Source organism: Glycine soja, chromosome 9 (assembly GCF_004193775.1).
Source record: "Glycine soja cultivar W05 chromosome 9, ASM419377v2, whole genome shotgun sequence".
In the NCBI taxonomy this organism is placed as follows: Eukaryota; Viridiplantae; Streptophyta; class Magnoliopsida; order Fabales; family Fabaceae; genus Glycine; species Glycine soja.
Genome location: NC_041010.1, coordinates 36,015,163 through 36,076,214, shown reverse-complemented (window position 1 = coordinate 36,076,214; position 61,052 = coordinate 36,015,163). Strand labels below are relative to the sequence as shown.

Genomic DNA, 61,052 nt, shown 5'->3' with positions numbered 1-61,052 from the left:
ACTATTCGTGATAGAAAATACAAATGTTATCCATCTAATGAGGAATGGAAAAGAGCTGAAAGATTGTGTGAATTTTTTAAGCCATTATATAAGATGACTAATTTGATTTCAGGTATATTTTTTCAAACTTCATAATTTTAATAAATAGTTTTAGATTTATATTTATAGTTTAATTATCTTATTTGAATTTTTTTTAGGTACATCTTATCCAACTTCCAATGAATACTTCATGCAAGTATGGAAGATTGAATGATTGTTGCGAGAAACACTTAAGTGTGATGATCCAATATTGCAAAATATGGCAGTGTTGATGATGGAAAAGTTTAGCAAGTATTGGAGTGACTATAATGTCATTCTTTCAATTGCTATGATTCTTGACCCACGGATGAAGCTTGAAGCACTTTGGTTTTACTATTCAAAGCTTGATGCTTCTACTTGTGATGAAAAGATTAATAACATAAAAGAGAAGATGTACAAGCTCTTTGATGAATATGTGAGTGTAAAGTCAAGTTCATTTACTGCATCAAGTTCTCAACAACCTACTGTTGAAGAAGATTTCAGTATAGAATAAAATCAAGAGATGGATGATCCATATAATGTTAGTCTTTTGTTTAATTATTTAATCGTTTTATGATTCAATTTATTTTATTTAATTTTTCTCTTATATTGTCATCGGAATATATCAATTATGTGAGCCAAAATGTTAATGTCCACGGCAAGTCTGAATTAGATCTCTATTTGACTGAGACACCGCTTGAGCCAAAGTTTTTTTCCTAAGTTGGATATTTTGAGTTATTGGAAGGACCGTCAAAAACGTTATCCAAATCTTTGTAGATTGGCATGTGAGGTGTTAAGCATTCATATAACAATTGCTGTTAGTGAATCGGCATTTAGCATTGGTGCTCGTGTGCTAAACAAGTATCGCGCTAGTCTTCTTCCTTTCAATGTTCAAGCACTAATTTTAACCCAAAATTGGATAAATGGTTTTGAAGATATTAATAATTTACATTTCTTTTTCCATATTTTTAGTTTGTTATTAGTGTGTTGTTTTATTTACTTGACTTATTATTGATATTGTTTATTTTTTTTATGTCTTTGTAGATGAAATTAATGGTGATGTTGAGAAAGAAGAAGTTAGTTTGGATTTCACAATCCATGACTCTTATGTTTAATTTCAATTTCAATAGTTTAAAAATTTATTTTTGATGACATTTAAATTTCAATTATCTTAATGTTGAATGTTTATTTTGAAGACTTCAATCACTTTAATAATGAATCTTTGAATTTGATTTAGTTTTGTTTCTATATTAGATTTTATTTTAAGTTGTTTGAAATAATTTATTTTTTTACAAAAAAAACTAAAAAGTGGGTCAGCCCACATAACCCACCAACCCGTGATGGACCAGGTCGAACTGACATTTGTTAGTCCACACAAAAGTAGGTCGGGCTGAGCTAGCTCATTTTTAGTTCAACTCGTTGCTGACCAACCCACATGGGCTAGGCTGACCCATTTTAACAGCTCTATTTAAAATCAATCAACCCAAACAGTAACACCAAATTGAAGCCAATATAAAGATGAAAATGAACTGAGTTATTAGTATATACCACCAAATTTATCTTCAATATCACTTTCATATATATCTCCTTTGTTTGAACATTTCATCTTCTACTGCAGTTCTCGCCCCAGGCACCAACATCCTTAATGAGGCTTCTTTAATTAGTTCGTGCAAAATATTAGTAGTCTTCATATTTGTATTAATTGTACCCTTAATCTCTCCACTAGAGAACACACAGTTAATAATGGATTAATATATGATCGTGTATAGGCACCTCCTCTTCGTTAAGAACTTGATATATATATATATATATATATATATATATATATATATATATATATATATATATATATATATATATATATATATATATATACACACACACCTCTCTATCCCGGAATTAAGTAGTACCCGTGCTTTCTTGACCCGTTTTCACGCATGATATCGTTATCATTTTTAATGTCTTGAAATTGGGAGTTAACTGTTTCTGATAACATTCATAATCAAATTTAATCTTCTCATGATGGTGAGGTATGGAGGAGCACTTATTTAATTTGATAGTCATCCTCATCCATAAAATTCATATTGACATATGTATATATGGTGTTATGATTAAGCCTACAAGATGACAAAGTTTTATGACTAGTATAAAGTTTAAAATATAAAATTCAATTAATTAGACTTTATTCTATATTTGATGTGCTTAAAAAAATAATATATGAAGTTAAAAATAATTTGTTTTAATTTTACCAAGAGGTTGATCAAGAAAAACATAATAAAATTTTAATTTTAGTTCTCTTATAATTTTAAATCTGATTTTAGTCTTCTTATTTCTAAATCAAGATATTTATTTCTTTTATTTTAAAAAATAAATAATTTTGATTATTCTATTAATTGAGTATCTAAAGTCAAATATTAACTTTGATGTGACATATTAATATGATGTGGAACTCTTGTAAGCAATTAACCTCAAATTTATGTGAAAAAAGATTAAAAAAATAAAAAAAAATTTAATAAAAATTAAATTCATAATTCTTTATTTATAGATAAAACATCAAATCATTAAGACACTTACCTTAGTTAATTACATTAATATTAATTTTTATATATTGTTAGTCAAAAATTATTTTTTCATCAAATTATCAAAATTTATAAATTAAAAAAATTAATATATAATTTTTTTTATTTTATGTTAACAATTAGAGTTAAAATAATCTACATATTAAAATCAATTTAAAAAAGTTATGAAAATAATTTACATATTAATTTATAAAATTTAATTATAAATTAGTAAAATAAAAATCAAAATATGTATATTATTCAAAATAAAAACATATAAAATAATATAAAATAAAATTAAAAAGATTTATATATAGAATATATTTTAATTATAAATTTTGATAATTTGAAAAACTTAATAACTATTAATTAATAATACATTAAAATAATTATTTAAACAAAATAAGTATATTAAACATTTATTATCTTATCTATAAAAAAATCACGAGTTTAAGATCAATATGTCACATCATAATCCTCAAATATTACATCGATCGAAATTCTACATTTGTTCAAAATTTAACATTGAAAGAGATCAGTGCGTGTTACGCCGCTATGTTCAGTGCGAAAGTACCAATCAAATTCTTCTCAAAAGAATTAAATAGCTTTAACTACCACATTAAGTATTTATATTTGTTCATACCAGTAACCCCATTTTGAGGATATTTGACACCAGAATGATGAGGACGTCAGAAGCTTCTCAAAAAACATAACTAGATCATGATAAGGTTTTCCTGTAAAAGAAAGATCATGATAAGGTTTTATTTATATGGATTATTATAATTATTTTACGTGTCCTATTAATTAAACATATTAGTTGGATAGTTATATGTATTCTATCAAATATTTTAATTATTTAAAAATAAGTCTTAAATATATTGAATATTTTAATAGAATAAGTACTTCTTGCTTAATCTATATTCTAAAAAAATCATTATTTATTTTCTTATTTTATTTTGTCTCAAATTTGTATAAGCTAATTTATGGCCCTATGTAAAACTTGATGTATCTCAAGTTTGAACTATTTTACTGGAAATGCGACCTCCACTCTCGAACTCTTTTCAGAAATTATTTGTAATACCCTTCCCTACATGTCTAAAAAACTATTTAGATTTCTGAAAATATATCAAATCAGTAGAAGGGAAATAAAATGCCGCAAAAAAAAAAAAAAAAAAAGATTCTTGTTCTGCTGTGTCTAAAAGAATATTATAGTTTCCTTTGTTTTGCACCCTTTGTGCCCCCATATTATTATATTATCTATTTGCTGATTAAAAACAAAAAGTTTCTTTTGTTTTGCTGTGTCAAAAATGATAGTAAGTTATTATTCCGTTCTGTGCCAAACTATTTAACCATTCAAGAAATAATCATTAATTTTCACCATTACAAGAGGGAATAATAATTTTAATGAATATTCAATGGAAATTCAATGAAAGATCAAGTGAATGATTAAGCTCTTTTCAGCATACCAACATATAATTGATAATTGAAAACTAGCGTAGAAAAGCCTTTTGCAATTTTATTACATACCCTAACACGTATTTGATCGTTAGAATATGCTAAATAGCCTTTAATACACTATGATAATATATTTGTTTTAAATAATATCGTTAACATGTAATCATAACCATGTAATGCCGATGCATTAAATTTATTAGACAAATTATATATGAACACTTGTAATATATGATATAAATTTATTATTTTCTTTATCTTTCTTTTTATCATATCATATTATTTATCAAATTCACACTTATCTCTTTTTTACTCCCGGCATCCCAAAATGACTGATATTTAAAGAATAATTTTACTAAAATATCATTGTTCTCTAAATTTTAATAAATATATTATTAAGTCAGTTAAAAAAATATTATTTATTACATGCTAAAATTAAAATAAATATTTAAATATCTCATTAAAAAGTTAAAACATCAATCAATTTAATTTTTTTTAAAAGGTTAATCTGTAATCACTTTGAGACGGGAGTATCCATCTCTTTTTCTCTCAAGTGTCTACCGGCATATGTTAGTGTTTGTAGAGCATTTTTCTATTTAATTTATAATGGAAAATGTATTCAAAATAACTAGCAATTTTCTAAATATCTCTTCAAAGCTGTGATTGATTGATTACCAACACTATTATTATTTTTTTTTTTGTCTTTGTCCAATGCTATACCATAAGATACACCATGAACTGCTTGAATCGCATATATGTACGCCCATATTCTCAAAAAGCACTTTCCAATATGCGACACCAAACATTTTTTATCGAATATTTATCACTGTCATTGAAAATCTATATATTAACATCAGATAGTGTAGATTGTTATTATCCAAACCTTCTATATATGATAATAAGGACACTCAAGCCAAAAGATAAAAGGACAGGATAACCCTAAACCGTACTATTGTAATAAATTTAAATAAACAAATAAAATATCTTCAAAGGAACCTTGCAATAGTTAAGCTATCCATTTACCATTGTTCCGCGTGTGGGTTCATGCACGTGGGTCTGATTGAATAATTTGGTCTACCACGTATGTCCAATGATGATCACACACGTGCGCGATATAGTTCATCAGTGGGGACAAAGGACAAACAAAAAGGAAAAGAGATAGATATTGAAGAATATTGGGAAGAGAATCATAAATCTCATTTGCAATGTTTAATTTCTTCATTCAATCTTTTTATTATTGATTTTTATTTTAAATTATGGATCATTTTCTGAAAGGAATGTCTCCCCAAAGTGGAACAGAACTCCTTCAATTCTGATCAAATGAGAGGCCATAATTCATAACAGCTAGGTTTCTCAAATGGCCATGCATATCCTCTCTATATATATCCATTCCTAAACAAAACAGACCAATAATAAAATAAATATAGTCCATTTTCATTGTTTTGTTTTTATCATTTTATAAAAAAAATTCTCACGACATAACATAATGCTTTGGTCATTTTTAACCTAAACTTCTAAAAGCATTTTTACTTAGTGGGATCTCAATAAGGCACACTTAGGTCACCATCACACACGCATATATATGTAGAGAGAGAGGGCAAAATGAGTATTTGGTTTGACATGAAAAGAGAGCCTTTCATTTCTTCAAAACACCTTTGAAATGCTTTTATCATATGGGTCCAGTCTAAAGTCATTGCGGCCAGTGGGTTCCAATTTTACTTCTCATAAATGGTAGGTTTCAATTTGACCCATAAATCGAAGCTAAAAGTATCATCATATGCTTTCTTTAATTTATTTTTCAGAATTTTGATAGTAACCCTACTGAAGCATATATGAACAAGAATACAGTCCCCGTATGCTTTTTTTTATAAGATTCCTTTAATAGTACTCCAAGCATTAGCTAATTGTACAATAAAGCTTCTTAATTTTTCCTGTATAAATAACAATCATGAACCTAGTTGATATAATTGATAGATAATCATACTTTTTAAACATGTGTGATTACGAGTTCAAATTTTAGATTCATGTGTACATAATGATATCATCAGCCTCAAGAATTTCAATACTTTAATGAATTATTTTCTAGTTCTCGGCTAAGGATATAAGACATCCAAAATAGAATAACAAGCTCTTGAAATATATTTGTACAGAATTAAGGAATTAATACAGCTAAATATTTTTAAGTCAGCTTCAATACTATAAATTGTCGATCAATATCTCTTTATTAATATACTAATCACAAATAAAAGATGCAATTGCAGGAATCACATGTACATACAACGTGAACAAATAAGAGCACGTATATTATTAGGGCTAGGAAACCAATTTACACAGGTCAACTTCAACATATGAGTTCAAAGTACTTTTTATAGTTTGGTAGAAAATATAAGATTTTGTATACTCTTTTACTTCATATATCCTTGGTCTTAAAAAAAATGGCATGCTTAATCAATGTATGAATATCACTTAATTGTTCCAAATTAGTATTTAAAATAAGCTGAAAATGATCGAAAAATTTCGAGAGCTTTTTTATAATATAGTTATAGTAATACGGGATAAGTTGTATGAAATCCGCACGAATTATGAAGCATAAAAATTCTTCGTAAATGTAACTGACTCACTTTCTTATCATCGTTCGTATATACTTTGAAGAATTCACTTTATATTATTAAATAACATCCTTGAAGAAATCTATTTTACTACTACTGAGGATTGAACAATTACTGAAGAAGATGCTAAAAAGTAGTTGATCGGTAAATCCATATATGGATAAATAATCATTTTTGTCCCTCAATGTATAATTCATTGACAAATATGTCCCTGAAAGATAAAAATACAAAATTTAGTCTATGAAAATGTAAAAAGTGCGGCAAATATATTCTGCCAATAACTTCTGTCCGTCACTGTTAATAAGATAGTCTACGTGGCACAAATGAACAAATTTGTCACTGAAATGATTGTGAACGTGGATTGCCAGCATAGGGATACATTTGTCATAATTTTTTTTTTTACTTTTCATTTTTTCACTCCGCTGATAAATATGTCCCTGAAAGATGAAAATGCAAAATTTAGTCCCCAAAAGTACAATAATGAATTGTATAGGAGAGAAACTATGAAAAAAAAAGATTAAAAAATAATAAAATACAGCTTAAGATTTAAATTCTTATACTTTGATTATCTATCTATTTATCCATCTATCAAATTGTTAACTAGTTTTTTAATTAATCAATATAACTACTTATTTTCCAAAATAAAATAAATTTTTTTAGTTTTATGATATAAAAAATTTGAGTTACCATTTAAAAAAATGAAAACCTTTTATTACTTGAATTTTTTTGTTTCTTCAATTAATTATTAATCTTTATTACATATTCTATCACAGTATATCAAATGGAATGTAAGGAAGCTGCAGCCCCTAAATCAGCAAGAGATACAACTCTACATCCCTAAGACAAAGAATAAACCTTTGTATTAGTTTTTTTTTAAAGTTAACCTCTGTATTAGTTTGAACATTATTGTATTTTTTATTTAAATTTATTTGGGTTATTTATTTGTTAGTAACTGTTTTTATTTCATTCATATTATATATAATAAATATTGTCTCAAATGGAAGCACATAAAATTTATTTCAGGGATTCTTTCATATATATATATTATTGATTAAAGAAAAAAAACTTATAATTCCACTTTAGCTTTATCTAGTTTAAATTTTGTGAGTTTTTTTTTAAAAAAAGTTGATTAAATTCTTTTTTAAAAATAAATAAATTTAGTCCCACGGCCGATTGTATTTTTTCTACTCAAAACTCTTTGACATATTATTTTCAATCTAAACATGAGAACATTTAAGTTGGAATTGTGATATGGAATAATTTTAAAGATTAAAAGTGAGAAATTTAGTAAAAATTTGATAAAATTATAAGATATAAGATAAAGTTTTTTTTTAACAACAACGATTAAGGTTTGATAAGGAAATTAAAATAATAAAAATATATATTAAAAGAAAATTTAAAAAATATATTGCATAAGTACTAAACGAATAGGAACAGTAAATTATAAACACATAATAATAATAATAATCTTCACAATCTATTATTAAACGTCCAGATATATTTGTTGTACTTTTTATATTTTCAGGAATTAAATTTTGCATTTTTATCTTTCAGAGACGCATTTGTTAGCAGGGTGCAAAGACGAAAAGTCAAAAAAATATTATGACAAATATGTTGTTATGCTGGCAATCCACGTTGACAATTATTTTAGTAACAAATTTGTCCCTTTGTACCACGTAAGCTATTTTATAAAACGGTAACGACATGATATATTTGTCACACTTTTTATATTTTAAGGAACTAAATTTTCTATTTTCATCTTTCAAAAATACATTTATCATCAAATTACACGTTAAAGATAAAAGTGATTATTTACTCTTAATATATTATATAGTTCCCAACCAACTATATAACGATAATGGTTAATTAATAAACCAATTTTCCTCTGTAGCACGAAGAGACACTAATCAGTGAGAATTCATTGTGCCGAAAGCGTGGTTGAAATGCTTAAAAACCTTCCTGTTAGGAATTCTTATTTTTCCACAGTTCTCACACTGATATGAAGCTTTGATTATGTACGAATTTCTCACAGTGGTGTCCCCATCTCACTGACATCATCCGTTACCCTTTTTTTCTTCTGGAAAAATAGAGTGATCAAGAGATGCCATGTTCTTAGGACCTAAAGTGCCCTATATATCATACAACATCATCACCCCTTTAATTACAGAATGCATGAGAGCTTTTCACATTTCTTACGCAATAAGAAAATAAATTTGTTTAGATAAATAATTTAATTAAGTACTACTACTTACCAATAAGTATTTATTACAAGAGAATATATATTATAAATTTTAACAATAAAATTTATTGATGAAATGAATTAATTAAAATAAGATTATTTTAACAATTTTTTTGAACTTATTAAAACAAAATTAAAAATATATTCTTAATAAGTATAAATAAGCTCCAAATAAACCACAATTTTAATCCAATATATATATAAATATATATATATATATATATATATATATATGTGTGTGTGTTTTATTTATTTAAACTTAACTACTTATTATCATTTTGATTTTAAACAAATTTTAATATTATCACTTAAGTTCCACATTTTTTTCAATTTAAAATTGATATGATTGCCTTTCAAATACTTTTTTTTTTTAATTTCAATAACTAATTTAACAATGTTATACCCTTTCAAATCCTAAAATAATGGCAAACTCAGTAAATTTCATATATAATATCCTTTGCATGCCATAAATATTAGAGACTTAATATTGTATAAGCTAGTTTTACCTAAAAACGAAAAGGCACTTTGGTCCCTCATAATTTCTTGCTTTTAAGTAACCAATTGGTGGTCTTCGTGGCTGCGTTGCAAGTAAGGCAGCATGCATGGTTGTTATAGCCCCACGCATGGAATTATATACAGCACGGTGCAACATACTATATGCATCGATCCTTTTTAATTTGTGTGATTGTGAATTTGAACCTCCAGCACAAACAGCCCTTCCCATATTTTCAAACTTTGTGTTGCGGGTGCATTGAAATGCTGGTTTGGATCACTGTTATATGCTAGATTAATTGCAAAGTCTAAAAGCAAAACAGTGTTATACACTTATAACAGAAACCTCCAATACTAAGGTGATTTCAACATCAAAATGGTCGGCAAAATATTTCTATATATGTTACTGATCGAAAGTTTGATTGCTCTTCAAAGAACTTGTATATATATAAGAATGTATATCCACATTTTTTAGGCGTATAAATATGTGTAAGCTTCTCTCTAAATTTATATTATAAATGCATCGTTAAAATTGAAATATAATTTTTAATTAGCTACATATACATGATTATTTAAAAAATCATTTGTATTTATTTTTTAATTATAACTTTAAATATGATTTGGTGATTTATATTTATCATTCTTATTTCTCATAATAACAAAAATTTCACTTAATAGATAGATAAATAAATATAGAGATATAGATAGATATAATCAAAATAATGTGGGAGAAAAATATAAAAATGATACTAGAATTTTGGGATGTAAAATTCCTGAAGTTCATACATATTGTTGATAAAATTCAAAGAAATATATTCCACTAAAGTTGGGTTTGATGCATCTTTACTTATTTTAAATTCAAACATAATTTATAATTTTTTTTTTCAGAATTTGGTGATACTAAATTTTTACTTGTGAGAATAATATTATTGATATTATAATTATATATGTAAATTATCATTCACAACATTTTAAAAATTGCATATACAAAAAACAAATTTTGTATTGTGTATTTGGTCAAACATTTGGTAATCAGAAATCAAACTCACCAGATAAGAAGTTTATTGTTGTATCTGCTGATCAAACATGATTGGAACCTAGTTTTCTACTCTAACAAATAATTAAGGCACACACAATGATTGGCTTGTAATTTCATAAAAAATTCAAACGTAATTTGTACTACACAACAACACTTACATCTTTATATATATATATATATATATATATATATATATATATATATATATATATATATATATATGACTCAAAGAACAAAAAAGTCTCTTAATCAATATGACCTAGAATAACTTGCATATAACAACATTTCAAATATGGCTAAAAGTTTTGGATTTTTGACCATTTTGGCTGTTTTTTGGAAAACATATTACTCATATAGGTGGATCTTGAAACAATTTGTCTGTCATGAATGGTTTTTATCACATTAAATTTAAGTGACATTTCATTTTTTTGTCATTTAGTGGGTGATATCACATATTCTATGTCAACTTTTCAAGTGACATTGTCACAACACGTGATATCACCTTATCTTGTGTCACCAATTTATCTTTTGTTTTATAGTGGTGACGTCGTCATGTTTCATGTCATCTCTGGTGATTTGTTACAATAGGTGACATCATCCTAACAAGTGTTACACAAGAAGCGCTACCCTGAAAGTTGTCTCCTTTCTTTTATATTTAATAATTATAATTATAATTAAATAATTTTAATAATTAATTTAATTTAAGTAAAATTAATAATTAAATAATTTAAGTGAACTTAATTTAAGTAATTTTAATAATTAAATAATTTAAGCGATTTTAGGTTTTAATAATTTTAATTTTAATTTAAGAGATTTCAATTGATTTTGAATATTATTTTTACTTTTATAAATTGTTGGTCTGTAGGGTTTAGAGATATTGATTAAAATTGAGGATTAATGGTTTTATTAGGTATATGTTTCTATTTATTAATAGTTTTTTCTATTAAATAGCAACAAAAAAAAGTTAAATTCAAATCCATTATAATAATTACCAAAAGCGTCTGGTGAAGTCTCGTCACACACCACTCAAATGTCCCCTACTTAGCCCACCAGGAGGCAACCTCCTGATTGGTGCCACTTGGGTGACAATGTGATGCAATCCTACCCCGCAAGAATATTGGATAGAAGACTCCAAGTAGATTGGATCAGAGATGCAAGAGAAGGCCTTAGGGTTCTCATGAGCCTTAGGGTAGATTTCGGGTTCATGGGCTAAGTATGAGCCCACTTATCTTTGTACATATTAGATTAGAATTTCATTATTTTTGGGCCTTGTATTTAGGGCTCCATAATGTAGGTAGGGTACCTTATAAATATAGGATTTTTCAACCCTTGTATTTTAAGGCACCTAGACTAGTTTTTGTATTAGGGGTAGTTTTGTAATTTCACATGCATTAAGTGAATATTTGATGTGTGTGTTTAGAAATAAATTTAATTGAATTGGGAGAAGCCCAATCCAATTAAATTTTAGAGGGGGGGGTGAGCATTTGCTTGCTACACCCCATTGCCACATCATATAGTCAAACTTTGTGCATGTCCTTCATGTTTTACATGCCTAATGACACCTAAATACACTTAGTGGAGAATCTTGGACTTGATCTTGGATTAGTGGGCTGAACCATAGCTAAAATTCACTAATCATAATTAGTGAAATTTTGGCTCCAAAATTTGACTCCATAAATTCAATTTCAAATTCAAGTGAAATTTGAATAAAAATTTAAATTTCCCTCCAATTTTGTGTGACACTTAAGCTATAAATAGAGATCATGTGTGTGCATTTTTTGGAACTTGGATCATTTGAAAATTAAACTTCAGATTTCATAACTCTTTTAGAGCACAAAATTTTGGGCTCTTCTCTTCCTCTCCCTTCATTCATCTCCTTCTTCCTCCAAGCTCTTATCCATGACCTCCTATGGTGGTGAGCTTCTTCTAGACTCATTTTCTCCTTGAAGTGGCATCTTCTCTCTCTCTTCCTTCTTCATTCCGCTGCCATTCATCTTTCAAGAAGCAAAGGAATCCATTGATGAAAAAGATCCTAGACTTTATAAGCTCCAATGAAGCTTACACCACAATGGGTTGATTAGCCCACCAAGAGGCAACTTGCTGATTGGTGCCACCTGGGTGGCAATGGGTTGACTAGTGTCACCAGCACTTTCCACCTCAGGAAAAAAAACACAAAGAAGGAGGTTGTTGGATTAAGTGGCCTCAGAATAATTAATAAGGGGAGGTTGAATTATTTATTAATGTACTTTGACTAATTAAAAAATATATCCTTCTTAATGTTACTAGATTCAATTAGGCTTTACTACTAAGTTATGTAACTTAAACAAAAGTAAAGCGTAAAAGTAAAGTGCACAGCGGAAATTAAAAAGTTTAGGGAAGAAGAAGACAAACACAAGAGTTTTATACTGGTTCGGCAACAACCTGTGCCTACATCCAGTCCTCAAGCAACCACCGGTTCTTGAGATTTCTTTCAACCTTGTAAAATCCTTTACAAGCAAAGATCCACAAGGGATGTACCCTCTCTTGTTCTCTTTGAACAACCAAGTGGATGTACCCTCCACTTGAACTGATCCACAAGAGATGTACCCTCTCTTGTTCTTAGTTACAACAACCCAAGTAGATGTACCCTCTACTTGTACCACAAAGGATGTACCCTCCAATGTGTTGAGACAAAGAATTCTCAGGCGGTTATTCCTTTGAATCTTTGTGAGGGGAAACAAAAGATATCTTAGGCGGTTAGCCCTTTGAAATCTTTTGTTTAAGGGAAAGGGAATAATCAAGAGAAAATCTCTTGGAAAGGGAGAAGGGAGACACAAAAGAATTCAGGCGGTTAGTCCTATGTTCTTTTGGAAAAAGGAGAAGAGAGACACAAAAATAATTCAGGCGATTAGTCCTTGTTGAATTCTTTTTGGCAAAGGGAGAAGAGAATGAAAAGATATAGCACACTTTTGTTTTCTGCAGAATTTTCACTTGCAGAAGAACAAGGTTTAAAGAAGAAACTTAGAAAGCTTTTTGGCAAAGGAAGAAGAAAAAGAAAGATGAGTAGGAAAGAATTGTAAAGGTTTAAAGGTTTCTAAAAAATTGTTCAACAAGTTGTTCAAAAAAGTTTTTTTTGAATGCAAGTCAAAGTCTTGCTTTTATAGACTCTTCATGTCTGATCAAGAAAATCATTGGAAGAGTTATAACCTTGAGAAAATCATGTCAAGAGTCACATCTCTTGACCTTTTATTCAAAACTTGTCACTGGTAATCGATTACCATAATCATGTAATTGATTACACAATGCATTTTATGAAAAGATGTGACTCTTCACACTTGAATTTGAATTTTAACATTCAAATACACTGGTAATCGATTACCAATATATTGTAATCGATTACACCATTTAAAAATCATTTGGAATGTTGCAAATTCAATTAAAAGCTTTTGAAATCAAATTTTATCACTGGTAATCGATTACCAGAGAGTAAATACTCTGGTAACTTAGAAAATTTTGATAAAACTCTTTTGTAAAACAAAACTGTGCTATGTTTGATTTTTTGAAAAATCTTTTTCAATACTTCCCTTGTGAAGTCTTCTTGATTTCTTCTCTTGAATCTTGAATTCATCTTCTCATGAATCTTGAAATCAACTTCTCTTGAATCTTGAATCTTCTTGATTTCCTCTAGTGAATCTTTGAAATTAATCTTGATCTTGAACTTGTTGACTCAATCTTGAAATCATTCTTTTGGGCTTTTTGTCATCATCAAAACTACTTGATTCATACTTGAATTATCATCATGAAACTTGCTTCTATGGAGGCAACTTACAAAGTGACGCCTCTTATGTAATTTCTATTAGGCTTGCATCATCTATTTTGATAAATCACCTAAAGAATTGGTGTGGAATAGGGTGACAAATTGGTGATGTCACTTTGACTCAAGCCACCCAAATTTGATACGACAAAAATCACTCATGACATATAAATAGTTTCAATATCCACCCATAAACACCCAAAATGGTAAAAAAAAAATCCAAAAGTTTTCGTGTTTTTTCTTCTTCAATCAAATATATATGGGTGGCTAAGATTGTAACAAGACATTTTATTTTATTTTTTTAAAGTTTGTCAGATCCGAAAAACCAGCTACGAAGAATCGAACCTCACTTTAATTATTGTATATGAAATATATGAAAAAAAAAATGTATAATAAGGACTAAGGAGTGTACGTCGTTGCTCATAGTTAATGTGCCATTAATTGTATATGATTGATATATGTTTATATCATTGGTTAATTTTATCAAAATGTACTTGGGTACTTGGCTGGCTAGCTAGGTCGGTAAAGAATCTAATCTTCCTAGATTTTGCAAAATGGAGTGCTGGTTCATTGCACACACACACAAAAGACAAATTTAAATCCACCTTCTTTAATTTGTCTTTCAAACACTTGTAGTATTCGTTATTGTTGTATACTTGTATATATTGAACGCTGATTGACTAAGTTATCTAGGTGATGATAAAACTATATATAAGATTAGGATTACAATCGGATCATATATATAGCCATTCCTCACACGACATGTGTTGCATTCCAGCTTGCAGTCAATAAGAAATGCCAAAAGATTGATTTGGAGGGTTCTTTTTCCAAAATTTTCTTGAAGAAAACTATTTTCTCTGGGATTTAGCAAAGTTAATTTTGTTGTTTCTTCATTGCATATCCGTGTGCTTCCGGCCACTGGCTGCATGGCTTAAAAGAAGAAGAAAAATAGATGTAAGGTGAAAATAAATGCATGCACGTAACTCATGATCACTTGGTTGGCCTTTTGCTTACATAAAATCAGGACCTATTTTAGATTACAGAACGAACAACTTGTACAATAATATAATAGGCTATATATAATTTTGTATTATAAACTTTTTTTATGATTTTTTTTCTAACTTTGCATGGAAACGAACCTTCCCTTAATCTAAATTTTTAAGTACCAAAATTAAAAGAAAAAACTAATTGTCTACAAATGAACAAACCTTTTCGATATCCCAGTAATAATGCATGTAATAAGGCTCTTTTATTTTTACTAATATTGTTTATCTTTGTCCCATGTGCAGAAGGGTGAATGAATGGATAAAATAAAAGAACTAGCAGGCTGTCTTTCTTGGACTAGAAGAGAAAATTTATTCACTACTCCATGTTAAATCGAAGAGGGAGGGAAATGCATGACCATGCTTTCTCTAAAGGCATCAATATCAATGTAAAATGTGCTCATGATGCCTATTCATTCTCCGACAACTGAACTTAGAAATCCTTCACTACCCTTCCATTGGTTGGCTAAAGACAAGCCAAAATGTTAAAAGGAAAAAAAATAACTCTGAAGATAATTTAATTTGAACTCTTTTCATCACCCTTCAGTGTGCCTCCAGTCTAATTTTTGTACGTGCATTATTGTGAGCTTGGGAAGATTGAGTTTCCCTCCTAATTTAATTACCAAGATCTTCAAATTACATTAAAAAATGCATTATTATATATAGAAAAAAAAATCTGTAGAGCATTTGATGACCCCGAAATATTTCTATCAACACACACTTCCCACTAGCCATGTGACGTGAATGAGTGAGCTAGTGGAGGGTTTTTCTTTATATTTCCACCACCAAAAATCTGCACTATGTCTCTATGCTATTCTGAATGTATCATTCTTTTAGGCGTACGCCACTATCTATGTGTTTTTATTGCTTCCTGACCCTCATTAACTATTCCAACAAGTCAAACTTGATCAATTATGCACACTAGAACTAAGCATTGTTTTCTGACAGTTGACATTACTTATATGCCATATGTATGATAATTTGATCTATACAAACAGTGTTTCAAACGCAAAACATTCTAACACAACTTTTGTAGATGTCATACTTCGTTCGCCAAATTAATTAAGAAATAGTGAAATTATAGTGGAATTTAAAGTGCATATTGGATATGTAATTATTTTCCATGATGATTTCATTATATTGAAGAATATTATATTTGCTAAAATAGAATGAACCTTGGACTTTAGTATAGATTAAGATTACAAAATATCAGTCAACGGAATTGATGAAGAACCTTTGGACCAAAACTGAAATTATTTTGTCACATTCTTGAGCGCATTCTATTACTACTCATCACTAATTAATATATAGTCTTACTTACGATATACTGCACTGTCAAGTTTTCTTTTACTTTCTTTATTTTTTTTCCCCTTTTTTACTTCGGTATGCTTAATGCGTCGTGCATGTGAGAGAGTCTAGTGAGAAATGAAATTTTTAATTAAGGCAGTTAGTTAATCATAGGAAGGAAACGAACAAATCAATATGAACTTTCAAAAAAGAAACAGCCAATAATTACATGGCCCTATATCCTCATAAAATATAGCAGCATCTAAGAAAAAGCGTTTCTGTGCATTCAAACACAACAGAAAAGGTCTCTTTTACCAACTAAGAAATCAATAATACACCAGCCCCAGCCCCAGAAGCTTTTCTTCTAAACCCAAAAAGTTAAATAAATATATAAAACCAAAGTGCATAAACCCCCATTCCCCACACCCTAAACAAACACCATCACACAAAGCAAACAACTTCATCATGAGTGAAGCTTCTACGCGCATTTGGAGCGACTGAATCCTAATCAGAATTGACAATAAACCAACCCTATGATGACGCCACAATTTACCACACTCAGCCACTACAAACTGCATGTGGGTCTAAACTTTAAATACTTTAACTACACTTAACTCTCATCCCTCTCTTTCTAATTACGTCTTCACCTCACACAGACATTCTAATATCACACTTTCCTTTATCCTCCTCCTCTCTCTCTTTCTCTCTTAAGACTAACACTACCACACTCCTACTAATCTATCAATTATTTCTCTCTTTCTCTTTCATGCATATTCTCAAACACATGCTGCTCACCACCTAGCTCGATCTCAAACCCACCGAAACCCACACACCCACCAAAAAAAAGCTACAACCCATTTCACCAAATTCAATCTCCTCCCATCCCATCAAACCAAAATCCAATTTTTCCATGGCCCTGGAAACCTGGCTCATCAAGGTCAAAACGGCGCTGTCGCACAGCCTCACGAAGAAACCATCGTTTTCCTCGTCGAAACCAAAACGCGTCGCAGTTTTGTCTTTCGAGATCGCGAACGTGATGTCGAAGCTCCTCCACCTCTGGCAGTCCCTCTCCGACGCCAACGTCGTCCGCCTCCGAAACGACGCCGTCTCCCTCGAAGGCGTGCGCAAGCTCATCTCGAACGACGAGTCTTTTCTCCTTAGCCTCGCCGTGGCCGAGTTCGCCGACTCGCTCCGACTCGTGGCCGACTCGGTCTCCCGACTCAGCAAAAACTGCCACGACCCCACTCTCCGGTCCTTCCATCGAGTCTTCACCGAGTTCGCCAACTCGGGACTCGACCCGCACGCGTGGACCCTCACAACCCCCAAAGACATCGAAACCAAACACAGAAAATTGCAACATTACGTGATCCTCACGGCAACGCTCCACAAGGAAATCGACGCGCTCACACTCCTCGAAAGCGCGTTTAAAAAAGCGCTTCTCAACACTGACACAACCACCGAGCAACACAAGAAACTCAACGATCTTCAGCAGAAGATCTTCTGGCAGAAGCAAGAGGTGAAGAACCTGAAGGATCGTTCATTATGGAACAAAAATTTCGATGGGGTTGTTTTGTTGTTGGCTAGGTTCGTTTTCACCGTCTTAGCAAGGATTAAGGTTGTCTTCGGAATCGGACACAGTAGTAGTGTTCCCTTTTTGTCACGTAGTTTGTCTTCCGTTTATCCCTCTGATCATCAAAACCCTATTTCCAATTCTTGCTCCTTTGTATCTGGGCCGTTGAAAAGATCAAAACTTGGTGAAGAAAATGAGGATTTGCGAAGTGGATTTTTTGAGTCCAATTGCAAGGTGTTGAGGTTGAAGGGTGATGTTGATAGTGATGATGATACTTTGGGTGCTTCAGCTTTGGCTTTGCACTATGCAAACTTGGTGATGGTGTTAGAGAAGATGATAAAGTCACCCCAGTTGGTTGGGGTGGAAGCAAGGGATGATTTGTATGGGATGTTGCCAAGTAGCATAAGGTCATGTTTGAGAGCAAGGTTGAGAGGGGTGCACGTGGGGTTTTCAGCATGTGATGATCACGTGCTGGCTGGGGAGTGGAGGGATGCATTGGGGAGGATATTGGGATGGTTGGGACCTTTGGCACATAACATGATAAAGTGGCAGAGTGAGAGGAGCTATGAGCATCAGAACTTGGTGCCAAAGACCAATGTGTTGTTGTTGCAGACTTTGTTCTTTGCAAACAAGGAGAAGACAGAAGCTGCCATCACTGAGCTGCTTGTGGGGTTAAACTATGTTTGGAGGTTTGAGAGGGAAATGACAGCTAAGGCATTGTTTCAATGTACCAACTTTAATGGCTTGTTAAGCTTGCACAAGCCCTGCTAAGGATATATCATATATGGGTTTCTTCGTTGATTTTTTCCTTCTCTTTTTCTTTTCATTTTAAGCATCATGATCAAATTCTTAAAAAATGATCCGTGACTACAATTTCAACCGTTGCTTCAAGGTTTTTTTGTAGTCACTAGCTACAATAACAATTACAGCCATATATATAGGTTCTCTACAATTTCTTGCAACATCAAGGATCGTGATGGAACTATATCTGCTGTAATTTAAAACCTTGATTATGAGTTTTTTTCTGCTGCTGCCTTAATGAGGGTTCTAATTTTGTCTCTCTCTGGATTTATGGTGGTTGGTTGTAGGTAGTTAATTGAGGTAAGTTCAGATCCTTGAGGTTTGGTAATTTGCTTCTAACCCGGGTCTGTATATGTATGTAAATGATATATGAATTATGAGTAAAATCTCCAAGAAAATGCATGTGGGCTTTCATGATTCATATACCGTTCATAACCATGTGAAAATATTCCTACAGTTTATGTCATAATTAATTTTATCAACTGTTACATAGAGGGGTTTAATCAATTTATTAATGTTGGTTTTTATGGCTGTACCATTAGTGCCAGATTCAGCTCTCTGCGGTTATAGATTGAGGTCTGATACAGGAAAAACAACTCATCCTACATCCGATGGCGTGACATAATAAATATTACTTTAATATTTAATAAAATAAAAAATTAAAAGAAAAGAAAATATTTTAAAATGGGTGTGTTGTTTTGAGCGGTTGTTTGTTAAACATTAATCTTATAGATTATAATCAGTCCTTCCATATCTTGATGGCGTTAATTTCATTAAATATTCAGAGTGGAACGGGCCCTATATTATTATTGAAACTTATATTTGGATACTGTTTTTTTCTTACATCTCGTGGGGGAATCGGGAGGTGACATTTTGCCAATCATATTCTTACCACGATTGTATAACAACTTTTATTTCTTTTTTAAAGTATTTTTTACACATTATTTTATATTGTGTTGTTATTACTTAAATTGAAATATTTTTTTTACAATAAATTGAAATATGTTAATACGTATATACTAAGTATTAAATCCTAAGTACAAGTTTTTACTTGTATATTTAGCATGACGTAAATCTAAGTTCTATATAAATGTTCTTTAAATATTGTACATAAAGGTTTTTCTTGCCTTAAATGGCTGCATTTGTTTTTTGGTACAAAAAATGGCTGCATTATCTCCACTCACTAAATTCTCTTTACAAAAAAATATATTGGATATAATGTCAAAATATTCAATAGTTGAATTGTTGAAATTTACATGTATAAAAAGATTTCGGATGCCCTTTCAAGAAAAGGAGGGATTGGATGTAATAATAATTATCTATCGAGATTACTCTATAGGTAACTCACTGGTTTAATTTTTATGAATAGTAAATATTTTTATATTTTCAATTAATTAAAAATATTTAAATATGACTTATAAAATAATTAATTAAAAATAACAATCTTATCACATGATAATTTATAATTTGATGAAAATATTAAAAAAATACACTACCAACATATTTTAGAAGTATATACACTTATTTTAGAAGTATTGTTAATTACTATGCTTGATATTTTTTTTATAAATGTTAAATTTCGTTAATCCGAATTTTAAATTAATAGTTCTCCTTAAACGGGAACGTCCATTAACACATGCACAATGCAATACCTTTTTTTTCTCCACTTTTTAAAATCATAGATACATGAGGATATTCATAATTGAACTTCAAGTCAATTGGCAAAACTTGCAAGAGTTCTCTCTCAAAAAAGAAATGCAAGAGTCAAGTTTTAGTTTGTTTTTTTTAGAAGTCAAGTTTTAGTTATTAAGTGGTTAAATATATACAATTTAGATCTAAAACCATCGACATGCTTATTTATCATACTTTTGTGGTATTTTTTTGTTTCCTTTTTTATTTGTTCTTTCTTTTTTCCTGGGCTTAGCCAATAAAATTATGTTTTAAACCTTCTCTTTTCCTATCACACATCCAAACTCAACAGTGCTATAAGGTAGGTTGAAGAAAATTAAACCCAATCTTTCTGTTAGATATATTAATTTGAAAGTCAATACGTTTTGTATCTATGATAGTCAGCCCCCATTGTTTTCACGCTTAGTTTTTCATAACTTTAAAAATTAACTAGCATAAATACAAAACATATTTAACTTTCAAATAAATCTAATAATTAAAAAGATTGGGTTTAATTTTCTCATACCTACCTTATAACACTCTTGAAGTGGACTTTCGGATGTGTGATAGGAAATTAGGAATAGAGAGGGATCAGAAACATAACTTTATTGGCTACGAAAGAAATTTTGTTGAGAGTCAAATCAAGCTACTCTAGCACTGGTAGAGCCAATAGGACCTTTAGATCTATGAACAAAGTTACAAATCATAACCGTAAAGTAAAATAAGAAAAGGAAATAGAAAGAAACGTTGTTTGTAGGAAGCTTTAGGACACCCTAAACTCAATACAGAAAACTAATGTAACTTAATAATTCGTCTCTTTCACTACCCGTCTTAATTTTATTGTTAGTATTTTGTGAAAGCTAGTATTGTTAAGGCATTTGGGCCCTAATCAATTATTTGATTTAATTATTAAAAAACATTTATAGAGGACAAAATTCATTTTTTTTCCTCAACTTTTTCGTATCCATTGTTATTTTTTAGTTTCCTTTGCTCTCTTTTCTTCTTTTTTTGGATCTTCCTTTCATTAGCAGACACAGCTCACAAGTTTGCAAATAACAAGTGGTCCAATTTGTTCAAGTTTCCAATAAATGTCTCCCCTTTTTCAATATTTATAACTCTTAGGCCCTACTAAACATCATTGGCCAAGCAACTATTTGTATTTTTTTACTGTGTAACTTATGTAGGAATAAATAGGAAGATTGAACCCCACCTTCTCAATCCTATCTCTTCTATATGGCTCTTTAAAAAAATGATACTCTTTCTCTTTATTTGATCTTGAGTAGTTAATCAAAATAAAGATGGCACACGGCTTTATTGAGAGTTTCACCATTTTTTTTTCTTTTTCTCTTTGTTTAATTAAGTTTTTTTCTTTTATTGATGTACGCAAATATTTACTAACCTTTGTGGATAACTAATATTTATTAAAAAAATCTATCCAATCACATTTAGTAAGACTAATATTCTTAACTGCACTTCTTTTTTTTCAGAAAACTCAAATTTAAAATATTATTTAAAAGATTAGAATCTAGTTTTACTGGAACCAATGTAATGTTAGTAATTTAGCCAAAAGAAATGCTTAAGTGAAAGAAGATAAATTGAAGACATCTTCTGATTTTTATTTCTTTTGAAGGTCAAGACATGTCTTGAGATATATGAGAAGAGGTTCTCTAGGCATTTGACCTGTTGTTACACCCATGTGGTGGTGACAGGTGAATTCAAGTGGGCCTAAACATGATTGGGTTTACATGTTTTGGTTTTATATTTTGTACGCATCCCCTACATCATAATTTACAACGAAAATACATTTTCCTGTTCATTTGAAAATTGAGTATTATTAATCAAATTTTCAATTAAAGTATTTCATCATTTATATTTCAAATAATCAAGAAAACCTAAAAATTTGCAATGTTTGACCAAATTAGTATTTGACCTAGTATTTTCAGCTACTACAGTTCTTTCATGAAGGCAATGTTAAAAATTCATAAAATTATGAAGGCCACCAGTTTCGTGATAATATGTAAATTTCAAAATTTATTTGAAACTGGACCCACTTTTGATATAGGGAAGTTGAAAGTTAATTTTTTTATGAAGGCAATGTTAAAAATTCATAAAATTATGAAATTCATATCTGAGTATTTTACAGTAAAATTATTTGTGCTTGGATGATTTTATCCTAAAACCAAGTTAGTAGTATAAGTTATTATATATTTTTGGATTTAATGTAAAAGATACCTAAAGTTGAAGTCAAACTTGTCTGATTTTGTACATAAATTCACATTAACTGGTATTTTAATTGCCTAAAAAAAACATGAATCCAAACATGTAATCGGGAGATAAAAAATAAAATGATGGAACGATTCTATTATATTTCATTCTATCCTATTATTGTCTCCAATTCAAACAATAAAAACTTGTCTGTCTCATCTTTTTTTTTTTCATTCTATTCCACCAATCCAAATATTATCTTAATTTATTGAAGTTTTAATTGTTTTTTCTCTCTAAATTATGTTAATATGTACTTTTAGTCTTTCAATATTTGGTGTCATGCACGGATCTTAGGTTTACAATTTACAAATTCTTATTTTATTATAGTTTTTAATATATTTGTAATGTCTCTTTATTTTAAATATATATATTTATATATGTCTCTATGTTTTTGCATCTTTATATACTTGTAAAACATATATTTATACTAAAAGTAAATAATTTTGAATTTTTATATTTATACTAAAATTATATTAAAGCAACCGATCTTATATATAATTAAAGTTATTTAAGTAATTTCAAATTACAAATATCCATAAGTTTAACTTATTACTTACTCATGATCCTTTAACAGGCGAGTAGAGTAAAAAATGATTTATTTTGCTATTACATATAAATACTCATTAAATTATCTATTTTTAATCCATATTTTAACCCAAATTAAAAGATGAATCAAACAAAAGTTGAAGATTCACATACGAAATAATATTTATATATATATATATATATATATATATAATATTTTTATATTATATATATTAGTCATTCAAAACCATAATTATCATTTTATTCCATACATGCTCATTCATCACATTATACTCATCATCTTCAAAAAAAAAAAAACACCACAACGGAGAGATCAATTTTAATATTACATTAAAGTATTTTTCTTTGAAGTAACATATGACATGGAATGTGAGAGAAATCATTACCAAAGGAAAACATACTTTGTCCAACTTATCAAACTGGAAAATGAAACATTAATAATAAAGACTAAACAAAAGGAAGAACAATAAAAGTTAGACAATAGAAAAAGGAAAGAAAGCAAAGCATATAAAGGGACGAATAAAGAATACATTTGGAATTTAAGATAGAAATTAAATTTAATTAAAATAATTAATAAATAATCAAACCGAAAAGATAGACAATCTTAATTACATATAATTGATTTAGAATAATTATAATTGAATATTTAATTGGTGGATTACTTATAATTAACTAACAACAAGCAAATTTCATAATACTAATCAATTTTTTTTATTAATTAATTAAATAATTTTCATTTTAATAAATATATTTAAAACTTTTTATCAGAAAATTAATTATTAAAAATTTATATATGAAAATATATTAAATTTTTTCTTATTGTAAATTTAATCATATCAAAATTAATATCTAAAAAGTATACTAAAAACATTTTATTTTTTAATATTTTAGAATAAATTAAACTTACAAACATATTTTTAAATACAATCTAAATCAAAATAATAATTTAAAGCATAAGAAAATATAATTTTAAAAGACGTTGAATTTCTGATTTTAAATATTCATATTGTTTAATTGAATTATATTTTTTAATAACCAATATATGTATTAATATTTAAATTTAATTTGTTATCGAATCAAATTATTATGAATTATCAAATCATAACATGTGTCATCAAATCTTGAGAAGGGATTTGATTTCAACATGTTATCCAAACTTATTTTTTTTATTCTCATATATATATATATATATATATATATATATATATATAAAGTCTTGTTTTTTTACTTGAATTGTTAGATGTTTTAGACGAAAATGAGATTTTAAAAATGGTGTAAAATGCATCGAAATAAAGATTTAATTAAATTTGATGGATTTTGTAGCATGAAAGATTAAGGTTTTAAGGAAGAGAATTTTGGGAAATTTTAAAATAAATTGTATCGTTTTTTATTACTGGTTTTTTTTTAACAAAAAGTAATTTAAAATAACTCAATTGATTAAATACGTGCGAATTGGGGGAAAATTGAAAAATGAGAATTTTAAATAAAAAATTTATTGTAACAATTAAAAAATAATATTAGATTTGACCTAAAAAAACTTGAAACCCAAAACCGTATTGATAATGGTAGAGAAATGAAAAATAAAGAAAATATGTGAAGTAAGAAAATAAAATTATTAACATGTGTTGTATGTACATTGATAGATGTTCGAAAATCTCATTTAGTGAGAAATAACAATAACAATTGTTTATTTTTGGTTGAATGTCCCTTTCTGATCCACAATAATCCAATGTTCCAAAATCACATTTAATGAGAAGAATTAAGTTGTTATGTTTTGTTGAATGTCTCTGTGGTCCACACTAATAGAAAAAATACAAATTAAATTGATAGAAAGTGATGAAAAAAGCATGAATACGAATTAGATCCACCATAAGCAATAATGAAGTGAAATAATATGTTAAAAAAACACTAAGTGCAAACATTTCAAGGACACTGCAGTAAGAGAAATTAAAAGTTCACAACTTTTCTAAACAAAAACAAAAAAAAAATAAAAATGGGTGAAAATGCGACTAGCCTGAAACCCTATTGCACCCTTCCCATAACACTAAATCTTCAACCATTATCAACCATTAAACATAAAAACAGAATTAAGTTTTTATGTTATGTTGAATGTCCTAGTGGTCCACTCTAATAAAAAAAAATACAAATTAGATTGACAGAAAGTGATGGGAAAAAGCATGAATACAATAGAATGATATTATTAATTAAATTTTATTTTAGACGATTTAAAATAAGATAAAATGTATTTTGTAGAGAAACACCCAACACACTTATTTTTCTTTTTTTAAATTCGGAATATGGGATAAAATCATTAGTAAAATCTAAATAACAAAATGGTAAGTTATCACGTTCCACTTCCTTTCCAACCCAAAGTGAGTAGACACGTTTCTCTTTGGAGTTGATCTCATCTAAATTAAAAAATGTAGCTAAAGAATTTTCCAAAACAAAAATTTATTTACTACCAAGTTGGCGATGCAAGAATGACTGAGAAACAGGAATGTGTTGAAACCTTTATTGTTACGTTGAATCAAGCTAACCATGAAATTAAATAAAAACAAAATTTTAGGCAGAGAAATCTATTGATCTTGATTCAGACAAACATCATTTTGAGAAACTGGAATCAATTTGTAATTTTTTGTATTGATCTTTAACGGAGCAAAATACCTTACAAATTTATGGACAACTATTGAAGAACATGCAATTAAATCTGCTTTACAAAACAAAATTGAGTAAGACCCTAAAAGGTAAATAGAAAAGGACATGAACCTGACCCATAGGTAAAGTAGGTCTACCTCAATGTAGAACAGCATTTGGAGAAGGTACAACCTAATCATTCCAATAGTTTGGTACGACCAGGAGTTGAACCATTCAACCTCAACAGTTGAATACAGCTATTGCAATGTTAGAACAGAAGGGAAATCCTCCCACAATTTATGGCTAAAAAAAAATTGACAAAATTTAGCCTTTATAAAATATGATGGTTGGATAAGAGAAAATGATTGGAAGATACATCCAAATAAATAATCACAATGCCAACTCATTATGGATCCTATTTTGTCAAATTAATTCTTGCTTTCTGTATTCTTTGTTACTTGCACGAGCCAGAGATTCCAAAAGTTGATTTCCCTCATCATGTACGTACGCCCTGTACTACTACAATGGAATCAGGAGACTGTGTTGAGACATTTTCAAGCTGTATCTCGTTGAACTCTTTGGTCCTTAAAGATTGTTCTTTGCATAAATCCGCTAAAGTTCTTTGGATTAATAATTCTAACCTGGATCGTGTTTACCTTTCCCTCTTCAATTCTTTGCATAAATCCGCTCAAGTTCTTTGGATTAATAATTCTTTGGATTAATACTTTCTTCCGCATGCAATCTTTCATTTCTTGAAGTTTGATATTAATGTCTGTGTTTCGCCATGTTCTCCTCCATTCTTTGAAAGCTTGTTGCAAGTGTTAGCTAAGATTAACAAATTGATACATTCAAGGTCGACCCTAGGATAAAGCAACTAAAACCTATGCTTTAGGTCCACTAACAAAAAAATATTTGTTATTAATTTTTATAAAATAAAAATGTCACATATGACAACAAGGCCAAAATATTTAGAAGAGCCTTAGGGTGATGCCATATGTAAGTTATTTTTGTATGTTTTCTCTTTTTTGGTGTGTTTGAAAGTCAATGTATTTTTCTCTAAAATCTTAAATTTCTTATTATCTATTATAATATGTCCCGGTTCACTTTAACTGTGTAGGTTCTATTGCATTATGATTCAGTGGGAATTCAACTTCCTTGCTTTGATATATATATTGGAGTCAATGAAAGTGAGAAACAATCTACGCTGTAAAATATCTGATGGAGTAACTGTGATACTGAAAGTTGTATTCCTATTTCTTTCTTATAAGGATTGGAGTAGAAGACTAACAAACATTAATTAATTAGGTAGAATGTAATTATGGGGAAAGAAAAAGAACATGAGTCTCATTAATTTTAAGGGTAATTTAGAAAAAAATAATACAAACAGCAAACAAATTTAATGTTACTAATTAAATTAAGCAACTTTCTTAAAGGGTATGAATTACTTGAGAGAGTTTTATATTTAGGGACGGAAGTATTACCCTCTATGGTAATGCAAACAGAATGTTGTGCTAGTAAATGGTTTACCAGGCATTACTTAAGAAAAAATAGGATCAAATAATGACATCATCAAATGGTGTCATTTGTGTGTGTAAAACAGAAAAGAAAGTAAGGATAGCACATACATGAGATTGAATAAGAAATAAATGTTGAGCATGTAATGATTTAAAAATATGGATGAAAACAAGGATGTGATTCAACACAAATGTAGAAAATCAAAGCATATTAATCAAATGGCAAGCCAGGAAAGAAAAATCTTTATTTAGTACTTAGTAGAGACTAATAGAGATATGGAAGGGAAGGTGGAATCTGGATTTGTGGAGTAAGTCCATAGACTAGTGCTGAATTCATAATAATTCGCCTACTGATTAAAACTATTAGAACAATTGTAAACAACCTTTCTACTGACTCGTTAGACTTTAGATGTACTAAAAATCGCAATGCATGTCTTACAGAAGCTAATTGCTTATGTTGCTCTTCCGATTTTAGTATCAGGTAATTTTGGTTTTTATGAATTACGGAAGGAGGGGAGGGGAGGCGGTGGAGCTACTGCAATCTGCTAAGATGCAGTGTGTATTCTTTAATTTTAGCAATAATGAAAACTTGTGCTTCGTTGTTGCATTAGTTTTTAAGAATAGTACTAACTGAATCTAGGATTCTCATATCATTCTGAGTACCATTGTGTATCCTGGTCCTTTCAAGGAGTGTTTTTTTCAACAAAAGCATTTGACAGATTCTAGAGGATATTTGGTTGATGAGGATGGATTTGACTACATGAAAATATCATTTTTGAGAGACATCAAAGCTCAACAAAGAAGTTTACGGTTAGAGTATCATTTCTGTTGTCTGTTTATGCTTTATGCTTCATATTATGTGGTATAATTTTACTGTCCTTGTTCATAAATTGACAATATGCAGAGACTATTCAAAGACCTGTGCTCGTGCGCTCCAGATATTATGATGAAGCAAAACCGTGGAATGAAAGGTGTGATGTTGCATTTGCTTATGCTTCACAGAATGAAATTGATCAATCTGATGCCATTAATTTGGTTAATTCAGGTTGTCGTATACTAGTAGAAGGTAGCTGTTCTTGTAGGATGCAATATTGGTTTTTTTCCTCCTCTTCTTCCTTATATATACTTATGGAAGCTACTTGTTTAGTTTGAATCACAGGTTCAAACATGCCTTTTACCCCTGAGGCAGTTCAGATTCTGAGGAAAGCTAGTGTTCTCATTGCTTCTGCAATGGCTGCCGGGGTTGAATGGATGAGATTTTTACTTTACTTTTCCTATGTATAGTGTACACATAATCCCACCATAACCAAAACAACAGCGACAATAATGATTGTGGTGGTGGTGGTGTACAGCCACTTTTGTTTCTAATAACGCCACGATGAAAATGCAAATTTTATCCACCTTAATTGACTTCTGTTCAACTTAGGGCAGATTCAATTTCAACACCAAACATTAGACATGACATTTGGATGGACCTTTCTTTAATCTTCCGTTCTCCTTGCTTGCAGGTTGTGGCTGGAGAACTTGAACTGAATCACGAATGCAGTTTGATGCACTGGTCACCAGAGGACTTTGAATCTAAATTGCAAGTAGTTTTGTGAATCAACTGCTCTTACAAATCATATAGTTTGCCTTTTAAGAATTGTAAATGGTTGCTAGGTTTATTATTATGTAGCTGTACGCCATGTTCTTATTGACTCTTCCTATTCAAATTGCATCTGACTCATTCTTACATGTTAGAATAGCATGATATAATTTCCATAAGCGAAGTTATGTTTCTTGTGTACAGAGAAATGCATTATAATGTGTTTATTTGTGATTTTCTGTTCTTTTCTCAGTAAGCATCGGCCACATACTGTTTTATAATAACTTCTGTCTTCAAATTTGCTGTTTCTTTGGGCAGGAAGCAATGGAGTAGACTTATCAGAGAGCTATCAAAGCTGCAACTGATTTTGGTTATAAAAAAGAAAGCCCTGAGTAAGTGCTTTCTTCGGTAACATTACAACAATGACGAAAGCCTCTTTCATTTTTCTGTCTTACCACAATACAAAATGTATGATTTTCCTCTCTGAAGATCTCTCTTGATGTTCTGAGTATTGAGTATGCTAATTTAGAAGAATTATAGTGATAAGGAATCATGATACCGATTCTTATGAGCAATTGCAAAGAAAATCATACTTTTACTTTCTTACAAGACACTTCAGCTACAAGATCTATCTTGACCAAAAAAAAAGTGTAGTTTCTTGTGAGATGCATTCTAGTATTAAATGTCATTTTAATGGCAACTGTAGATTCTTGTGAGTTTAGTTTCCTTGCAATGGATTTGTTTGAATGATCATTCATCTAAATATGGAGCCCTAGTTAATATTTGTATGCTTACAGTGTCAGGGCTCTGGTACATGGACCACTCATCTCTGCCTTTCTAACCATTGCTAAGGCCATGACTGATCAAGGCTCTATATAGAAGTTCAGGTTCATATTGCAAAGTTTTGAATGCATCCAAATTCTGATGTTAACCAATTAGCAATATGGTTGAAAATTTGCATTCACTGAATAGTACAAAATCATTGCTGATGTTGCAATGCAAATTGTCAATGATAAGATGACACACTATTGCCAAAGCATATTTCCTTGTAAAATATGTAACAAAATTTAGAGTTATAAAAGAAAAATATTTGGAGGACAAATTCTAGTTTCAAAACAGAATAAGCATCTTTATTATTGCCAAGAAAAAGGAGAAATTATTCTCGGGTTATTAAACCCTGTTTGATGCTTGTTCCAAACTTGGATATTGAGGTTTGAAATAAAAGGTTAGTGTTCAAATGGAATATGCTTATTGTTTAGAAGTTTTCCCCAACGAAATAGCCTGAAGATATGTATTTCAAAATTTTACTCGAGACATTTTTCTATACTGAACTTAAAAGTGGCCAACCATGCTATTAAATACCTTATATAAAGATTCAATGTGGGTTGATCAGCTTAAAAGAATAAAAAAGTTCTTAAAAAAAATACCTTCATCGAAGAATAATTCCTATAAATATTCTTGTTTAAATTGAAGTCTGTACAAAAGGTATTCAATCTTGCTAAACTTGCCCATGGAAATAACTATGAATTTTCAAATCTTCTAAAACTAATTTCTACAATAATACTATACTGGTTTCAATCTTTTATGTTTTCTACTATAAAGTAAAAGAAATTAAAATACTAACAGGTGAAAGATTTTTAAAACAAACTACTTCAAGGCACACATTTTCACAACGCACTCAACACAAAACTCGAAACCGTGCAATCATAGCCACAGGAACAACACCTTCCACTTTTTTACTTGGCAAAGTTTTCCTTCTGTTTCCTTGTTATATTCATGCTCGAGATTTTTTATCTATTGTTCCTCCACACGTGCATATGCTTTGTGAAGGGTACTTACCTTAAAGACTCCTTTCATAATGTAACAGTTTTTTATAATTTACAAATTTGAGAATTCTAATTGTTGAATCATATAATACTATATTAATGATTACATTATTAAACATATTAAATTTTAGATAAATAAAGCATTCATAGGTACATAATATTATATTTTAGAAGTGTAGTATCTGTTAAAATAAAGTTGATTATGAAGTATAAATTTTATAATATCATATAAATTTGATGTTCCCAATGAAAGCTTTCAATCTTCATATCAAAATAAAAACTTTCAATCATTAATTGGATTAATGTAATTTAATGTTTACAAAAATTTATTAAGAGATGTAAGCTTAATAAGCTTGAAGTAAATGAGCCCCAACCCACAAGGTTTACAAATAAACTTGTGTAAGTAAATGTTTACAAAATTACTATACCAATTTATTTTCTCTTAATCTTATTATCTAATTTTTTTTTATAACTTTATTTACTTAGTTGCAAGTGTTTTTTTGTATCTTATTCTTTGTTATTTGTTAAAGAATAAATTAAAGAAGCAATTACACCAAAATTCATTTTAAACCAAACTCTGAATTGCAAACTGAGTTTACTCTGTTGAGATTATGCATTATAAGAGAATATTTCCCCTTCAAAGTAACAAATTTTGGACTCCGCAAGACAGCTGAACTTGATAACTAGGGATGTATACATTCCTTTCCAAAATTTCTAAACAGCAGCTTCTGACTGCAACATCAGGCATCTGTAAATGTCAATGAAACAATGGAACTTCAACTAGAAAAATTACAACTTTCAACAACTCTCCTAATTCGATCAATAACCATAGGGATCTCCTCTAATGTTATAGTGGTAAAACAAATCCGAAACCATCCTGGTTCTATGCAATGACAGGCTGACCCAGGAGTTATATTGATCTTGGCAACACTCAAAAACTTCTCCCATAATTCAATTTCTCCTTTCTCACTATAAGGTCGGATTAATCCACTCATATCAACCCAACAGTACATACCAGCACTGCTCTTGGCACACTTGATTCCTAGTTTACTTAAACAACCCACAAATTCATCATGCATTTGTCGTATTCTTTTCCGGTTGGTTTCAAAGTACTCCTGAATAAATCTTTTATCTGAAAGCATTGAAGTAACTAACCTCTGGGTTGGAGCAGATATAGAGGAAAATCTACTCAACTTCTTGGCAGCTGCCAAAACACTCTCATTGAATGAACATATAACCCCCACTCTAAAGCCAGCAAGCGAGAGGTCTTTTGATAGACCATATATTATATGAACCCGGCTCTTGTCTATATAATCTGAATCAAGAATTTCAGCTACGCTCACAAACTTCTCACTTCCATATGTGGAGCCTGCAAATACTTCATCAGCAATGATATGAATATTTTTCTCTTCAGCAAAGTCTAGAAGACTGTAAAGCATGTCTTGTGTCATCATATTGCCAACAGGATTTGAAGGGTTGGAAATTAGAATTCCACGAACTTTGACTCCTCGTTTTCTTGCTTGACTAAATGCTTGTTCAAGAGCAGTGATATTTAAATCGAAATTGTCAGTACTGCGACAGTGAACAGGTATTAGGTCTACCCCAGGACGCCACCTTACATCTCTGTCAAAGCTGTATAGTTCCTTTTAAATTAGCTTTTAAAATTAGCACAATAAATTAGAAACACAAGCTCAAGAAAGTTCCATTGATTACCCTGGATAATATGGTGTAGGGACAAGGAATGCATTTCCATGGTCTGCCAAACAGAAGGACAATATCTCAATAGCAGGAGTTGCCCCAGCTGTTAGTACCATGTTAGATGGGTCAAATTTCACGGATCCACCCATCACCTGATGCATAAAATCTGACAAAGCCTGCAAAATCAAAGCAAAACAAAAGTTTAACGGATAAATAAAGCAACAGCATGACTTGAATGAACCAAATTTGAACATATCATAGTACAGAGTATAAAAGAACAGTAGCCAACTAATGGACAAGTCCACTATCCAATATTACCAAATAACCAACAAAGGACAACATCTAAATTTTAACCTTTAAAACAACAAATAATTCTAATTAAAACCAAAACGCTTGTTTACAGCACTATGAAAAAAGGTAATTATTTTCAAAAGCAGATAATTATCATGTATCTTAAAGAGAATTTTGAAATGTAATGATTCTGATGACAATTATGTGTGTTTAGTAACAGTAGGACAGCCATAACATAAGATGTGTTTTGTGACAGTTATGTGTGTACTTTTTACATAGGATGAATGATAGATTTCTGATTCATTGTAAGTTAAATTACTTAAGTTTGTTAGGAGGAGACTCCTTGTTATAGTTTATGCCCGCATCAGTGTTCCGTAATCTGTACTACAAATTCTGGATTAATTCCAGAATTCTTTCAATTAAATCTTCAAGTTTGTGTGTTCAAACTCTCTTAACAGATTCTAAAAGCTCAAGTTCTTCATTCAAAATATTGACCATTGAGTAGCAAAATACACCAAATAATAAAAAACTTCGTACCCCATTGCCCGGAGACTCTTCGCTATGCGAAGGTATGGGGGAGGGATGTTGTAAGCAGCCTTACCCTTGCATATGCAAAGAGGCTGTTTCCGGATTCGAACCCATGACCAACAAGTCACCAAGGCACAACTTTACCGCTGCACCAGGGCTCGCCCTCCAAAATACACCAAATAATAATTAAATTAAAACCTATAGGCAAATAAGCTTGTATCTGTCAAAAAAAAAAAAAGGCTTGTATCTTAACTGGCCCCAGCTCCAAGACAGGTGTAATGATAACATTTGTCATTAGAATATTTTCAATCCTTTATTATGTTATAAATGCTTTAAGGCCATTTGTATTCCTTCATCTAACAAATTAAAGTTTTGGAATGATTGGTCGTGACAGAGTATCAGAGCCTCTTTAAACAAGTGGTCAAGACTCTCTAGAGTTCTATCCTTATATTGCTTCCATACTTCTTGAAAAAGAAGTTGAAATTGAAACCAAGCATAAGTAAGCCAGCACATTATTCAAACTCCTAGGCAAAAAGCTATTGGGCAAGGGATTGTGTTTGAAACACTATAAAGCATTGCTAATATATCTTTGCCTAACAGTTATAAGTTGTAACTTTTGGGATAATTGGTTCACATCACACTACGGTTCAACCTAAATGCTTGCATTTCCATTACACATAGTAAAAATAACAACGAAAAATTAGTGTAAAACACCAATTTGATCCTCAAAAGGTTTACGATGAGTCACATTAGTCTTTTTCTGTCAATTTAGTTCCTTCCGGGGACTAAATAGATTGACATTTTCATTTTTCAGAAACAAAAAAAATAATTTCCATCTTACAGAGCTAATATGACTGATTCCAAATATTTCAAACACAAACAGTGCTTCACACACAAGTCACAACAAAACTATCCCGTTAAAACAAGTGAATCCAGACACTCCATCCACTTTCATGAGTCCATGGTCCCTACCACAACTTTACACATAACCAAGTTTTTTTTTTTTATATATATATATATATATATATATATTATTTTTTTCGATTTAAAAAAAAGAGTTTAATAAATCTCGGTTATGTGTCACTTGGACCATGGTAGTGAAATAGTTGTTTGGAGATATAAGGTTGATCCAGTGGTTGGAGAAGGGTCAAAGGTGAAGGAAGGAGAGGTCATAGGTTTGAATTCCCCCAATGACATTTCTAACAAAACTAACATTTGTTGATTAAAAGAAAAAACTTGAACCATGGTAGTCTCAAACAGAACATCGCCAGTAGCATTAATTACCACTAACACACACTAAACTAAGCAGAAAAGCTCTTACCATTTTCAATTCCATCACCCCATCAAACGACTGATACGGCACAATCCCATTGATTCCCAAACCAACACCACCACTGATGGAACCTTCCAAGTTCCGCGCCACCCATTCCCCTATCAAATCCAAGCACAGCTACAACAAACAACAACAACGACAACAGCATCATCATTAGCAACACCAAAAACCAATGCAAAAAATCAAAACGAATGAACCAACGAACCAACCTTGTTATCCGACAAGCCCAACTGAATAATCCCATTGGGATTCTCCAATGCATCGTAGGGATCTCGCGAGACCCTCTCCAACCCTACGTAATAGAGTGACTCGTCGGGTTTGGAAATCGACGTGGCGAGCTTGGAGACGCGGACGCGGGAAATGGAGCCACGCGTCGACAAATTGGAGCGGGAGGAGGTGCGGGGGAGGGTGGATTCGGAAGAAGAGGGGGAGGGAGGGGAGAAGTTGGAACGGCGTCGTTTGAGGTAGAGCTGGAGGAAGTAGAAGAGCGTGCAGGGGACGAGGGTCCCGAGGAGAAGCCCTCCGCGGCCCTGCACCACGCCCTGGAGGGGGACGATGAGTTTCATGCCGCTGCTGGAGAATGAAGAAGAAGGGCTCTCTTGGGCTTCGCGGGCTTGCGGGTTGGGCTTTCTGGGCTTCCGGGACTGGGTCATTGACCCGAGAGTGAGTGAGGGTGGAGTGTGGAGGTGGGTTTGGTGTGTGTGGTGGTGGGAGAACCCAAGCCTAGAGGGAACCAACCAACAAGGAGAAGGAGAAACAAAGAAAATAAACCAATCAACCAGTGTGTTTCAGTTTTTCTTTTTTTGTTTAATTATTATTTCGTGTCAAGTTATTTTATTTAACTCTTGAATTTTTCAAATGTTTAAATTGATTTTTGAATTTTTAAAAATAAATTAATTTGATTCTTGAATTTTTAAAAGACTTAATTTAATTCTCAAGTGGTTAAAAAAGAATGAATTTGATTTTAAATTCTTAAAATTATATTAATTTTTTTCAGTTTTAAGAATATAAGGAAATTTATTTTTTTTAAAATTTGAGGAATAAGTTAAATCATTTAAAATAATTTAAGAAACAAATTTATAATTAAGTTTTTTTTTGTTTGGCTGTGTTTTTACCGTTCTGTCCTTGGCCTTGGGATCCTATTCCTCGTAGTTGTAAACACCATGAGTCAGGGATTTGTTTTACTAGTATTTATTTTTAAAAAAATTTAAGGAGCAGGAAGAAACAAGGATTAGATTAACGCGCTAACGGGCCTGAATCGATTGACTGATATTGGAATTTTGTTCTTTTCTGATGTATTGTGGTATTTTAGTATTTCTTTGCTATATTAGATCCAACGGGCTTATTCGATTTTGATCTATGATTGCAATGTGTCATTTAAATTAAATCAGTCTTTTTTTGGCTGCGTTTTTATTACTGTTTCTGGTATCAAGTATAAGTATAAGAAAAAGAAAAAAAAAACACATTTTTTAAAATATAAGAAAATTTTAATTAATTTTACTTTATCTAATATTACTATCTTTAAAATATTCTTAATTTAATTAAGATACTAGTTTTAATTTTTTTTATCTTTGATACCAAATTTCACGGATAAAAACAATTAATTGAAATTAATATAATTAAATGTGATTAATTAATTTTCTTTCCTAGTTTATCATTTTTTTTATATTTAAGATCAAAGAAATTATTTTAGGGTCAAAAGCCTTACCAAACAACTGGAATATTAACCGGGTAATTGATTTCTGTTTTTAATAAGTGCTTCATAGTGTCTGGCAATAAAAAAAGTATTGATATGTGATTCATCTTATTTACATTGCTATTTAACTTATACTATTGTTTTAATAAACATAAATCATGATTTTCATATGAGAAAAAATATATTTATATCAAATATCTGTTTATATTATCAATCAATTAAAAATTAATATTAATATGACTTTTAAAGTTATATATGTTAATTTATGATTAGACGATAACAAAAATATTTTACCTACTTAGTATAAAATTAATATTTAAAAGGAAAAAATTCATAATTAATATGTTCAACAAATAATGAGACGTTGAAAATATGACATAAATAAATACCATCAAAATGGAAATGATTCAAGTTAGAAATATCATATTTTTAGATATGTGAAACATAAATTGTTTTTAAGTTAAAAATGGTAACCAAAAATCTTTTAGTTGGTAGAGTGAGTATAATGTTATTAAATGGACAAAGGATGAGGAGGAAAATTACTTGATCTCTGATACACATCTCAACACAACACAGAGGCAAAAGAGAATATTTACAATGAATTCTAGTTCTAGAGAATATAACATTGTTATATTTTCTTCAAATTCTGCCACACGTGTCACCCCTCCTTCCTTTTTGGTTTGGATGGCCATGAGAATATCTAGAGCTAGAAGGTTTAACTTTTTAAGAAGAGTTTTTCATTACAAAAATGGATCAAGCTCCAATATTGGCTCCAACCCTTTCAATTATAGCACTTGGATGATGCTGGAGTTTATTGCTTTGGTTGTCCAAATAACAATTACAACATTGACTTTGGCCATTTTCGAGAGGGAGAGACCTATTTGGCCTATGAGGATATGGATTTCTAGTTATGATATTGGTTGTATTCTTGATCTCCTACTACTTATTTATCTGACACAAGTATATTCTCGAAGCCTTTCTGATATGGAACAACAGAGAAACAATGAAGAAACCAAATAGGTATCCTATGCACTTCAACCTTCTTTTAGTCAAATTTATTATTAGTGTAGGTATTATTGATTGTATTATAGTGTACTACTGGTGTGAGTATGCTTTAAAATTATCATTTTGTTGGTTGGATATAAGTATATAACCTTAGATAAATAGTAAAATTGTTTCCAAAAGAATAGGAGCAACATATAAGACAAACATTAATGCAGAAAGAAACCAGAAAAGTGGCTAGGTAAAGTGTTAAACGAGAATTAGCTATTTGTAGTATATTGTCTGGAATAATCCATCATCATTTACTCAATCAAAGAAACAAGTTTTTTATTTTATTTTTAGAGCCATGCTATAAAGGTTTAGAGAAAGTAAGGTTTCAATTCAATATTATTCATGGTGCTCATGACCATATATATAAACTTGAATGAAACTAAAACTAGTAATAATATGCAATTAGTTTTATCTAGGATAATTAGATAATCATTGGTTCTAATTATCTAGAATACATTTGAACTTTAATTCCATAATTGTTATCTTTAATTAAAATAAATTCAAAATTGTTGTTATGCACTAATACATGCAACTTTTTTGTGGTTGTAATTTGAATTTGCATTGTATTGTACAATGTATAGGATATCACACTTGTTGAATAAATGGTCACTTGAGCATTTCTTCGCCCTATGGTTTGTGTTGGGCACTGTTTGGATTTTTGAGTCACGTTTTGGATCTTTTCGTGATGCTTCAAAGTTCCAAGTGGTCTACATCATTCTCCTTGCTTGGAATGCAATGCGTTACTCTTTCCATTTATTATTGTTTGTGTTGTTATGCTTCTGTGTGCTACTAATTAACACCTTCCTCAGCTACAACATGAATATGGCTTCTTCTAATGATGATGATCAAATTTCACAACTTCCAAGTTGGAGACATAAAGAAGTTTGCGCCATGTAATAATTTTCGATTAAAATCTTTAATTAACTCCATAATAGTTGTCTAAACATTTTGGACTTAGAAGGTCAAGTGTTCCATCGGTTTTGGAGTTGAAAGATCAAATATTGAATGATATTAATGGGTGGTAATGGCTACTAAATACATTATTGATGGTAGAATACCTATGTATAGCACATGTGTTTGATCCCTAAGCTTACATCTTTCATTTTTGTCTGATACACCATTTATATTTGGTATCACATGTTTGTTAAAAATAAGATTAGAAATTTTTATTTTGGTTGATTTCCTTCTTTTCTGGCTTTTGAATCATGTAAAATAGTGTCCAAATGAGTGAGAACCGACTAGGTTTGTATATGAGTCGGATTGACCCGCCAAAGATGACGAATAATGAATTTTTGTTCGTTTTAAAAAAAGGAAAATAGACCATTTTTGCGTTGGTTAGGTCTTGAATCAGCGACCTATAGCTTATTGAATGTTGCATGATTCATTGGGAAGTTTAAGGTTCTTTGATATTTATTCGTTTTCCTGTATGTTTATGCTTATGTGTTTCTATTTACTTTTACAATCTATGTGGTTTTGATTTATTTTATATTTTGGAAAATTTTATTTTGTGCATATATATATGAAATAAATGCATAATATTATGTTTCAATTATGCAATTATACATGAGAATTTTATTCGTCATTGTATTATATCTTGATCTTCAAGTGCATAATATGATTTATTCTCATATGATTAAGTGTTATGTCTATGTGATCATTATAATTTAGATTAATTATAGATTAGCCACAACATCTATAATTTGATTAAAATTATATATTAAGTTGTTTAAAGATCATATAAGGAATTAGGCATAATATTGTGATTAATTGTACTTTATAAAATGAATTTTATCCCACAGAATTTTTTCTTATATTTATATAATTAATTAGGATAAAATGTCATATTATTTTTCATAATTTACCCACAGGGATCATGAGGTGATGTATAATTTGGCAGTTTTATTATAAAGTAAATGTTTGTGATAGAAAATCAAATTATTTTCATGTTGTACTTGTAAGGCATGAATTTGAGTATGTAATTTGATTATTCTATCATAAAATTTAATTGTATCTTATTAAATTAAAAATTTAGTGCACACACTATGTCACAAGATTCAATTTTTTGGTATGTTTACATTGGTAAAATATACAATTAAGATTAATATGTCTCAATACAGGATATGCAAAACCTAAGGAGACCAGTGGGAAGTGAACAAAGCATTTTATCAGGCAATAAGTTGGGATGTGAAGGCTATTAGAACTTTTCATTTTAACTTTAAGTGGTGGCTTTATTTTGAAATTAGAAAGGACATTTTATGTGCCAAGTTTTTCTCAAAACTTGATTTTTGTTTCCAAACTCGTACCTTTTGGATATTCCTTTAATTTTAAAGACACATCGTTTGAGTTATTTTATAATTCTAAATGTGTTAGGAATGGTATCTTATCTGATGGTCTTTATCTTCTAGATTTATAAAATGATGCCACTTATAGTTCAATGCATGTTCAAATTGGTATTAAAAGGTGTCATATTAATGAGAATTCCTCTATGTTATGGAACCGCAGATTAGGACATGTCTCCATTGAAAGGATTAAAAGGTTAGTGAAAGACGGGGTATTCAATACTTTAGATTTTGCTTGACTTTAAGACTTGTGTGGACTACATTAAGGATAAGCAGACCAACATGTTTAAGAAAGGTGCTAATAGGACTTTAAGTATATTAGAAATAATTCATACTGATATTTTTTGTCCAGATATGGATACACGTGATTTGAAATATTTTATCACCTCTATAGATGATTATTCACACTATATGTATGTTTATTTGCTTCATAAAAAAACTGAAGCATTGGATGTCTTCAAAGTCTTTAAGGCTGAAGTTGAGAACCAATGTGGCAAGCAAATAAAAATAGTGAGATCAGATAGCGGTGGAAAATATTATGGCAGATATACTGAGAATGGGCAAGCACTTGGTCCCTTTGCAAAGTTTTTTCAAGAACATGAGATTGTTGTCCAGTACACTATGAATGGTTCTCTGTTCTCTAAATCAGAATAAGGTTGCAGAATGAAGGAACTGAACATTATTGGACATGGTATGGAATATGCTTAGAAACTCCAATCTTCATAAATCTTTGTGGGCTGAAGCACTAAAGACTACAGTATATATATTAAATCGTGTTGCAACCAAGGTTGTCCCAAAGACATCTTTTGAGTTGTTTAAAGGTTGAAAATTGAGTTTGAAACATATGCACGTTTGGGGTTGTCCATCTAAGGTGAGAATATATAACCCACAAGAAAAGAAACTCGACCCGAGGACTATTAGTGAATATTTCATTAGATATGCCGAAAGGTCTAAAGGTTATAGATTTTACTATCCATATCATATTACTAGGATTATGGAATCAAGAAATGCCAAGTTTCTTAAAAATGACTTGATAATTGGAGTGATCAATTGAGGGACTTAGGTTCTGAAATTGATCATATAGAGTCTCAACCTTCCACATCAAGTGAAAGATTGGTTGTAATTTATACTCCTCAAGTTCAAACGGATGATGAACAACAAATGATTAGCATTCCACAACCTGTTGCTGATAATCCAGTAGATCAAGTTGATCATCAAATTCTTGAAAATGATGAACAACCAGTTGAACCACATGATCCACAAGAAAATGTTGATGCAACATTAAGGAGATCTACTAGAGTAAGAAAACCAACTATTCCTAGTGATTATACTGTATATTTGCAAGAATTTGACTATAATATTGAAGCTGAAAATGATCCCAAAACTTTTGATCAAGTCATGAGTTGTAAAGAGTCAAATTTATGGTATGATATCATAAATGATGAGATGAATTCCATGTAGAGTAATAGAATTTGGAACCTTGTAAAGTTGCCTAATGGGACAAAGGCCATTGGTTGTAAATGGGTCATTAAGAGCAAAAGGGATTCATTAGGCAACATTAAGAGATACAAGGGAAAACTTGTTGCTAAGGAATTTACTCAAAAAAGAATGAATCGATTACACATAGACTTTTTTCCTGTATCTAAGAAAGATTCTTTTTTGTATTATCTTAGTATTAGTTGCTCATTTTGACCTTGTGGTTCAACAAATGGATGTGAAAATATCATTTCCTAATGGAGATTTAGAGAAGGAGGTTTATATGAAACAACTTGAAGATTTCTCTTCTAGCAGTGGTGAGCATTTGGTTTGCAAGCTTAAGAAATCTAAATATGGTTTAAAACAAGCCTCTCGTCAGTGATACCTTAAGTTTCATGGGATAATTTCTTCATTTGGTTTTGATGAAACCCCATGGATTAATGCACATACCACAAGGTCAATGGGATTAAAATATGTTTTCTTGTATTATATGTAAATGATATTTTACTTGCAGCCAATGATTGGGGTTTGCTACATGAGGTGAAATTTTTTTTTTAGAATTTTGACATGAAGGATATGGGTGATGCATCTTATGTCATTGGCATTAAGATTCACAGAGATAGACCTTGAGATATTTTAGGTCTATCGCAAGAAACCTATATTAATAAAATTTTAGAGATATTTCGAATAAAAGATTGTTCACCAAGTGTTGCTCCCATTGTGAAAGGTGATACGTTTAATTTGAACCAATGCCCAAAGAATGACTTTGAGAGGGAACAAATGAAAAACATTCTTTATGTTTCAGTTGTTGGAAGCCTCATGTATGATCAAGTATGCACAAGGCCTAACATTTCTTTTATAGTTGGAATGTTAGGAAGATATTAGAGCAATCCAGGTATTGACCACTAGAGAGCTGCAAAGAAAGTGATGAAATACCTTCAAGGGACCAAATATTACATGTTTATGTATATACAGGCGGACAATTTAGATGTGATTGATTATTTAGACTTAGACTTTGTTGGCTGTGTGGATTCTCACAAATCAACATCTGGGTACATTTTTGTGATGTTTGGTGGAGCTATTTCATGGAAGAACGTTAAGCAAAATTTGACTGCTACTTTTACCATGGAAGTTGAGTTTGTCTCTTGTTTTGAGGCTACATCACATGATGTATGGCTTAAGAGTTTCATTTCTAGGTTGAAGGTAGTTGATACTATTTCAAGGCCTTTGAGAATTTTCTGTGGTAACTCAGTTGTTGTCTTTATGGCTAAGAATAACAAAAGTGCTAGTCGAAGTAAGCACATCGAAATTAAGTACTTAGCCATTAGAGAAAAAGTAAAAGACAATAAAGTGGTCATTGGACATATAAGCACTAAGCTAATGATTGCTGATCATTTGACTAAGGGCATGCCACCATTTAAGTTCAAGGATCATGTAGAGAGAATGAGATTTGGTTCCACTTTATGATTGTATACATACAATTATAGTTGAAACTCTTATATTGTAATATTTTCTCATATTCAAGTGCACATTGATTTATTTGAGAAAATCTATGTTTTGGACCAAGAATAAACATTAGGTTTATTCATTAAGTTTTATTACCACATTGAGTATACTAATTGGGAAATTGAACATGTCGTAATACATGGATGATATTACTTGTTATAAGAGGAACTATCGTTATGATTCACATGTTCATTTCTTAAGGAAATTGAGCATTGACTTATTTTAGCCAATGAGTCAAAACGTTTGGACCAAGTGGGAGAATGTAACAATTTTCTATTAATAGCTTTGATTAACTCCTTAATAGTGGTCTGAACGTTTTGGACTTAGAAGGTCTAGTGCTCCATCAGTTTTGGAGTTGAAAAACCAAATATTGAATGACATAAATTGGTGGTAATGACTACTAAATGCATTCTTGATGGTAGAGTGCCTATATATAACACGTGTGTTTGGTCCCTGAGCTTACATCTTTCATTTTTGTCTAATACACCATCTATAAAAGAGAGAGTGAGAACTTATATGAACCAAAACAAAACAACTCTTTCATGGCAATGATTGGAGGTATATTTTGATTTTGTTTTCTGCATTTGTTAACGACATGTGTTTTGTTTTGTTATTTGTAACATCACAGGTTTGATATTTTAGTCTTGCATGCTGATGACTTTGAAGGCAGTGAAAAAGAAGACCTTGTAAGTGGCACCATTAATAATAATGCATATAAACTAAGTAATGCTACTCAAAATTCCATGAGACACAAAAATGACAAGTGTATTTGCTAGCCCTTGATTTGGTTGTGTGATGTGAGTAGCAAAGAAAGTACACCTTCAATTCTTTTTATCCATAGGAATCGAACATAGTATTTGAGGATTTACAACAATCACACATTTTGTTCAATCAACTGAACTAGACCCCCTTGGTTATACCCTCAATTTGAGTTTATGCTTCTAAGTTTCATTTGTCATATTTGAATTGATGATACATTTGTTATGTTGTGATATGATTACAAGAATATCGTATTTGCTTAGCCAAGTACGAAGACAAAGAGGAAGTTAGACAATTGCCTTGCGTCCCATATGTTCTGCCTAAAATGTGTGGATCAATGGCTAAAAATTACATCTGATTGCCCTCTTTGCAAGCAAGGATTACAGAGGTAGAATACTGTGAGATGAGCATTTGCATCATCTCTATAGGGGAAGAAATAATAAGCCAAATAACATATTTCTACTACTAATTGCATAGATCATAGAATTCCTAAGTCACTTTTCAGTTCGAATAAAAGCTTAATTTATAGAGTTAGTTGTGGTTTTTTACATTTCTTCGTGCAATTAAGGTTTCTCTTTCTTTGGAAGATCTTCTTATATGCTCTCCACGCTAGCTAAAGAACTGTAAGATTGAGCCTCTCCAACATGCATATGTGATATAAGCTATTGGTTTAAATATATTTTTAATCCTGATAAGTAAACGTTTTTTTCATTTTTGATCTTTATAAGTTTATTTTTCTAATTATAGTTTATGTAAGTTAACATTTTTACAATTTTGGTCTCTTTAAGATATTTTTTCATTTTTAGTCTATCTAAATTTGTATTTTTTTATTTTAATTCCCGTAAAATTTTTATCTTTTCAGTTATCATAAGTCATTCTCATAGGAAATAAAATTGAAAAAACATAAACTTATAAGGATTAAAATTAAAAAAAAACTTCTAGATACCAATTTTTTTTAAAAAAATGCTAATTTACAAGACTAATTTTTTAAGCGTAAGCTATTTAACTCACCAACTTACCCCAAAGAAGGAAACTGAACTAAATTAAGTTAAACAAGGCATATATGCACATATCATACAGTGCAGGAAATTGCTTTGTAGGGAGTTGATTCATCAGGTCTGATAGTTCAAATAAAGGATAACCAACAATTACAAGATAAAATGATTCTAAGTTAATAGTGCATTGAGTTTAATTTTCATAACTGTTAGTATAAAAAAATTATATTATTAATTAATTAAAAATCACTCTAAATGTATAATTTTTAAAATAATTATTATAAAAATAATCTTACCATACATAATAATTTTTTATAATATAATAATATACCAAAACAAAAAGTTTGCATTACTAGTACATTCTACATAAGATCATATAAATTGTGAAAGAATTTAAACGGTGTCTAACAGCATATTATGTTTCCTATAAGATGCATTATGTTCCATCTATCTGTTTTGGTTACCCAAGTTAAATAACTTGCAACACAACAGAGAAAAAGAAAATGGCAAACACATTTGCATGGTGGTCAGCTACACAATAAACGAAAAGATTACAAACACATTTGGACATAGATGAAAAGTCAAGAATAGTGCCAAATAATTACCTCAAAAAACAAATTAAAGAGGTTAGATCTAGATGGGTCACGTTGCCTCGTGCAACAGAGAGAGTACAACTTGGGTGAATAGAGATAGGCTTTCAAAAGTTTCTTTTTTCTTTTCATTATTTGCAATAGCATCTTTAATAAAATGTGTTTTCACAACTTGTTCTCCATGTTTTCTAGACAAAACATGATGAAAAGAACAAAACAGGTAGAAATCGTTCTGTTTTTTTTTTTTTTTTTTAAAAAAAAGATTAAGATGAAATTTTTTATAAGTTATCAATTAAATATAAAATAAGCACCAAACATTATTCGTAATTCAAAGAATATTTTTTTCGCTAATAAGTGTGACGCAAAATTTTAATATATCAATGGATACATATAAAACAAAGCCAATCTCTCTACATGTCAATTAAAATTTAGGTCTCTAACCATTTCCTATTAGAAATTGCCACTTTAAAGATAAAAAAAAGGGTGTCAAAACTCAAAACGCCCATTTGTGCTGACTGGGGATTCATGCAGACTAAGGCTTGGTTCAATCCAAGTTAGTGGGTGTTTGAGTAGAAGATTACAAATTAAACATACGTTTAAGATAAATGTATATTTACAGAAGTATTACTATCCTTACTTTTACTTTCAACTGACTTTTATATGTTAAATTTGTATAGAATCGCGCGTATCACATTTTTAATTTAAATCCAAACACACACTCACTCAATAGAATATGTACTTGTATTTTTCTCAAGTTAATAGAATATGATAGCTGCCAGTGTGGGCAACATTAGTATTATTTATAAAAATGTGTACTGAAAAGTCTTTCAACATTGGCACCAGTGGTCTAGTGGTAGAATAGTACCCTGCCACGGTACAGACCCGGGCTCGATTCCCGGCTGGTGCATGTTTCTTATAAATTTTTTTATAGCAAGTACTGCTCGTGATCTTGCATACTTGTTCAATCATTGATTATATTTGTGTGGGAAACGAAACATTCGTACAACTGCCACTCCATAAGAGTACAATCATTTTACAACCACTCGATACTCATTGTAAAATAGTGTCTTTTCCTTAACTTTTGCTATTGCCACACACCATCGATATTGCCAAAAGTATTTTTTATTTTTGTGTTAAAATTAAATCATTTGAAGTTTTTTTTTTTTTACCAAATATTAATAGTTAACATGCTGACATTAACAAGGAATAGATCACAAATTTTTCAATCATACACACGCATACAAACGCCCATTTCTTATCTTATTTTTCCTTTCTTTTTCATTATTATATCTCTTATTATATTTATATTTTCTTTTACTTCTTTTTCTCAATCAAATAATATAGTGTCCATACATTATTCCAAACTACAACTGTTTCAAGTATATTACTCATATTGAATGTTTAAAATTTTAAAAATAACCGGATAACTTCATAGAGATAAAATTATCTTTTTCATGAATAAAATAAAAAACAAAACCCAAGTTTAGCAATCAAATTAAAATGGTTTCTGAGATGTATCTTGAAATATCCTCAAGTATTGCACATTTTCTCATTCCTATCCTCCCTTATCGAAAATGTTTGGTTATGGTTAAGCTGGTCTTTCCATCCTCTTTACCATTGGCCTGAATTACGGAAATCAAATCCGGTGTTGATTTTCTTCTAGAGCGAATCTTCCTTTAGTGAAATTATGATATTTTTTTATTATCAATTATGAAATAAAGATTGATTACTGTACTAATACATTTGGAGTGAGGGAGTTCTTTTTCTAATGTGAGAGTGCTTGTATTTGTAGAAAAAAAAAATAAGATTTGAAAAGTTACTTAACTGAGGCCTGTAAACTCTACAAAAACTGAAGGGAAAACATAAAATAAAATAAAAAGAATGTATTGATATTAATGAAGGATGAAAGTTCAGATTTGCATAAGCAAATTGGATGCATCTGTTTTTTTAAGTTGTTTGGCCGCCACAGGTTCTTCACAATGCAGTAGCAACAGCCACAGTGACAACATACCAAGTAAAGGTAATCCACGACGTATTAGTTATTGTTATGCATTTTGATAGAGATTTTGATAGTATTGACGTTAACTTGCTATATTAAATAAGCGATCTTCAAAGATATTTAAATAAACTAGACCAAGAACATCTTTGACACTGAACATCAAGAGATTCTTAACTCTTTTTGTAAGTTCTGTCATGGCACAAAAAGATAACAATCTTAAATCTCTGTCATGCTCAATATAAAGGAAAATATGAACTTTTAAATCATGTCCACACAACTGGAAACTCAGCTTCAAACCCATTATGGGAATCAATGGACCTCAACCTCAAAACATATAATAGTATTGATGTTGTCAATGTTTTCTCATTTTCTCTCCAACTATTCAACAGAAGTGAATTATAGCTACCAATTATTCTAAAATTTCCCCTTCCTCCAATTCCTCTGGCATAGGGAATAAATCACTAGTACCAATTAAATCTATTTCATTTTCTGTTTTCTTTGAAAATTCACCATCAAAATCAAAAAGATCACCAGGATTTGTTTGATCCAAGATATCAGTATAGAAATCCATCAAATCCTGATCAAAGTCAAATGTCATATCTTCAGAGAATTTTAGTTCATTGGTTTCCGTCAAAGAATGTGAAAGATTACCCCCAGTAGCTCCTTCAAACAGAGACTTCTCTGGGGAATCATTTGGTGCTTTCTCAGAACTCATATTTTGGGTCATCACTTCATGTGATAAACTTGATTCCACTTGCTTCATGAGATCAAAAACCTGAGGATCTGCAGAGTTGTTGTCATCTTCTATCACTTCCTCCCTAAAAGATAAACCTTGAGGGAATTGGTTGTCTTCACAATCTTTCTGCAGTGATTTATGTTTGCTGGTATTGACATCCTTAATAACTTCAAAATTGATTCTGTGAGATGGCAAGAAAACAAAAACAACAGGAAACTCCAAAATGACTATATTTGCTAATTGCTGTCTGATTGGCGCTTTTATATCTAACTCCTTGAAAGATGACTTGGGACCCTGTATTCGCATGAACAAGATAAAATTAATAACTAATATGAAATCATGTCTTGATGTGTTCAGTCAATGTGATCCTACAAGTCTGCCAGCTCAGTAGTATACAGAATTTCAACCATAGAATAGGTAAAGAAAACTACTTTCGGGTATTTACGAATGAAAAGCTTTAGACAATCCAGCTGGACTTCACAAAATTGCCTTAGCTGATTCTTCCAAGGACCAGGCTTGAGGTGCTTCTCTAGAATGGAGTAAAAGCTTGTATTTTCATCAACTCTGGAGAACATGAGCATAATATCCTTTCAAAATTGTATTCTATAGAGTCCAACAAGCATGCAATAGGAATGCAAGGTGTGGTATTGTATTCCAAATCAAAGGATTCATCTATGTTACTCACTCATGGTCGAGTAAAACAATATCTGTTGAGTGAAAATGTAATTCAATTGTCCAAGATATAAACTTCTTCCTGAAAGCATTGTATGAAGGAAAAATTAGCAATCAAAAAATGAAGCATTCTTATAATCTACATCTCCATCTGGCATCAATGTGTTAAAAAGAAATCATCACAACTTGATAAAAACCTTATAACAAGAGCCCCGCATATCCACTTTGTATATCACGTATATGGTATATACCAAAAGATCAAAATTAAACAAGGAAACAGTAATGAAAAAAGTACAAAAAACGTGGAAATGACTTGCATGTGCCATCTTCCTAATGCAACAAAAGCTAGTTATAAAATGATGAAAATACCGCTGGTCATATTGAGACCGATTCTTCTCTCTTCTCGACATTCCGTTAGGGAGAAACAACAGTTTGGTTCTCCTGCTCCCAGCAGCATTCTTTAGGCTTCTAAGGTAACGAGGTAACCTAAAATATGCATAAATGCCCAATTTATTTCTCATTCTCTGAGCAGATTCAGCCACCCTCTTCACCTCCTCCAGCAACTTATAGTCTAACAGGGGAACATCCACAAAAATAAAAACAGATTCAGACATAGATAGATTATAAGAATCCACCAACAAAACTATCCAAGTGCATGTGTACACTTTTACAAAAATTCAGACATGATGAATGAAGAAAATGCAAAATCCACAACAAAAATCACATAAAAAGAAGCTGATAATAATTAAATCAAGAACCATGAATAAGGATTTGCATCCTCTGAGAATAAAATAATATAAAGACATAATTTTTAGCAAATATAATTAATGGGCACTTCAACAAATTCACTATTCCTCAAAAAAAAAAAAATGCGTTTTCTCATTCAAACTAACACGACATGACAAAAGGGTCGTTTCTTCTGCTCATGCAGAGACATAATACGAGGTTTAAGGAGCAAAGTACCAGATAATAGGACATTGTCATCGAACTTGGAAAGAGGAAGAAACTGGGTCTGGTTCCTCTTGCCACTACACCCAGTTCGGTCTTTGTGAGACTTCACGCATGGAAGACTGCACGAGTGTAAGGAGCAACCAGGGCACGTGTATTTCGATGGGTTTGATTTGCATTCTTCACACAGTGTTGTTGGTTTCCTAGTTGAGACTTGTTCTTCGGTTTGTGACGCAGAAACAGACATGGTTTGTGCTTCCAATTTCACCGTTGCGGGAAAAAGTGGACGCAATTGGCTAATAAAACGCGACCACCGTGCCGTCACCGGAAAGAATTGCGCCGTCGCCGGACAACTCTACTACCTTCTTCCTCCCTGCCACGCTGAACTTCGTTTCAATTCATAGGAGGGAGCTCACTGCTCTTTAGAATTAGGGTTTCACAAGGTTGATGGGACATATGGGCACAATGAAGTTTTTCTTTTCTTTTCTTTCTCTGAATTAGTTTGTTGGGTTTCATTTAACTCCAATTTATCTTCTCTTACTATTTTTTTAATTCAACAATAACACTTAAATATAAAAAAAATCATCAAAATATATAATAAAATAAACTAAATAATAAAAAAATATAATAAACTTAATATTGACAGTAATAATAAATAAAAGAGAGAAAGTGTGAACATTATATAAGAATGAAATATATATATATATATATATATATATATATATATATAAAAGAGAACCGTTCAAAAAAAAAAAATAGCAAGACAACTTTACATTATCATTTAATAATAAATTCTTATGGATTTTGGTAGCTTATAACATTAATTAAGAAATTAAAAGAGAAAAAAATGTAAACAATGAGAACACAAAAAAATTATGATTTTTTAATTAATATCCTAAGAAAATTGGTTAGTATTTATCAATTATTATATATAATAAATTTATTAGCTTTTAGTATATCTGCTATAGTTTTTAATTAATTAACAATATAAAGTTACAATAATAATACATAAAAACTAAACTAAAAAAAGAACTCATTTCTTCAACTATTTTTTTCTTTTCTTTTTAAAAATTATATCTATAATGACTTTTAATTAATTAACAATACAAAACTACATTAATCATATAAAATAAAACTATATTAATAATACAGAGAAATTAAACTATAAAAAACATTGAGAAGTAAGGCATGATGGAAATGTGAAATCCAACCGTCCATGACATAACCCCCACATGATGTGAAATTCAAAATTCGTAACCTTCCATCTAACCTAGGCAGCATATATATCTAAACAAAGCTAAACGCCCTTTTCTTCTAACTTTTTTTCTTCTCTTTTTGTTATTCTCCTCTCTCACCAACGAAATATTTGTCATTCTCTCCCACACCACGTTTTCTTCCTCCACATTCCTCATTTTCTTCAATTATTGCATTCCCACGCCATCATAGAAACAAAACAACAATACTAACAACGATAGAAAATTTTTAAAATCTAATTAACTGACTTTCATTCCGAACTTTCTCTCTTGTTTTTTGGGAAAATCGACCGTGGACGAATTTTCCCAAGAACGAGAGAGGAGGTGACGGGATTTGATATTGTAATTTTGAAATTTTAATTTTTCTTTCATTTTGCAATCATTGTTCCTCAACTTTTGTTGTCCTCTCATCATTTCATTTTGTGGTTTTTAAGTCAAAAAAGGAACACCAATGTTGGGAAATCATCACAAGATGGAAACTTGTTTTTGAATTTCATTGGTACGAACATGGTGCCTGTGCATTGATCGTGGGTCATTATTAGGCTCTGGAAAGAGAGACAACAGAGAGATAGAGAGAAAAACGTCATGGAAGAAGAGTTCGAGGTGATCGAGGTTGAATACGCGCCTCTTTGCGAGGGTCATGAGATTGATGTTGATTACGAGTTCGATGCACCTCAGTTCTTCAATTTCACACGCCAATTAGAAACTTTTTGGGATGCTACTGAAGTAGAGCAATGGTTTGAATTTGCCCCAAGTTACCCACCTTCACGTAAGAATTTAAGGAAAATCAAACAACGTTGTGATGTTTTTTGTTGTGTTTGAAAAGTGGGTTGAGTTTTATTTTTTTATTTTGTTTGAAGTTTATGAATTATAACATGGGTTAATTGTCACCTTGAATATTTTTATATTGTCAGACAATAAAAAATCATTCATGATATAATTTCTTATGCATGGCAAAAATGTGACTCAATGTTCCATTGCAATTGAATGTTTCTAAAAATGAAAAAAAAAAAGATGATTTTTGTTTTGTTTTGTTTTGGATGTGTTGTTTGAAGCGTTTCTCTTGAAGACGAAATGGGGAAATTGTGGTCCTAGCATAGAGACCGAACAAGTTTCAAATATTGAGGAGAATAATAGCACAGGTATGATTTTCATAGGGTTTAAATTGTAGTTAAATTGATGGCACAATGCTTAGTTTCTTATTATTGTTCATTGTGATTGATGTTGCTCAAAATGATTGTTTTAAAGTTTTTGCATTTCAAACATATGAATATGTTTTGTTGGTTTTATATTGTTTAACATCTTTCTCTTTTAGATATTAGAACTTCTTATTGATGATTTTTTTTGTTAAAAACATCCATTTTCACGGTAGCTTGTAATTGCTCAATTTTCCAAATTCAATTGCATGTATGAAATTTGGGAAGAACGTGTAAGATGAGTCTCTCTATATTTTGAATTTGGACTTTAGTTTTCTATGTAGAATGAACTCTTGATGGGCATTTTTTTGTAGTTTTATGTGAATTCTCTTTAACTTTTCATGTATTATTTGTTTATGTGAGTACATATTTATTTTTAGGACTCGAGTATTGTAATGAAACAATACAAGATACACTAAATGGTAACACAAAGCCTCTTAGCAAGTCAAGTTCATCAAAGGCTAAAGAATTCTCTTTTATGAAACCAACAACCAGTCATTTAGCCAAACAAAAGAACCCTTCAGAAGTTCAGAACCCTCAACATTTAAGGTGATAATTATAGCTCTTGGTTTTCTTGGTGATGATGAACAATGTCATATTTTGTGTCTTATTAAGCATTTCATAATTTCTTTTGAATTTAACTTTGATCCATACTTAAAGATGTTTACTCTATCAACAAAATCCTAAATATGATTCTTAAATTAATTATTACGGAAGTTAATAATCTTATCATGATAATCTATGATAATAAATGATAGTATAACGAACATTTATATTGTTATTAATGCATTATAATTAAATTCATTTTTAAGTTTTATTTTTAAGAAAGTGAAGATTGATTGTTCACTCTATCATCACTTATGATCTTATAAATTATACTGATGTTATGCTTTCACATTTTATCATACGAATAATATAATTGGACATAATTTTTCCTATGTCTTTACCCTTCTAAAATGGTTATATCTATTTCATTCTTTTTGGCTTTGATTTTGATTTTTTTTTTCTTATTTCCTTCCTTTATCGTTCATCTTTTGTCATCTAAAGTCTAAACTTATCAGGTTTCAAAGACAAAATTCTTCTCCCATAGATGGCCAATTAACCAAAAGGCAAAAGCTTGGATCTGGTTACTTACGCAAGGTATATTGAAATTTATAATCTTTCATTCTTCAGTTTTGAATCTTAACTTTAGCTTAATATAATTTTATATCCTTTATATTGCATTTCTTCTCCTTTATTTCTCATAATATCTTTAGTGTTGTTAATGTCATGTTGGAATTTACTTGTTTATTTTCAACTAAGAAAGCCAAACTTTTGGCTTCTTTTATTGTTTGCATGAAAATCTAACTTCTTTTATTAGATTGCATTTTTTTAACAGCAAAAGGATAAGTTAATTTTATTCAAAATAAGAGTCTCAATACATGATGAAATAAAATGAAAAATATGATGACTAGCATAAAGTCATGACTCCCTAAGAAGTGTGTGAGCGAGATGATTCGCTCATCTCCAAGGAAAACACACCACATGGTTGTGATTGCATTCTTTTTTCAAAAATAAACATTAGGAATAAGCACTTATTTTAATTTTGGTTAGTTATTATGAAAATTTTGTATTTAGAAAATATGAGGTCCATTTTTTAATATGATGTTTATAGTTAATATTTGATTCATTGTTTGATTTTTTATTATTCATAACAGGTTGCTCGTTTGAAGCATCACATTATTTTTACACATAAGAAGACTAAGGAGGTAACCATCTTTTTATGGAATATGATCCATTATTTGTTTGATATACAACTTTAGTTTTGTTGTTTAAAAAAATTGTGTTTTCATATAAGAAGAAAGTTGCTGTGTGTAGTAACCTAGACAATTTATTCTTAATTTTGAATATAATTTCTCATAAAATTTGATTTATACAATAAAAATAGATTAAAAAATAAGAAAAATGAATAAATGATAAAATAACTAATGTAGTAGACAGAAATAAAAATAAAAATATTATAAAAATTATTACATGAATAATATAATTGACTTTGAATTGTGATGCAGGTTGATCATAATGATGCCAATTTAGCATCTAAATCAAATGTTACCATTGCTAAAGAACCTAATTTGATGACAGCTCTTAGGGCACATAGACACAAGTATATCAACTACCTCTCAAGTTATAGTTGACATGGTTTTGATACATTTTAGTAATATACCATATCCAACATGATAAATTGTAATGTGTTTGCATTTTAATACGTCTAGAACCAATGTTAAATTGTGCAGACCTACACAATCAAGTTCTCAGGTGCTTAAAGCAAAATCCTTAAATAAAAAAGTAAGTGTTTTTTTTAGTTTGTACTTTTGGAAAAAAAAAATTAACACTCAATCATAGAAAATGTAAATGCATAATTTTTATAATATAATAAATTTTTTGGACATGACAGATTTTGGAGGGTCCAACAAAAATCTTCTCCGAGATGAAAACACCACAACCAACACAGTTTCAAGTAATTAATATTTTTTTTTGTCACACTGTATCTTTTTTTATGCATTCATTTTTAATGGAATTTAGTGATTTTTTTTTTTTTTACTTTTTTTTTTTAGGTGTTCCACTTGAGAACATCACAAAGGGCAATGCAAAACACGTATAATAGCGTTAGTCACTTAAAATTTGCTTTAGTTGTTGTATATTGGAAATTATTTGTTTATTTTTATGTTTCATTGAAGTAAGATTACTTAGTTTTGTATTTCAAGCAATCATATTCCCCTACTCATAGCCCATAGGAGGATTGATATTCACAATGTTTCTACTAATAATAACTAATATGTTTTCCATTGCAGACTCGAAATAGTTTGAACTATAATTCTATATCAAATAATGACACACGGGATCTAAGGTATGAACATATAGATTTTGAATGAAAATATAGGTTTGTTTATTTTTTTTTATGTTTCTTTAAAGTGATTCATTAATTTTTTAATAGTTTTGAAACTCAAAAATAAAATAATTTAGTTACTGGAATATTTTTTATGATTTTTTTTTCAAAAGATTAAATAATCATTATAATTTCTTAAAGTTAGCTTCAAGGTGTTCAGGGTTCATGAATCCAATAAATCTAACCCACTCAAACAACTTTTAGGCGAGTAATAATTTTTTTACTTCCAAATCCGTGAACTCAATGACTAGACATGTTAACATGATATTTTATTTTTTATATTTACTATTTAAATAAATTTTATTTATTTATTTATTTATTTTTATCATTTGCAATTATTTTAAAAAAATATTGAAGTTTTTCTCAATTTTGACCCAATCTGTCATTAATCGGGTTGATTGAGCTTGAGTTTGACAAGGAAAGAATATATAAAATTGACTCAATTTATTAAAAAATACTTTAATTAGACCATGTTAGGAGTTTAACTAAATCCAATCTTGCTCGTGTACACTCCTCCTGTATATCTTTTTAATTATAAAAATACTTTTATTGAAAACTATTGTCCTTACATAACATATGATTTTATTTTATTACTCATTATCTTAAAATTAATTATAAGGAAATTAATGAAAAATTAATTGTTTATTAAATATCACGTATAAATATATAATGTATTAATAAACATTTTTTTATTTTGAAATTATTATCTTAAAGGCAGTGGTTAAAATGATATCATTTGTGATAATATATGTTTTTCTTCTTAATGATTGCATAAATGATAAGTGGGATCATTGATTCATATATGATTCTGTGGGTGCATGTAAATAGGCAATTATTTTATCTGTTACTAATTATAAGAAAATTTCAATTAATTTATATTTTTTTTAAAAAAATTAATTTATCAATTATTTATACTATAATTTTAAAATTATTCATTTCTTCTCTCTATTTACTTACTTATTTTTTATTTTTTATTAGTGTTTAAAGAAAATAATTAATTAAAAATATAAAAAATAATTAATACAATTAAAAATTAATCTTATAAAAAAAAGACGAAGAAGTATTTTTTTTTTAATTTGGTGCAAATATTTTATCCCCCACAGGACAAACTCCAGTGTTGGCTCAAGACACGAGAAATGTAGAACAAATAACAAACTTCAAGGTAGTCATAATGATAAGGTAAGCAATATTAATTCATGTTTTCAAATTTTCTTTCTCTTCGATTTTTATTGAAGAAAAAATTCATTGATTATATATATTGTTCGTCGTTCTTCCATAAACAGCTCTCTAGTAAAAGTGAAAGAGGTGTCTTCCGAAATATCAAAGTATATCCATTGGTAATGAGCATGTTTACTTTTGTTTTTTGTTTTTTCTTTTCGGAAATTACCATGTTTATGCATTGTCCTTCATTGTAATTCCATTTTATTTTATTTTTATTTATTCATAGGAACTAAACGACAACGGATCTCTAAATGAACCGCCCACGAAATTTTTTGGCAAGGTACCAAATATATAGGGATTCATTTTTCTCATTATCTATCCAATTTATCAAGTAATTACTTCTAAGGTTGTCATTTATTGCATGAGGTAGCATCACTTTTTTTAATAGATTTCTGTCAATATATTTTTTTTATTAATTAAAATTTATTAAAATTATGAAATCATAAGTGATACTAATTAAATAAGATTTAGGACCTATAAAATTTTATAATTTTCAAAAAATTAATGAATAATAAAGAATATAAAAAAGTGTTAGAATATGTTGTTAGCATTTCTCTTCCCATATATGTTAATGTTTATATGATGCATGCTTGCATCACAATTATTAATTTTTATTTTACATCCTATTTTGCTTTTCTTTTTCTTGAATCTCGGGACCTAATCAATTTGTAGCTCTCCCTGGCTTCTAATGTCAAACAAACTACAAAATCACCATCAAAGGAGCAACCAATTTCTAAGGTTCATTTCTCTTAGCATTCTTACGAAACAAAATAAGATTCTTTCGTGCTTACAACATCCCTACTAAAGCCTGGATATTCCTATTATTCTATTGAAGGACTTGAAGGAGAATAATAGACCTGGATCATTGTGTCAAGAGCATTAAGGTATGTTAGTAGTTGCAAATTCATTAAAAGCATTTATTGTCCACGAAACACATTTATTGATGTTTGAATTGATAAAATTTCAAAACTACGTATATTAGTATAGTATTAGATCATGAATTTAATTAGAATAAATATGATAGTCTAATAACTTTTTATGATGTTAAACCATCATGAATTTTGTTATATTATAAGAAAATTGTTGACTGCTTTAAAAAGTTTCACCAATAATGTTATTTAATAGTTTATGACAATATAAATTTTTTTACACCGATGATGTATCATAACTAATTAACTGTTAGATTATACCTAGTACTCCTAAGTCTTGATGTAAATTTTACCCATATTCAACTCTTATTTTTTACTTAATACCTTTTTTAAAGGCAAAAGGTAAAAAAGTTATTAAAAATGTAGGAAGCAATATCAATGTTTGAATAAAATGGGGTTCCTTGTTTTTTCTTTTGTTTTTTTATATCAGCAAATTAATAAAATAACATTAAACAAAGGCACAAGGCCTGCCCCAATCTATATACAAGAAGTGCACCAATGCACATGTAAGTACAGCTCCATAGTTACATGATATTAACGTGCCTTTACAACACATAAATATACGGTAACCATCTTACCCCTGATACAATTAAATTCCCCATATATACAGCACAAATGTTAAAAGACCCTTCACAAAAGTCTACAATTAAAGTATGATCCATACAACTTTACTAACACCATGACGTGCACCAATGGGGTCCCTTGTATCAAAGCAGACTTGTATGCTGGTAGAACCAAATCCAAATATGATTTAATTATGATGCCATCATTCTGGGAACTTAACAACTACCTAAATTACATTAAACTCTTGTTTTTGACACAGGAAATTGGACATTAGCAGAAAATAAAGTGGTGTTTTCAAATTGGTGCCGTTAGTCTAGATACATTTGCTCAAAATTCCACAACAAAGCTACTCTCATTGATTGGAAGTTCAACTATAAATAGATTAAAAGCCAACCAAAGGGACCTTGTTTGCTAATCTGAGGAAACTGGAAACAAAGGATTTTGGCTAAAACAAATTACTTAAGGAGGAAGTTTCAAGATAAAACCTTATGCATGTATTATATACAACAAAGCATTAGACTTTTGGAATCTCTTAATGTCAAAAACAAAATGTAATGTGGTACAATTTGAGGCATAAAAATAGTAAAATATTCGTAAATTGTTGCTTGTTGTGGTGTTAAAATTCAAATCGATCCAAAATAAAAATTGAAAACCGCTAAAAAAAATCTGAAAGATGAATTAAATAAATTCTTTTTGGATTTGTTTGGATGATTTTTTTTCTCAAATCAATCAATGTGGTTTGATTTGTAATTTGTGTTTTTGAAACCAAATCAAATCGTAATACTTATATTTAGTATTATGTATTTTATGTGTATATCACTTGAGTTTTATAGTGTTTTGTAATGTTATGCATATGAAATTTATACAATGTATACCATTTTCATTTGTAGGTGACATTTTTAAAATATGTTTGATTTAAATTAGATAAAAATTTGATAAATTTTTATTATAGAAGGTTTAACATATTAATAAATTTTGTTATTGACAATTTTTTGATTAATTTAATTTAGAGGATGAAAAGAAAATATATAAATTTTAATGAATTAATATTTTAGTAAAAACCAAACCGTAAAATATTAATTTTGTTTTATTCAAATTTTATTTTAAATAAAAACCAAATCAAATTGAATCACATATGTTTTATAAGTTTGGTTGAGATATTTTTTTTTTATGAATAATTTTTTTTATGAATAACTGAATCAAATCGAGCCACATATACCCCTAGTTGCTTGTTTCCATTACAGTTACTTGGTTTTTGTAATTTTATAGAATTTGAGTTTTTTTCATTTTCTTTTGACAAACTTGTAACTGTAGGTCTTTTGGTTCACCCCTTTCAGTACAAGCACTCTCTATATACATACTAGTCTTCTTTAATCATTGATTACTTTCAGATTTAAATTAATTAAATGTTAATATTTTAAATTAAAATAAAGACTTAAATATGTTTTTCACTTTTTAAATTGATGAATTATTTTTTTCTGTCTCATCTAACTAATTTTTTATGGTTTTAATGCATAATTTGTATCACTTGTGACTACAGGAAGAACTACAAAACGTATTTCACAAATTTAAGAAATTAAAAAATATAAATTTTGATTTGAAAGACTAAAAAAACAAATCACGTGAGACTAAAAACTACTTAAGCCTTGAAATAAAATTGTTATGCCACTATAATCTGTGAAGTATCGATAGATTTAACTTGTAGCTTGTTTTTTCGCACATTGATTCAAGTCATACGTGTGTTCATTTTCCTAATATTCTAGGCAAAAGCTACTCTGCATACCTTTTGCTTTTCACGTTTTCTATGTAAGTTTGTTTCTGTTGATGCAACACCAAACATTTAATTACTTTAAAGTCCAACATTGTTGCTGAATTAGAGTATCATGTATTTGAAAAATATAAAAAACTTCAGGTGATAAGTTTAGCTAGTGGTTAGAATGAATTACCTTGGATTTTCCTTATAAAATTTGATATAAAAAAAAAAAATCTATTAACCTTTTTTTTTAATTTTGAATCATCCAGTAATATTCATTTCAATTTTTTTACCGAACAAATACTCTTTTGTACTTATATTTCAAGCACAACAAACACCGTTCCGTTCATCAATTCATCAAAGGCTACCCACCCCAAACTAAAATAGAACATATATGGAACATGATAAATATTAGAGTATAGTTTTCTGTAAAAAAAAGTATAATTTAATTTTAGAAGTTAGAAAGGAGATCGAAGTAGATCACCCTTGCTTTATTATTCATCAAAGGCTACCCGAAAGTGAAGTTACATTGAATCAAGCAAATTTAATTTGTTGACCAAAATATAGAAATCTGAATTAGATCGAGTTTCCATCAATTGAAGGATCATAGAAAATGAAGTAAATTGAAAGGCAGATATCCATGCTCGCATATGGCTTGAATCACCGCAAGATGCCATTGAGTCTATAAATAGTGTACTTTGGAAGAAAATAGTTAAAGTTATATTAGGGAGGTAAAATTAGTTAAAAAGTTAGTTGAAATATGTGAAACTAATTAGAAATTAAAAAGTTAATTGAGAGTTGAAAAATTAATTTCATAAATATAAGTCTTCGATAAAATTAACTGTAGTTAAGTAACTAAAAATTTTAAGATGACTGAAAAATAATAAAATTATGATTTATTTAAAAAAGATAAATAAGAAATTTAATAAATATATTAACAATAAAAAAAATATAAAAAAAATTAGAAGCTAGCATTGTAAAAAAAATGCTACTTGAAGTGATGTTTCAAAGAAAGTAAAAAGTTACTGCTACTAATTAAAAAAACTTTTTATCAAATAGTCAATTAAGAAAAAAACTAATTGAAATATCCATAACAAGTCACTCAATATCTATATTCAACAAATCTTGATCAATATAGTCTATCCAATAAGCAATTTAATTGAATCAATAACAGAATCGTGCTGAAAATTTAAAGAGCTTAAGGTTTAGCGATAGTGTACCATTAATTTTGATGCTGGTTCATTTTCTATTTTTGAGAGCTATGAATCTATTTTTCAATTGAGATTTTCACGATTTTAGTTAATTGTATAATCAGGATATCTTGCAGTATTTTGAACCTTGAAACTTGTGCTTGTCATAGTTAAGTTTGATTTTTTCAGTATCTTCATTGCTTTCATCATTTGCCATCAATTGTTTGTATTATGAACAACAAGAATATATTTTTCTAACTGCCATGAGCAGTATTTTGTGCCATTATGAACAAGAAGAATATATTAAGGTAGTTATTGTTAGAAAGAATAGGACATCATATAGATGGAAGCTTATGACTATCGGAAAGAAATGATCAGCTACAGCTTGCAGCCTTTATTCATTAATGGTGAAGCTTATATACA

The 61,052-nt window shown here is 29.9% G+C and overlaps 5 protein-coding genes, 1 long non-coding RNA gene and 1 other non-coding gene across 7 annotated transcripts; 5 read left to right on the top strand and 2 right to left on the bottom strand.

The window, feature by feature from the left end:
* The first annotated feature begins 16,978 nt into the window (after positions 1 to 16,978).
* Positions 16,979 to 19,361, top strand: LOC114368975. The gene has a single exon (XM_028326277.1). The coding sequence runs from the start codon at positions 17,480 to 17,482 to the stop codon at positions 18,908 to 18,910; it is 1,431 nt and encodes a 476-aa protein (XP_028182078.1). The 5' UTR covers positions 16,979 to 17,479; the 3' UTR covers positions 18,911 to 19,361.
* An 8,537-nt stretch (positions 19,362 to 27,898) lies between these two features.
* On the top strand, positions 27,899 to 29,653 carry LOC114425761. Its single transcript, XR_003669279.1, has 3 exons — positions 27,899 to 28,377; positions 28,472 to 29,156; positions 29,471 to 29,653. It is a non-coding gene; the product is annotated as an uncharacterized LOC114425761 (long non-coding RNA).
* A 1,903-nt stretch (positions 29,654 to 31,556) lies between these two features.
* LOC114368622 (probable aminotransferase ACS12) lies at positions 31,557 to 35,611 on the bottom strand. Its single transcript, XM_028325839.1, has 4 exons — positions 35,038 to 35,611; positions 34,817 to 34,945; positions 32,692 to 32,852; positions 31,557 to 32,610 (listed from the first exon to the last, which is right to left on the bottom strand). The coding sequence occupies exons 1-4, from the start codon at positions 35,479 to 35,481 to the stop codon at positions 31,755 to 31,757; spliced, it is 1,590 nt and encodes a 529-aa protein (XP_028181640.1). The 5' UTR covers positions 35,482 to 35,611; the 3' UTR covers positions 31,557 to 31,754.
* A 1,510-nt stretch (positions 35,612 to 37,121) lies between these two features.
* On the top strand, positions 37,122 to 38,474 carry LOC114368420. Its single transcript, XM_028325702.1, has 2 exons — positions 37,122 to 37,537; positions 38,156 to 38,474. The coding sequence occupies exons 1-2, from the start codon at positions 37,122 to 37,124 to the stop codon at positions 38,472 to 38,474; spliced, it is 735 nt and encodes a 244-aa protein (XP_028181503.1).
* A 7,604-nt stretch (positions 38,475 to 46,078) lies between these two features.
* TRNAG-GCC lies at positions 46,079 to 46,149 on the top strand. The gene has a single exon. It is a non-coding gene; the product is annotated as a tRNA-Gly (tRNA).
* A 1,237-nt stretch (positions 46,150 to 47,386) lies between these two features.
* LOC114368621 (box C/D snoRNA protein 1-like) lies at positions 47,387 to 50,099 on the bottom strand. The gene is made up of 5 exons (XM_028325838.1): positions 49,613 to 50,099; positions 49,019 to 49,220; positions 48,663 to 48,731; positions 48,409 to 48,541; positions 47,387 to 48,271 (listed from the first exon to the last, which is right to left on the bottom strand). Exons 1-5 carry the CDS (start codon positions 49,842 to 49,844, stop codon positions 47,651 to 47,653), a joined length of 1,257 nt encoding a protein of 418 aa, XP_028181639.1. The 5' UTR covers positions 49,845 to 50,099; the 3' UTR covers positions 47,387 to 47,650.
* Positions 50,100 to 50,916: 817 nt separating this feature from the next.
* On the top strand, positions 50,917 to 58,280 carry LOC114425512. Its single transcript, XM_028392458.1, has 16 exons — positions 50,917 to 51,619; positions 51,906 to 51,992; positions 52,427 to 52,595; positions 53,108 to 53,186; positions 53,744 to 53,794; positions 54,095 to 54,189; positions 54,320 to 54,371; positions 54,481 to 54,543; positions 54,641 to 54,691; positions 54,878 to 54,933; positions 56,076 to 56,151; positions 56,256 to 56,309; positions 56,420 to 56,473; positions 56,866 to 56,931; positions 57,029 to 57,077; positions 57,946 to 58,280. The coding sequence occupies exons 1-15, from the start codon at positions 51,436 to 51,438 to the stop codon at positions 57,074 to 57,076; spliced, it is 1,185 nt and encodes a 394-aa protein (XP_028248259.1). The 5' UTR covers positions 50,917 to 51,435; the 3' UTR covers position 57,077; positions 57,946 to 58,280.
* The last annotated feature ends 2,772 nt before the right edge of the window (positions 58,281 to 61,052 follow it).

What these genes read in the sequence shown, in the direction of transcription:
- LOC114368420 (XM_028325702.1), top strand. Translation starts at nt 37,122, where the DNA reads ATGAATTCTAGTTCTAGAGAATATAACATTGTTATATTTTCTTCAAAT. An exon ending in CAGAGAAACAATGAAGAAAC is followed by an intron (nt 37,538 to 38,155) that starts CAAATAGGTATC and finishes TTGTACAATGTA; the next exon opens with TAGGATATCACACTTGTTGA.
- LOC114425512 (XM_028392458.1), top strand. Translation starts at nt 51,436, where the DNA reads ATGGAAGAAGAGTTCGAGGTGATCGAGGTTGAATACGCGCCTCTTTGC. An exon ending in CAGAACCCTCAACATTTAAG is followed by an intron (nt 52,596 to 53,107) that starts GTGATAATTATA and finishes TAAACTTATCAG; the next exon opens with GTTTCAAAGACAAAATTCTT. An exon ending in AGGAGCAACCAATTTCTAAG is followed by an intron (nt 56,932 to 57,028) that starts GTTCATTTCTCT and finishes ATTCTATTGAAG; the next exon opens with GACTTGAAGGAGAATAATAG.
- LOC114368975 (XM_028326277.1), top strand. Translation starts at nt 17,480, where the DNA reads ATGGCCCTGGAAACCTGGCTCATCAAGGTCAAAACGGCGCTGTCGCAC.
- LOC114368622 (XM_028325839.1), bottom strand. Translation starts at nt 35,481, where the DNA reads ATGACCCAGTCCCGGAAGCCCAGAAAGCCCAACCCGCAAGCCCGCGAA. An exon ending in TGGGCTTGTCGGATAACAAG is followed by an intron (nt 34,946 to 35,037) that starts GTTGGTTCGTTG and finishes TGTTTGTTGTAG; the next exon opens with CTGTGCTTGGATTTGATAGG. An exon ending in GGGTGATGGAATTGAAAATG is followed by an intron (nt 32,853 to 34,816) that starts GTAAGAGCTTTT and finishes TTGATTTTGCAG; the next exon opens with GCTTTGTCAGATTTTATGCA.
- LOC114368621 (XM_028325838.1), bottom strand. Translation starts at nt 49,844, where the DNA reads ATGTCTGTTTCTGCGTCACAAACCGAAGAACAAGTCTCAACTAGGAAA. An exon ending in CGGTCTCAATATGACCAGCG is followed by an intron (nt 48,732 to 49,018) that starts GTATTTTCATCA and finishes CAATGCTTTCAG; the next exon opens with GAAGAAGTTTATATCTTGGA. An exon ending in TCATTCGTAAATACCCGAAA is followed by an intron (nt 48,272 to 48,408) that starts GTAGTTTTCTTT and finishes ATGCGAATACAG; the next exon opens with GGTCCCAAGTCATCTTTCAA.